The sequence below is a fragment of the Pelecanus crispus genome, chromosome 13, assembly GCF_030463565.1.
Source record: "Pelecanus crispus isolate bPelCri1 chromosome 13, bPelCri1.pri, whole genome shotgun sequence".
In the NCBI taxonomy this organism is placed as follows: Eukaryota; Metazoa; Chordata; class Aves; order Pelecaniformes; family Pelecanidae; genus Pelecanus; species Pelecanus crispus.
In genome coordinates this window covers 4,545,119-4,609,328 of record NC_134655.1, presented here as the reverse complement: position 1 = coordinate 4,609,328, position 64,210 = coordinate 4,545,119, and the positions used below count along the sequence as shown (strand labels likewise).

Here is a 64,210-nt window from a genome sequence, read left to right as displayed (position 1 = left end):
GATTTTAAAATTTCTTTAACTAGCAACTGTGGGGAGACTGAACTGACCTGTTCTGAAAATTTATCCCCACTTGGGAGTGCTTTGACATGGATTAAAATAGAACAGTTATTTGTACTTGATCTCACCGTATCCGGGTGGGTCAGCGGAACAGTTATCACGTCAATATATAGCAAGTCCTGTTTTTCTTTAAAAAACAAGAGGGGTATTTATCAGGATAAGAGTCATTACATTCCTCCAGTTCTGGTATGACAGGAATTTAAGGTGGAGTGGTGCACAGTCCAGAGTCCCTCTGGGACTGTAACAAACACAGGTTCTGCCTGGGTCTGGCCAGAGTAATATGCCTTTGTGTTGAGAATGAACTGCCCAAACCAGGCCTTCCTAAGTCCACTGTAGTTCAATAAATCCAAACTCCAGCTTTAGCAGTATTTTTGTATCCAGCATATAGGTCAAAGTGTGAATGCGCTGAGCACCTGAGACCTACTCCCAGTTCCCATTAAAATCAACAGATCAGATCTTTTGAGTTCTCATTCAGCCCTTGCTCAGGCAAAACCCCCAAACGCTGAGTCATGACCCAATGGCATAGGCTTCGCATTAATCAGAACCTGTCTGGATTTGGCTAGTGTCAGTTGCTTCCCTTGTTTCAGGAGACAGTCCTTTAAACTTCTATACATCTGGGTAACATTACTACACATTTTGGTAACCTTAACATAAGTTGAGAATACTGTGTTTCACACGAACCATTCACAAAAAAGATTCATGGTCTTAGAGAATAGTGTATATGACCTATATGACTGCATGAGAGCCTTTAAAGACACTGCTTTACCAGCTTGAAAGCTGAAGTGTTGTGTGAATCACTGATCTTGAGGGAATTCTTCCGGTAAACATCACTATACCTTTGAACTGTTAATTGGACATTGTTAACAAGGATGCTGTATGCGGCATGCAGTCAGGGAAGGCTGATAAACCTAATAATAAGAGAGTGGACCTACCAGTTTAATTTTAATCACTGACATAGGCCGTGGATCATTTCTTTGGTCTCTATTCAGTGGAATGGCTACTGAAACGTGCAAGAACCTTGCCTTCTGCTGCCTCCTGGACTTGCCCTTCAGTGTTGTGTGCAACACTGCAGTAAGATTTTGAACCTGCAGAGTTCAAGTGTGTTATGATTTCAGTGATTTCACATATATTCTGAATCAATAAATTAAAAAGCATAGTAGTTTGTTGGCTTCTTTTAATAGAGGATATGCTATTTGAAATCTGTCAGTGTTAGTTAGGTAACCTTAAAGGGGAATAAATCATAAACCCTTGAAAATTACAAACGCATTAATCTAAACCCAGCAAGATTATTTGCAAAACTAAGGACTATTCATTTTATCAAGGGTAATCAGGACCTATAGACCTCATTTTACTCTGTTACTGAAGTCATTACAGAAATACCAGAGTTTTCTGTGACGCAGTACAAGGTTACTTTGAAAAGTAGCCTAACAATATGCAGTCTGGCTTCATTTCTGCATTGATACTAATGCAAGTGTGCATAATTGTCACGCAAGGATTCTATGGGAAAAACGTGAACTCTTTTCATCTTGTTGGAGATTGAATTCTACTTTCATTCTGTGATCATTATTTGCCCAGGATCAAAATCATTCACAATAAAAATCTATGCACTTTGTCAGTGATTCTGAAATTATCCAGCGCTTTGCTATCAATTTTAATTGACTTTAATTGATCAGCTGATGAAAACTGAAGAAAATCTGGCCTAACCCAGATGGCTGAATGCATTTCTGAAAGCTTAATACATTTTTACTTATCATTAGTTATGATATTTTGAGTAGATTTGACTGAAGTTATAAAAGTCACTTCTAAGAATTACTTCCTAGCTCCATACAGATATGGAGATATGTCATCCCATTTGCCATTTAATTGTGATTACAATTTTAATTCATTGTTCTTAGTATTGGCTATTTGGGAAGATTTCCACCAACCAATAATTGTAAAGGTTAGCATAATTGATTATAGAATCAAAAATACCCCATACAGCTCAGTTCATCTCACAGGTGTAACAGCTGATCCCAGCTATTTCAACAAAACTACACTTTTTGCCCCTGATTTGTTCTGTAAGATCTAAACTAACTTGAAATTTCCCTTCCATATGGTAAGTGGGTGTAGTGGAGCTGCATATTCTAGGAACCATCTTCAGAAGTAAAGGTATTTTGGTGAGTCATCTTGATGTAAACGGCTTGAACTCTGCATGGGAGTTCAGTGTCACTGCTGCCGAGTCATTCTGGCATTTCTATCTTATATGTTCCTTCTGGAATATAAAGGGCTGGGGAGCATGGGTAGGTTGGCTTGAGGCATTGGAGATAAAGGCTGAGAAACTGTTAGGAATATCTTTTGAAGAGAAATTATGAGTTGCACTTGGTTGTTACTTGAACTAAATCCAAATGCATATTTAGGAAATATTTGGACAATATATGGTATGGCTACAATTTGTTCAATGCAAAGTGGAAATTCTGTCTGCTTGTACTACTCTTAAGACTTAAACACCCAAATTAAAGGCTTGCTCAAGGGAAGGCAACTGAAGGAGGAGTCTTGGAGAAAAGCTTTTATATGTTTCAGATGGACTCCTTTGTTTCCTCTGCAAATGATACTTTCGAAGTAAAGAAAATGTATTTTCAGGGAGTCAGATTTAGGTTAGTGTTCTGGAAGTCCAATTTTGCTCAATCAGCAAAAATGCCAGCAAAATGCTACAAAGATTCCTAACATAATTTGGAATGCTACTTGGAGTTGTACATTCAAATAAACTGTTTCATATAAAAACTACTTAACCGCTTCCAGGTATGATAATTCTAGAATCATGGATTAGCAAAATCTGAAATTTTAAGGAAATCACTTAGTGGAAGAAGAATTGTTCACTAGCAAGGCTCTTTACCTCCACGATTCTTGTCTCTTTTGAACAACTAATAAATTTGTGAAGAATAACTTCTCCTTAAAGAACTATGTTAAGTCTACCCTAATGTGTTGTGTTTATCCAAGAACCTACCAATTCTGTTCTTTAGTGTAATTTCTACCAATTTGCATAGGACAGACATCAGACTTACAGGTCCATCTTGGAGCTTTTTTAGAAAGTTGGCCTCAAATTTGCCACCTTCCATTCCTTGAGGACAAATCCTATTGTAAATTACAGATTACATACCATGGTTAGTATGTCCTTTAGGAGCACATAACCTGGCATATAACTTGTCACTATTTGTTTTATGGATTTGTTCTAATGCCTTTTGTACTGACATTCCACTTCATGACAGATCCTCCATTTCATTCCTTTTAAGAAAGGCTCTAATGTAAGATAGTTTATAAACTTCTTCATGGTGATCAAAGACACGAAGAGTTTGTTTAGCTTTCTACTACAGCCTTGTCTTCTTTTGGTGCACACTGATCACTTGTTGGCCTTACAGATTTTCTGGCAAGATTTCTTGCTTTTGATGTGTTTGAAAAAGGATTTCATTCATAGTGTTTCTGCCTTAGTGAAGTGTTTCTCAGAACTATTTTTGATTTGCCTTACTTCTTTTTTAAATCTTACTAGACAAACTTTATGGGTTTTTTTTTTTCTCCACTTGGAAACAACTTCATTTTTTGGAGGATGTCTCTACTTCTAGTTCTCTACTTTGGCCTGTTATTAAGCATTCTGGACTTTTTTGGTCTTTCATAAAGCATGTCTGCTAAGTGGTATGCATTTGTTCAGAGTATCCCATATTTCTAATGTCTTTAAGCAGTTTCCACACCACCTGCAAATATTTTACATTTCTTGCTGCTCTTATTTGTTTAATTAAATGCTGGGGTGGTGGTTTTCTTTTTTTTTAATGTCTGTTTTTCCAAGAAGTTTGGACCTGAATACATTTTGGCCACTGTTGTAAGCCACTGAGTGCCTCTTTGTCATTATTATTTTGAACTAGGTCTTGCATACTGCTTGGTGTTAAGGAAGAATTTTTCTTCTCGTTGCTTTCTCCCATTAGCTGATCCCAACAAGATGTTATTACTCTAAAATGATATACAAAATTTTGTGTCATCTTCAGAAGTAGCTGAGAATGAATTTCACGCCCATGTTTTAAATTCACCTTCCATTTATCATGTTACTTCACTGAATAATGACTGGTGGTAAGGCAGGCAGGCAATAGGCATAGAGAATCTTCAAATTATCTACCTTCCTAATTTCCAGTGCAGAGTCTGCACTGAATCCTGCTGGAGAAGCATTCTTCTGATTAACTGTTGCCAAAGAAACTATAATGATCCCACTGTGTCAAAAGAAAAAGCCTGACCTGACAGAAAGAAGGCTTGTGAACTAATTAGCTACCTCAGTTTCTATTATTTCTGAATTTATTCTCTGTACATTACTTCTTTTGTTGGAGCAGCCATTGATAAATGAGAGTTCAAAGAATTTTTTCCTCGGATCCCTATTTTAATGTGTTTGAAAGACGTAAAGAACTTTCACAATCTGCCAGCGACAAGGCATGTGCTAAGCCTGTTACCCTTCCAGGTTTCACAGATGCACATGAATAAATGAAGATGTAATGCTTCTACAGATACTCATTTCTATTGTTTTGTCCAGGTTGTTCACAGTCTCTGTGATAACACAAATATAATTCCATCGGTCCACCAGACTTTAGAGTGGTCATTTCCTACAAATCCAATTTACAGACAAGGAACATGACACTGCGTTTTTGGAAACATCATCATCAATATGATGAAAATAAACATGAAATAGATAATGGACATATCAGATGGGAGTGATTCTTTTTTAATTTTACACTGATGTATCTCAGAATGGAGATATTTCTGTGATGAAGGTGAAAGATTAGAATTGCAGTTTTCTGTTCTGCAATTGTCTCCCTTTGTGACCTTGAACAAATCGTTTGTAATTTCAGTGCCTTGCTTTTTTATCTGGAAATTGATGATCGCTCTTCTTTATATGAGAGGGGTTTTATGAAGTACTTTTATTAATTTGAGGCAAATAGATAATATAGTGATGTAGTGACATTTGAGATTTCAAAGGGGAGGATGTTTGAACTTTTGTATTAAGCAATCTCCATTGAGCAGCTGTTAATTCAGCGGGATATGCTGTTTCACAGTGACACAACTCCTACACAGCAATGACAAATCAGCATCCAGCTGACGCCGCCAGATACTAAAGGGCACAGCCTCGGATGCCCTGACCCAGACTCAATCCTACCCCAGCAGCCCCGTCACACACGCACATTTCCATCAGTGCCTTCAGCATATGATTTCTTCCCAGTCAGCTCCACATCATCTTTAGTAAAACTGCAGACCTCTTGAGTCTCGTCAGGTCTTTTCCTATTATTCACTGCATGATGAAGATTTAACTAGCCAGCCTTACGACTCTCCTCATTCCAGGAAAACAGCGCAAGTTTCCTTCCCGCACTCACCCGGCTCCCTGCCCGCGGTGGGAGCGCAGGCCTGGGTGCCTCCTGCCCTGCCAGCACGGCAGCCGGGGACCTCGCGAAGCCTCTGCCGTGAGCGACGGCAACCACGGCGAGAAAAGGTGCATGGAGGAAAAGCACAGAGAGATCTAAAATGTATGTGAAAGCAGGGGCGCGGTGCTCATGCACCGACCTATTTTTACATCCACAGTCTCCCAGACACAGCGTACGGCACCTGTGCCCACGTTTGCTGTGCTAGCAAGTTGCACTCGTGCTATCAAGTGAGTAACTTAACCTGTGCGATTTTCCACATACTGGCCAGGGTATGTACGGCATCTTTATCCTTGCTGGCATTCACAAATTAACATATAGATTGCTTAAATACCATTAACCGCTTGTAGTAAAGCACGTAAGACTTCTGGAACATTTTCACAACCCTGGAAGATGTTGAAGTACCCAAACTCACGGGGTTTTATTCATAAAAATATTAATTATTTCACACAGCTGGTAGGCACTGCAGAGGGGCCATCTGATGGCCTTGTACTTCTCCCCGGACAAGGTCAACGCTGCTTCACGCCACTAACATCAGCGTTACAAAAAGTCGGAAGACGATCGCCGCATGAATTACACTCGAGTGCCACATCAGAGCCATTGAAGCCCCGTGGTGCTCCAGGCTGTTCAGCGCTCCAGCCCTGCCCAAAGAGCTGTTTCGGGAGCAGGAGGAAGGCACCGCCGCTCCCCTCCCCTCCCCTCCCCTCCTCTGCGGGCCGCGGCCGGCCGGCGGGAGCGGCCGGGGCCGCCCCGTTGCGCTCTACAGACGGCACAAACCGGCAGCTTTGCTTCCGCTCCCCTCGCCCAAGCGCCGCTCGTTCGCAGACACCAAACTCCAGCAACGAAAACGCTTTTCCTTGCCACCGCGAACGGCTTTAAAACGCTTGCCGGGGCCCGCTTCCACCCGCAGCCGCACCCCGGCCCCCCCGCGGCGGGCGGCGCGGCGCGGCGGAAGGCTTTTCGCGGCGCGACGCGCGCGGCCGGAAGCGGCGGGCCCCAGCGCACGCACATCCGGTGCCTTCCCGCCGCCCGCCCCGCCGCACGCCTGGCCTCGGCCCCCATGGCCGCCTCCGTGGTGAGTCCGCGCCCCGCCACCGCGGCCCGGCGGGTCGGGGAGGGCTTCGCTTGCGGCCGCGGAGCCGCCCGCGGGGAAACGCCGCCTCGCCCCGACGCGGCGTGCAGGGGGGAGGCCGGGCTGCGGGCCGCGGGCGAGGGCTGCTGCGTCTCGGAGGACGGGCCTGGAACGGCGGGGAGGGCCGCCCGCGGGCCGCCCGGGAGGGAAGCGCCTCAGGGTGGGGGGGTGCGCGGTGCCTTCGGACCGGCCCCTTCGGGGGGTGGTGTAGCCCGGCGGGCAGCCGAGCACCGCACAGCCCGCCGCTCGCTGCCCTCCCCGCGGGCATGGGGGAGAGAGGCGGGGAACAGGAGAATGGCGTGGGTTGAGATAAAGACGGTTTAATAGGCCAGAAAAGGAAGGCAAAATAATAATAGTAATAATATACAAAGCAAGTGATGCATGTTGCAATTGCTCACCACCTGCTGACCGACACCCAGCCAGTCCCCGAGCAGCAATCGCTGCCCCCCGGCCAGCTCCCCCCAGTTTCTATACTGAGCATGACGCCGTATGGTATGGAATGGCCCTTGGGCCAGTTTGGGTCAGCTGGCCTGGCTGTGCCCCCTCCCAGCTTCTTGTGCACCCGGCAGAGCATGGGAAGCTGAAAAGCCCTTGACTGGTGTAAGCACTACTTAGCGACAACTAAACCATCAGTGTGTTATCAGCGTTATTCTCATCCTAAATCCAAACCACAGCACTATGCCAGCTACTAGGAAGAAAATTAACTCTGTCCCAGCTGAAACCAGGACACCTTGGCCCCTGGCTGCCCCCAGGGCAGAGCTGGTTTCCCTCTGTCTCCAGAAGGTTCCTCCCCACGGCCGTCCCGCCTTCATTCCAGCGCCCTTGTACAGAGGCCTCAGGCCAGCCAGTGTTTGTGTGATGAACCACCATGTTTTACAGAGACCATCTGCAGAGGCCATGTAGATTGGCTGACTTCTTGGAATTGTTGTCAGAGTCTTCGAGGGGATTTTGTTGTTGTTGTTGGCTTTTTTTTTTTTTTTAATTACGGCTTTCCTGTTAAATTCTGGGAAGAAGGATTCCCAAGTGAGGTGGTTAGACATTGGGACAGGAGGCCAAAGAAACTGAAATCTCCATCCTCAGAGATGTTCAAAACAATGACTGGAGATAGGACCCTGAGCAGGCAGATCTAACTTTGAAGTTAGATCGGGCTTTGAAGTTGGCTCTGCTTTGAGCGGGCATTTGGACTTCATGACCTGCAGAAGTTTCTTCCAACCTAAATTGTTCCCAGAATTTAAAAACGTATGGTGCACTATGGTTATAAAGAACTTCTCTGGAGTATCAAAAGTAGCAAAGCTTATTTTTTACTTAGATTGCAGGTACCCTAACAGCTCATTCCAGTCTCCTGGTGTTTCTCTAACGCTCTCCCTTGTGCCCGTTGTGTGTGTTTGGCAGTGTATGTGTGCAAGCGTGTGCTGACTGAGAGGTAACAGCCATCCACTTTAAATAACATAACAGGCTGAGTTATAATCACTGTTCCCTTAGTGGGAGGCCTAATACTCTTTGTCTCCTGGTGCCAAAGAGTTTGTCTTGGCACTGCTGGCGTACAGCGTCTTTAAGACTACTTTGTCATTTTTGTTTGGAATTGGCCTGTGGGTTCAGAAATTGCTGGAGAAGATAGGAAGATGAAGAGCAGGCTCGTGTCCTTACAGCGGGAGATCAAGAGAATAGTTTCCCGTCCACACATCTGTAAAACTGCATTTGGTTCTGTTACGATACTTTGTTTAAAATATTATGATTTATTATTATTTAATAATTTTTAGGACGAGAGGAAATGGGCTCAAGCTGTGCCAGGGGAGGTTTAGATTGGATATTAGGAAAAATTTCTTCATGGAAAGGGTAGTCAAGCATTGGAACAGGCTGCCCAGAGAGGTGGTGGAGTCACCATCCCTGGAAGCGTTCAAAAAACGGGCAGACGTGGCACTTTGGGACATGGTTTAGTCTAGTCTACCCTTAGTTGGTTTAGTGTGCACTTTAGTGTTAGGTTAATGGTTGGACTGGATGATCTTAAAGGTCTTTTCCAACCTAAACGATTCTATGATTCTATTCTAGTATGTAGTAACGTGAGAGTATTTGGTTTTGTGGAGTAAGCAGGGATTATTTGATAGGCTGGTAAGTATTTTGCAGTGCGGAGGTTGCTCTGAATAGAAGTGGGTTTTGTGGTTATACTGGAGTTGTTCATGGTCGTTCTGGTGTATATTCATTAAAGACTGCCAAGAAAATGTAAGTAGTTAAATTGTGAAGTACTGATTGAGTTGCAAATATTAATAACATAATGCGGAAATAGAATAATGATAAATGACAATGTTTTAAACAAAATATCGTAACAGAACCAAATGCAGTTTCATAGATGTATGGACGGGAAACTCAGAACAACTGCTTTCCAGGATGTCACAGTTTAGGGTCTGTAAGAGATCGAGAGCTGAACAGCTAAACAACCTGAGCAAATAACCGAATGAGCTCACAGTGCAGCGATGGGACAACAAAGGCTGTTACCTTTGGATGAATGGAAGTAGCGAGATGTGAAGAGAAGTGTTTGGTTTTTACCTGTGGATATAGCACTGGAGTTATTGATACCGGAATACATCCAGCATGTGTGCATGTTCTCTCTCTCTCTCATTTTTATATCTATATATCCAATTATATACATTGTTACATTTTATGTATGTATATATAAAGGTGTTTTAGAAAATGAGACTATGGTGGCAGCGTGATGGGGTTCTTGCTGATTTTCAGAAATACGCTGAATAAATCTTGTTCCTTAACTTTATTTCAGAACAGCCATCACAGCAGCAAATATTTTCGCTGAGTACTTGCATGTTCACACCACTTGCAGCCAGCTGTAGCCCATTTTTCAATGTAAATATTTACAATTTAAATACAATAAATATATTGGCATTCAAAATGAATCCTAGAACTGTCGCCTTGCTAAAAGCTGGTACCTCCTGCAAGTGGGAAATGAGATTGGAATCAATTTCAACATTATTTGACATCATCTTTCAGTGAGGATGGAAAGGACCAACCAAAGTGACTTGCTGGAGAAATTGCGTAGATGACAAGGTTGCATAAAATTGCCTAACTGAAGTAATTTGGTATGATTTCTTCTCTCCAGGATTTCAAAACCTACGTGGATCAAGCTTGTAGAGCTGCAGATGAATTTGTCAACATTTATTATGAGACAATGGATAAAAGAAGAAGAGTATGTAGAAATTTTGACAATAGTTAGAACTGTCTTGTGCATTTTTTGCTTGCTTTTCTAAGTAGCATTGCACTTGAAAGCACCTGAAAGTTGGTTCCCATGTATTGTACTGGCCAGGTTGAGACCTCTGTTCCGCTTAGACTGCCCTGTAGAGGACGATTCTTTATGTTACTGGGCAGCATTGTTGTAAAGGGGGCCGTTTTAGAAAGTGCCTTAGACTTCTTCGTGATAATAGTTGTTTGTGTCCAACTAGGTTTTACAGGTACAGGATTTGGTCAGTACAGGCAGATAAAACTTACTTTGTTTGTCTCTGAGGTCAGGGTTTAGCTTATTTTTTTCCAAACTTCTTTTATTAGCAGTTACCGCTTCTGTTTCTGGGGTCTTCAGGAGTGCCTGAGGATAAAGTGGAGACTGGCTCTGAAAGTCTTCATGGACCACATTGGTGTGGTATCATGTAACAGATATTTGCACCAAGAGAGAGCTGTGGAGACTGTTCTTTGTAATTTTAAATGTATTATAATTGCATTTTAGTAACTTTTAGATTATGTGAAAATATCAGCAGTTGCATGTAACTTCATAGTCACTTTGTGCATAAGGGGGTTAGACAGAGATGTATCAACAGCTTGAAGGAGACTTAGGCAGTTACTCAACTGTTACAGCTTATGAAACATTTGGGAGGTTCTGGTCTGCTGCTGCAGATAACTGTTCTTTTTAAGCTTCCACTGTTCCTGCTTTTTAAGCTTCCACTGTTCCTGGTCTTGTTCACTTTTTTAAATTTTTTTTTTTTTTACCTGAAATTGCAGTTTCCTGACATAATCTGTGTTGTGTGTACACACCACGCCCCCCCCCCAAAAAAAAAAAAAAAAAATCAGCAATAAACTTATTCTGGAAGGGTAGCACTATCCTTTTGTTAGCAACTAGTTCAGTTCTATCAATCGCTTTGTTAAAGGAATCTCATCAGTATATAAAGTTGGAGGCATATGAGTCACTCTGCAACAGCAGGATATGTTTCAGTTAGTTTTAATTCTTGGTCAGGAGCGCTAATTGTTAAAAGGAGCTAATATTTCAGCAGGGCATTTTATCTATCGAAGTAACAGAAGAAGTCAATAATTCACAACATAAGGATTCAAAGAATATTGTTTTGTATGTTGTCCATTGTACATGTTTACGCATTTTCCCTAAATATGTATTTTCATAATCACTCAGGCTTTAACAAGACTTTATTTGGACAAAGCGACATTAGTTTGGAATGGTAATGCAGTGTCCGGGCAAGAAGAACTGAATAAATTTTTTGAAATGTTGCCATCTACTGAATTCCAGGTTAATGTGTTGGACTGCCAGCCCGTTCACGGTAAGGCTGTATTACGATTTACTTATTTTTCAGTCTTTTTCTAACTGTTGAAAATGAACTGCAATTACAGTAGCACTTAGTATTTCTTTTTTGGAACAAGCTTAGAGAAAATACTGAGGGTTGAAGTGTCAAGTTGTGCATAAATGAAGCACAAATCAAGAGATGCGGCAACTCCACACTTTTTCTCATGTCTGGGAAAACGCTTTAAGGACTTTTTTGTTAAGATCGTATTCATATGTGATGTATTTTCATGTATTGAAAAAGTCTGGCTTATCAGGTTATGTTGTCCTTGACAGTGTCTAAGAGTCAAGAGACCTCTACCGTAGCCTCTGATACTGACCTGCAGTATAATGTGGAACAAATCATTACCCTGTATGTACTTCGATTTCTTTACATCTAGAATAGATGTTAAGCTCTTAAGATTTCTGGTTAACGACTACTGAAGAAAAGCTTATATAATTGAGATGTTAATAAACAACTTCTAAGGGATATTTTGGGGATATAAGTAAGGAAAAAGCCTGTGGTCAAGCACACTTGCTTTGCTGTGAAGAAGATACAATCTCTAATGTCGGGGGGGAAAAGTGTATGCAACTTGCTAAATATAAATATATATGTATATCTCAAATAAGGAAAGCTTATTCTAAGCAAAAACTGAGGTTTTTGTTACAGCGCTTTAAAATAAACAACATGAGATGAAAATAGAAAAGCCATGAAAAAGCAGTGTTGGTGAGCAAATACACCATTGTCTGTATAGAAATGATGCAACAAAACTGTACTTTTTGTGAATGTGGAACCAATTGTTAGCCTATAACTAGTATAACCAGAATTGAGTGAAACTTCTGTGTACATTTCCTACTTCTTTACCTGTTAGTCTTTGTATGAGTTGTTCTGTTTATACTTTTTCTCCTTGTGAAGAGCAAGCTACTCAAGGCCAGACGACGGTCCTCGTGGTGACAAGTGGGACGGTAAAATTTGATGGCGACAAGCAGCGCTACTTCAATCAGAACTTCTTGCTGACAGCACAGGCCACGCCTACCAACACAGTGTGGAAGATCGCCAGTGACTGTTTCCGCTTTCAGGACTGGGCCAGCTAGCGAGGCCTGGCTGCGGGCAGTGACCTCTCTCATTCGACGAGTTGAAGTTAGCTGTGCAGACAGCCCTTCTCCACGGGTGGGAAATGCTCGCTCTTCGTGTCGCATCTGTCGTAATGGAAGGTCTTACAGGTGTTTCAGGGTTGATCTCAGTGACCGTGGGTCTAGTAGTAAACAATCGTAAGATGTGAGAGGTTGTTCGTGTTAGTTGAACCTAATAAAATGCTGAAGGCAGTGAGCTGTGTTGGAATCATTCCTAAAATGCCTTACATGAAGCTATGCTGCCACATCCAGACTTCTTCTGTGTAATGCTGAAACTGTACTATTTCAACACAAAAACCTCTTAATGTACAATTCTGACCAAACGTGTGATTTTTTTTCAACTTGAAAAGATCTGTTTTTACAGTAGCATCTTCCCTCTTTTGAAGAAGATGCTTGTGGCATGTAGCTAGAATTCTCAAAGCTACCTATTCTTGGTTGTAAGAGGCTAGGAAGGATTGACAATGATTGCTACTGTTTGCGAAAGTAGCAAATACAGCTCCTGAGTGTGTAATCTCTCAAATAATCCATTGGAAAGCTAATATTATCTTCTCTGATATGAAAGGACTAAATAATCTCATCAGGTTTCCTTTTGGCTTAAGCTTCTCAGAATTTGGTTGTAGTTTATTTAAATTGATTCGTATGTAGGGCATGTTGAATGATTCAGAGCTCCCATGCCAACAGCTCTTGTCACATGCATGTGAAGGGCTTCAAATTGATTATTTTTCTTTTGAAGTCTTACAGTGTAAGAAATAGGTCAGTTATATCACTTCTCTTTGCTTTAACTGTTAATTCTGTCGCTATTAAGTTTGGACTATTTTTCCCATATTCAGTCTGCAAGTTTTGAATCTCTACTGTCTTTTCAGGAAACATTGTAGTAAAAAAAGTGGCACTGAAAGTGTGTATTACTGTGAAGCCTCTGATTTTTCTCTTCAGTACTGTTACTCAGAACAGGTGCTGTGATTATTTTCAGCTTAGAAGAACAGCTCTGAACGCAAACACCATCTTCCTCTCATGCAGATTTTTACTGTAGTTTTCATCATCTTTATAAACACTACCTTTAATTACTGATTCTGGGGTTTTTTTGTGTGTCTTGCTTTTCAACTGCTTTAAAATAGTTTTCAAGACTATAGGTTAAGACTGCCTGTCTTAACTGGGGAACTTAAGAGTAAATCTGAGTATCAGCAGATTTGTTTCAGACTGGTACATTTCTATTTTAAGCTGAGTAAAAAAAAAAAAAAAAAAAATCAAAATTTAGCTATGTACATGCGAGTACACTTGCTTGTAACTGAAAATACGAGGGGAACTTGTAACTCTGACCTTAATATATGTTGCAATGACAGCAGCAACCTGAATACAAAAGCGGTTACGACTGCAGCTCTCTTGTTTTTATGACTTAAATCGGGAAGACTGTGAAAATGAACAATATCTAACTTGTGTAAAACATCTTAAAACATCTGTACTTTGTGATATAATCCCAGAAATAATGGGATGTTTAGGTGAAATTGGTGGGTTTATTTCCTTTTAAGGCACTCTAGTCTTTACATGAGTAAGACAGAATTAGTAACCTGTCTCTATTCAGAAGCTGTTCATGTTCTGAACTATTGTGTAACTTTTTCACCCTGAAGAATATGAATTCCTGCAAAAAAATGCAAGAAGTCCAGAATCTTTGAAAACTGTAAATACATTGTTATTTCTGTATGTAGTGAAGAAAGGATCCCTCTATTTAATTACTGTTTGTTCTTAACAGAATATGTGAGGTGCATATATTTGTATGATCTCATTTGTACAAGTTTGAAAAGAAAACTTAACCCTAAGTTTGCCTGTTACTGATACAGCATTGTCGAACTGTGACACTGGTGTGGTGTGCTTTTGTTTTCAATTTGCTGTTGATGATATAAGTAGTGTTACAGATCTGCTTTGCATACGCAGAACGGGTTTTGACTTGTGAAATGTAGTGATGGGTGCAACTGCAGCATTTGCATGTTGAACTTCAAAGGCAGTCACCAGAACACACACTTGTATCTGTACCTGATAAGCTTGTCCTGGGAATAAATACTTAGTGCATATTTTTGTTCAAATTTTAATTTGTATAGTAGTTTTTAAGCTTTTTCTAGGCAGAGTGGCAGATTTATAATACATGAGGCAATCTTTCAGTCAAATGTTATTCTTCTCAATTATTTTCATGCTATTCAAATGCAGGCTGCTTTCAAACCTGACTTCTGCAATTAATATTTAAAAAAAAAAAAACCCAAACAAAAACAAACAAAAAAAGCCACCACTACCTGGAACATTGCTTAGGAAGCTGACTAACTGGCCTGGCTGGACAAACCCAGTTTAAGCTCTTACTAAGTAAGATGTGTAGTTGGAATTGGACTTGGTATGCATACAGGGGGGTTTGGAGAGAAATTTATTAGAACGTAATTGCTTCAGCCTAGGGAGAAGTGCCAGTTGTGCGCTGCCTATTTCCATCATCTTCAGTGAGGATCACTTAGGGCAATTCAGTACTACTATGATTAGCCATTGCTGTTTGTAACTGAAAATGCTGTTTCACAAAATATTTTTATGGAGCATTCTAAGTGATAATGTAGTTATTAGATTAAATCAATGATTTTACAATGGAATAATTAATGGCACAAACAAAAAAATCTCTTCCATACTAGCTGGAGAAGCTAGGGATGCTGCAGCTCTGTGCTGCTTGTTAAAAACTTCTGTGCCAAAATTAGCAGAAGAGAACATACAAATGCTTTTTATTCCGTTCAGTACAAAACCATCCAGCTGGTTTAGTGTTTCCCGTTGCTGACTCTGCTGTAATATCCGAAATTTACAATGAGCATCTATAAAGTGAACATGTTTATGTGCTAAACTGTAAGCAGGAGTTAATATTACCCTTTTTTTGCTGTTTGATACCAAGTTACTCATGTACAACTGGTCAGTGAAATGAAGCCAGCTGAAGAGCTGAGCGCTTCCACATACTAAATTGTGGCTACTGACAGATCTTCTCTTTTGTGTATATTCCCTGTATTGTCTTTACCAGTCATTGGTTTTATGTTGCTTTCTTCTTTTGGTATACTATGGTTAAATTGACTTAAAATATTTGTGCTGTTCCTTGGGATGGAGAAAAGTGATTTGTTCTGGTGGTATGAATGATTTGTTCTGACGGTTTTGATAGGCATACGCTTCCTTATCCTGATTGGAGAAAAGCACATTATAAAGAAATGCTGGTTTATCAGTAAAGTAACTTTCCACACTTGAATATATTTTGTAAGTTTTTGAAATTGTTTAAGACCTCTTGTAAGATTAATTTAAGAAAAAATGAAAACAAAAAACCTACCTGATGTTCTGCTTTTTTTTTATTGTAAGTTTTCATAGTTTGTTCTTATGATATTAGAAGCACAAGAAGTAATTTGTGGTTTCCTTATCTTTGCTACTTGTGTTCTAGGTATGAGTTATGTGTTCCAATTGTTGCAGCATGGTGCTGGGGCACTGCAGAACAGGCTGGCTGTGAGCTCTTTGTCAGTGCTGCGGTAAAAAAAAAGGTGTCTGGAATAATAACCCTATAGCAAATGCCTTACCAAGAGCACTGTCAAGCAGTAAACGGTGTTGAACTGGCTAGAGTAGCAATCTCAAATTGATGTTTCCCTTTAAAAGTTACTGAAGTTTAGACTGCTGTCCAACAAATACCTGGATGAAGTAAAACAGAACCTGTGCCAGATCCTTGGATTGTAAATATTTTCACCGAGAACATATTGTCGTGCCTCTGCTGTTTCTCTGCTAAGAAGAAATGAAACACTCAAATAAGGAGCGGTTCGTGTGGTAACTGCTGATTTGCTCACTTTATTTTGCTGTTTAAAACATGAAATTACTAATGAGCGCTTACACAGTGTAGATAGCAGCTTTTAGTTGCTGGCAATGAAAAGACGAGGATGCTGATGCAAGGTCAGCATTTGCGTGGAGACAGACATTGTTCTAGAAACGTGTTCCAGAAACAATTAATGCCGGGTATATTGCAAAGTTCTTGCTGTGTTTGAAGGTGTAGATTTCAGTAAGGCTTTGCAAGTTTTTTGCAATTATCCTGAGCAAGGCTCTGCCAGCTGATGCAGCGTAAAGAGTTAGGAGCGCTGGGACAAAGAAATCGCAGTTAGGGCCAAAGCAGAAGATATTTTTTGCATGTATGTTGAAAGTGAAGCCAGAAGTTGCTCTTTCAATATTCTCTGTGGGCTGAAGAAAATAATAGTTAAGTCTTTCTAAACAAGCTTTGCTTTTCTGATTCTAACTGAGAAGTAGGTCATTGATAGCTGAGCTTATTACTTCAGAAGGTTGGGTTTAGTAATATAAATAAATCTATCTTGTTACCTTCTGTGTCCAGTGATTGAATGGACTACGGAGACTAAATGGCGCTTTTACCCTGCATCAGTAATACAGGTGCCTTAGAATATATTATTGACGGAAGAAAGTGTGTTGAATTTCAGTGGCTAATTTTTGTCTTCTTACAATCTAATTCAGTTCAGTCCCAGTGGGTTTGCAGCTTCATGGTTTTTTAAGGTTTTTGACCAGTACGCAACATAGGACTTAGAAATGGTTGGCTTTCTGGGCTGCAAGCGCACATTGTTGGCTCATGTCCAGCTTTTCATCCACCAGTCCCCCCAAGTCCTTCTCCGCAGGGCTGCTCTCCATCCCTTCATCCCCCAGCCTGTATTGATACCGGGGGTTGCCCTGACCCAGGCGTAGGGACTCGCACTTGGCCTTGTTGAACCTCACGGCGTTCACACAGGCCCACTTCTCAAGCTCATCCAGGTCCCTCTGGGTGGCATCCCGTCCCTCAGGTGTCAACCGCACCACTCAGCTTGGTGTCATCTGCAAATTTGCTGAGGGTGCACTCAGTCCCACTGTCTGTGTCACTGATGAAGATATTAAACAGGACTGGTCCCAGTACGGACCCCTGAGGGACACCGATCTCCATCTGGACATGGAGACATTGACCGTTACTCTCTGGATGTGACCATCCAACCAGTTTTTCATCCACCAAACAGTCCGCCCATCAAATCCATATTGCTCCAGTTTCAAGAGAAGGATGTTGTGGGGGATGATGTCAAAGACCTTACAGAAGTCCAGACAGACGATGTCCATAGCTCATCCCTTGTCCACTGATGCAGTCACTCCATCATAGAAGGCCACTAGGTTGGTCAGGCAGGACTTGCCCTTGGTGAAGCCGTGCTGGCTGTCTCAAATCACCTCCCTGTCCTCCGTGTGCCTTAGCATAGCTTCTAGGAGGATCTGTTCCATGATCTTCCCAGGCACAGAGGTGAGGCTGACAGGTCGTTAGTTCCCAGGGTCCTCCTTTCTACCATTCTTAAAAATGGGTGCAATGTTTTCCTTCTTCCAGTCACCGGGGACTTCACCTGACTGCCGTGACTTTTCAAATATCACGGAGAGTGGCTTGGCAACTACATCAGCCAGTTCCCTCAGGACTCTGGGATGCATCTCGTCAGGTCCTGTAGACTTGTGTATGTTCAGGTTCCTCAGGTGGTCACAAACCAGATCTCTTACAGTGGGAGGGACTTTGCTCCCCCATCCCCGCTGTGCGGTCCATCCACTCGAGAGGTGTGGGAAGAGAGGCTGCCAGTGAAGACTGTGCCAAGAAGACTGAAGCAAAGAAGTTGTGGAGTACCTCAGCCTTCTCCTCGTCTGTTGTTAGCAGTTTGCCAGTCTTGCTCATCAGGGGGGTACGCTTTCTTTGACCTTCCTTTTCTGGCTGACGTACTTGTAGAAGCCCTTCTCATTATTCTTCGCATCCCGTGCCAAGTTCAGCTCCAGCCATGCCTTGGCCTTCCTGACCCCATCCCTACACAACAGGGCAGCGTCCCTCTACAGCATTCTGAAAAATTATCTACTAGAGACACCATGAATATTAGAAATGTGTGAAGAACCACAAGGATATAGCCAATTGCATTTGTATATTGAAGTATTTGTAGATGCATATTGTATTTAAGCATATCTGTATGCATGGTGTGTCTCTTGTTCCAGTGCAAGCTACAGTTAATGCACGGTGGTGTTATCTTATTTAAACATCGTTGAACCGTAACGGTAAGAACAGATGGGCTGATGTAAATCCCAGATTACTACAGTTCACCGAGACCTTGTGATTCTTTCAGGTATTGAAAGGTACAGATAGAACAGCAGATAATTAGAATTAGATGTTTTGTTAGTTACTTGGCAGGAGGTCTTGTGCTTTCCTTAGTTGTGAACTGTGTAATGAAGGGTGGACTTTTTCACAAGGGCAGCCCTTTTTTTTTTTTTTCTTTAGGTAGGCCCCACATACAGCATGTTGCACATATTTTGCATCTCGGGGGGGGGGATGAGAAACAGGTGGCTTACTAAGGTATGTAATTGGTGGTATTTGCTGGACGCTGACTCAGAGGGCCTGCCTCAACCATCTTTCAGATTTGCTGTAGGATGAAGCCGTAGAAAGCAGTTAGTAACCAGCTCCATTAAATAAAACGCATTAAGCACACATTTTAGTGTCCAGTGCATTGAAGCATTGGTAATGTTAGGTTAATGGTGCGACTGGATGATCTTAAAGGTCTTTTCCAACCTAAACAATTCTGTGATTCTATGAAGCTTTGATGTGTGCAAATCTCTCATACTCGGAACGCAGCCGTCCTTCCCCACCCTGCCTAAGCCAGCTGAGTGCAGTGGAGCAGTTAGCACTGCAGTTCCCAAATACTTTCTAAGCTATCGGTCTGTGATGCCTCTTGGCCAGAGTCCTGCTGATGGGCAGTGGTCAGGCAGAAAGAGGGAAGTGAGCCGCTGAGACAGGTTAAATAAAAGGGTTTGGATATGCATAACGATTCCCTCTTTCTTACAGGGGGAAACTTTGGTTGCGGTCAGCTTAATTCTGATTGTACTGAAGGAAATCCTCACGGATAGTGGGGCTGATATAACGTTTTAGTTATCCCAGTGCGCAAGTTCATTAGACAGTCAGCTTCTGCAGCTTAAAATATACATGTGTGCGTATATAGATGTATGTGTGTGTGTATATATATTGCTTATGGCTCTTCAAAAAGTCCAGGCTGAAGTTAGTGCTTGCGTTTTCCAGAGATATTGCCTGAACCCTTGCAGATGGAGGGAGCTGACTGGAACTTTCACTGTGGTCTAACAACTTGATAGGGGATTTTAAGAATATTGGCAGTTTGTTGGTTTCTCTGACATCCTTTTTTCCACACGATTGCCAACTCCTACATTTTCTTTGCTGAGCTAAAGATTTCACATATATCTACTGATACAATGCTGGCATATAGAACTATTGTGTAGACCCCCATTGAAATTCTTTCTGGAGCTTGAATTTTTTTCTCCACCCCATAGTTTTCAATTATTTAAATGTCTAAGGTATTCACTGTTTGATACTAATGATACTAAGATACTGTTTGATATCTAATGATACTTTGTAATTTGGGCTGCGGATATGGCAGTAGTTTTCTGCAGTGACAAAGCTGACTCGGAAACTGCCAGTCCTCACAAGGATTTGGGTTTGGTTTTTTTTTTTTAAACTCATCGCTTCAGGTATCCAGTTTACAATGATTCCCCACAAAGTCACAGCAGATAGCAAGATGCAGCGCTGGCCAAGTATAACAACTTCAGACCCTTTTGCTGTTGGAAGGAATATGCCTGAGCGTTATATAGGAAATACAAGTCTGTAACATAAAAATCTCTCCTCCTTCGAAGGTAATGTCAAAGCTGCTTTTTCCTGCAGCGTAGTTTGGGTAAAATGCAAACAGTGATTTGCATTATGTAGTGCAGCATTCGTAGTGAAGGTCCTTGTTCCTCGGAATTGTTCTTTATCTTTCTCTGAAAAAACCCACCCCAGACCCCAACCAAGAAATGCCAGACTTAACTTGGCTAGAACATCTGAGACATCTTGCCTGCCTAGGGTTTTTTTGTAGAAAGCATATGCTGTATGTCGTTTTAATCTTAAGGTTTAACTTGTACAGAGATACTCTTGGAATTACACGTCTCCGCGTGCGGAAGGATGTTACGGGCGGCTTTAAAACTTACTGCGTGCATCGGGAACGCCGCGGCACGGAGCTGGGGTACTGCTGCCTTCCTCACGGGAACAACCGGCGCTTCCGAGCTCTCCCGGTTCTGGGAAATGCCTCCCCGCCCGCCAAACCAGCCCTGCTTGAGCAGAATGGGAGCTGGCCCTGCGATCCCTGGCGCCCGGCGGACCTGCCGCTGCTCCGAAGCGACGGCAGAGCGCGCAGCGCAGCGGGAACGGCGCTGCTCTTGCTGGCGTGAAACGCTGCCCGCGGTGACGGCGCGGCGCTGGGGCGGCGGCGGTGGGATGGCGGCGGGGTGCCCGCCGACGGCGCTCGGAGGCGTCCAGCTGGGCTCGGCAGGGCGGGTGGGAGCGGCCTCCGCCCGCCCGTAGCGCGGGCGCTTGCGGAGGAGCCACGCGCGGCCGTCGGCGGCGTTAACGAGCGGCCCCGCCGCAGGACGGGCCCCGGGCGCGCAGGGCGGCTGCGGCGCGGCTGAGCCCAGCCCCCGCTCCCCGCTCCCTCCCGCGGCAGCGCTCGCTGCGCGGAGCCCTCCCGGCGCCCAGCTGCGGGCCACGGCGGGGCCGTCCTCCCTGCGGGCCCGCTGCCGCCCGCCGGGCCGGGCCGGGCCGCGCCGCCCTCACGCCAGCCGCTGCCCCTCGGCGGGGCCGCCCTCCTCGGCCGGCTGCCCCGCGCCGCCGCGGCCCCAGTCGCGCTCGATGTAGAGGTGGTAGGGGTCGTGCCTGGACTCCAGCTTCCGCGAGCGGGTGTAGGCCAGGATGAGCCCCCCGGCCAGGCAGCCGTAGAAGACCATGATGAGCAGGATGTACAGCGAGCCGTCGCCCCCCGCCCCGGCCCCGGCCCCGGCCCGGCTGGCGTTGCCGCCGCGGCGCAGCTCCCGCAGCAGGGCCCCGAGCAGCGCCGGCAGCCGCCGCGCCTCGCTGCAGTTCATGGCGCGGCCCGGCCCGGCCTCCGCTGCCCCTGCCCCGGGCCTGGGGGGCGGCGCCCGGGCCCCGGCGGGGCGAAGCTGCCGGAAAAGGAGCGGGGAGCTGTCCGGACAACGCGGCTGCCTCCCTGCCGACAGCGGGGAGCCGCCGGGCCCCGCCGGTGCCGTCACGCCCGGAGCCCAGCTAAAATGGCTGCCGCCCGAGGGGCGAGGGGCGAGCCGGCCCCCGGGGCCCGGCCACCCCCGAGCGGGGAGCACGGAGCCGGCTGGCTCAAGAGGCAAATCCCGCTTCCTCGCAGATGCCCAGTTCCATCCCAGTGCACGCTCCCACGCTGGGAGGGGTACAAGAAGCTCATTCTGTTCGACAGGCGCGGCTGGGCGGCCCGGTGCCGGTGCCCGGTCCTGCGCAGGGCAGGCTGCTGGGCCCGGCTCAGCACCGGCTGGGCCCCCGCCCCCTCCGGCAGGGAACGGGGCGAGCTGACAAAAACCTGCACCGCGCCCAGCCGACAGCGCACGCCGAGGTCCCTGAATTACAGAAGCAAGATCCTTCCGTGCAAGCAAATGCTTGGGAAAAATGCGGGTCCACCGCGCCGGGAAGGGGCCGGTTCTGCCCATCGGAGCTTTGGCAGCTTCCCAGCGCCGTCGCAGGGCTCTGCGTGCGAAGCCCGTGGGGGATCCGCGGCCCCGTGGGGGATCCGGGCCCCGTGGGGGATCCGCGGCCCCGCCGGCCCAGGCGACCCAGCACGGCGCTGCCGCAGCGCAGCCGGGCGGCAGCGAAGGCCCCGGGCAGGCCGGGCCCGCTGGGCCCAACAGCAGCGGCGCGTAGCAGGGAGAAGCAAAAAGCGCTGCAAGGAAAGGCGGCGGGCACGGGAGCTTGAGCAGCAGCAGCTGTGGTGGTCAGACGCCCACGGGCAGAATTAATTGGAGTAATTAAAGCAATTGGTGGTAGCTGAAGAGGAGCTGGTCCGTGAGCAGAAAGGCCTGGAGAGGGCTGAGTGTTAGCAGGCTGGGGGCTGGGCTGGTCCCAGTAAGTCTGGGCTGGTCCCAGTACGTCTGTGCTGGAGAGGGACTGAGGCTGCAGCAGACAGGCAAGTTATCTCCCACCCACCCCCCCAAGCTCTGTGCCCATAGTTACGGGTTTTTTTACATCCTATGAATGCTCCAAGGGCCTCAGACTTTCTCTGCTCCCAGGTTGTGTAGCTGGTAGCTTTTTAAATTTGGTTGTCGTCATGCTTATAGGTGAACGTGGCAGCTGCACATGTTACAGATTCACAATCTCTCCAGCATTTAGTCATTTTTACATCGTGCGGTTCCTTTGCCTGTTTCCAGGAGGCGCTGGGGCTGATCGTGGTGTTCTGTCCCATTTTCCTCTCATTGCTCTCGGGGAAAAGGATGCATTTTAGCAGCAGATGAGAACGAGTGCCTATCTGTAAGGGCAGCTGGGGAGGCGAGTTGGGGCGGCGGCGACTTGGGCTTTTCTGTGTAAACAGCATCAGGCAAGAGCGCGGTCCTGCTGGGTTAGGTTTTGAAGGAATAGCAGCTGGTTTTGCCATAACACTGCTTTTTTAGTCTTTAAGTTGCTCCAGAAGAAACACTGGTAAAACAGGATGTTTCTACAACAACATATTCTTCCTCCTCCCCTCCGCCCCCAAGAGTCACAATTCATTATTTCTTGTTTCTCCATCAGCAAAACAGAACTGAGAAACCCTCTGCTTCAAGGATAGTTACGATCTCCGCTCCTCCCCCAGCATCAGTGCAAGCCATAGGGTGCGAGTGCGAGATCGCTGCCGAGTCAGTAAGATGTGTTTCTGTTGTGCGTAGCGGTGGGGTTTTTTCTCTTACGAGTCCTTTTACAAAATCATGGCTCTTAAGCAAAGATTTTGGCTCAGATGTGTTGGAGGCATCTTGCTTTTTCGTTATCTAAGGGTGACCTACTGAAAGTGTATTGGTGGCTAGACAATGGAAATAGAATAGGAAATACAATAGGTCATAGCTTTTACTACAGTTAGAAGGGCTGAATATCCATTTAGAATCTCAAGAGAGCCAAAACCCAGGGTCTGATAGATTTTTCTTCACACAGTACCAGGTTTTAATTTGCTTTTCTACAGTATGTTTTTTGTTGGCATGAACAAATTTCCTGGCGTCTTTCCTCTGAAGGGATGGACTCTGCTTGCCAGTAAATGCTTCGAGTGGGCTGTACGTAGGTTAAAACTGAGTCAGACTTGTTAGAAATTCAGCTTGGGATGTGGTGTAGCAGTTGTTTGCAGAGCTCCTGACGAAGTCACTGTCCCCACCTGCGCATTTCCACCCCGCACGGCGATATCATTGTGCTGCTGCAAGTGTTCAGAGCAGAGACCCAGGGTTTAAAAATAACAAGGAAAAAAAGTCGCGAGGTGAGAGTTACAGTGTTCCATCAGAGGCAAATGTGCTCCGGAGCGCAGTGAAGTTCCGGGCTTTGGGAGGTGATCGCCCTAAGCTGTGTAGGGCCCGTGGGGCGGGTGTCGTGTTTTGAACATAGGGACAGAGCGGCCCTGGCTGAATGACCCTGATTAAATTTTAGAAAAACAGGCTGCTGGGGAGAGGTTGGGTTTGCTTAGACTTGAAAGACGGAAAGTAAAGTAGGGCAGGCAGCTGTAGAGTACAGCGAGCCATTCTTTGTGCTCACTCCCTGGGGGAGCACTGCAAGTAATAAGCTGATCTATATCCAACAGGAAAGGTTTAGGTTCGATGTTGTTTACAACAAATAAAAACCACAGCAACACCTCCCAGGGCTGGGACTTTTGTTAAGTGCTGGAATAATATGTGGACTCGCGACCTGAAGTCAGAGTTGGGCTGGTTTTAGTCCTAATTAGGTTCATCAGAAGCCGGTTAGAAGTAGTCCCACGCTGCTTCAAATCAAGAAGTGCTAAATTACTTCCCCCACCACTTCCTTACCTGTGTTTTTTAAAAAGTAAAGCTTGGATGACATCTTTTTGCTTTAGCATTTTAACGATGGGAGATCACGAGTGATAGGTGTTCATGCTCAGGGTCTGGATTTTCAGGGCTAATGGGGATAGCGTAGACGTGGTGGGCACACCGCTGCGATAGGAGACAGGTGAGGGGAAACGCAGAAATAAGCGTGTGGGACAAGCACACGGAGACTTCTGGCATCTCTGGTAATGTTCATCATTAACCAGGTTATTGGTGTTTCAAAATGGGAGAAAAATGCAACAGGGTTGTTTTTTTTTTTTGCTTTAAAAGCATAGGTGAGGATTCTGAGGATCAGATGCTGTGCCCAGAGCTCTGTCTAATTTAATTGGCATTGGTCTAACGTCAAGACTACTCATCGCCAACTAAAGAGAGTTTTGGACAGATTACCTATGATAATCGGCTTCGTTAAAACACTTTGTCAATATAGAATGGGTCTGATTTTCTTCAAAACATGTCTCTCCCCCATAAAGGTATAGCAAGGCTCTCAATATTACAGCTCCCAGTAGCAAAGCAATAGTGCAAGCAATACCCCATTTCTGTCGGAACTCATTCAAATTAAATTATGTGACAATGACAGGCCAGCAACGAGTGTGTATTGAGTACAGTCAGCCCTATTCCTCCATGGCTGATGTAATCCTATCATCTTAAAAAACAAAAAATACCCAACCAACCAACCAAAAAAAAAAACCCCCAAAAAAAGGCAATCAGTCTGCCTTGCAGCAGCACAGAGTTAACTGGAAATGTGTGTGGTGTTTTGGTTTTTTTTAAATTAATGCAGGTAAGTTCACGCTACTGTAGAATACCTGAATTTTACTCCCTGTACATCATTCAGAATTCCATGTAAGCAGTGACTGCAAGCTTTACTGATTGTATTTTGTAAATCACCTTTGGGGTGTCTTACACAAAAGCAGCACAAGATTTGTTATTTTTAAGCTTCTCATGTTTAAATTTTAGCCTCCAAAAGGGAAATTGATTTGCTCTCATCTAAATAGAGCTTAGCCATTAGGCAGGCTGAGTAGAAAAGAAAACAAACGAACCAACCCAAAAAACCCCACACCAAAACCAAATACACAATTAGAATTTATTTCCTGCGTTGCATGTAATTGCAGAGCATCGCTAATTTATCATTCTGGGATGTGGTAGATCTGGGTTTTGGTGGGTTTGGTTGTTTTTTTTTTTTTTTGACTGAAAATAAGTGACCCGCGTTCTCGTGTCCTGTTCCTTACACAGCCAGAAAGGGCTTGATGGGAACTGCAGCTCACCCGGCAGGCAGCTCTGTCATCTTACGCTCAAAGTTCTCTGATGTTTTCAGGGGCACTAAAATTGCATTGGGTTGGTTAAACACCACCTCGCCTACTCTTAGGGCCGTAACTCATTACTTTCTCTGTTTTATACTTCTTTCCCCCCTTTGCAAGCCATTTAATGACATCTTGCGTGCAGCGTTACGTACAGGACCCAGGTCTCCTCTTCCAGTCCCCACCCAAGTCCTGTGTCAAAGCTGTTCCCGAGAGGCGTTTGCTTAACCTTTGTTGACTCCAAGGCTCTAAAGAATTTCAGTGGCAGAGATCCTGAGCAACGAGTTCAGTATTCAGTAAGGAATTGTTTTAAAGTTCTGCGCTTCTTTTAAAATGTCAAACCCTGTCACTTAGCGCAAACTCGCTCTCTGCTCTCCCTTTCCGCTGGTGACTGCTCTTTTGTGCCTTCGTGAGGGTCGTGCTGGATGTCGTCGAAGGTTTATCAGCTCTTGCCATGCGCCACTCGCCGAGGCCAGCTAAGCTCAACTATAATCACCCGTCATAGATGAAGCTTGCTAGTCCCACTGTCGCTGTGGTTATACCCTGGCTTTCTCTAGATAGCCCGTGGTTTTTGACGTAGAGGGCCTAAATATCACCTTGTATCAGACGTGCCCAAACTGGATTTCTGTTTTTCTTTGAACTTCTCAGACTTAGGAGGATAACTTTAAATTCTGAATCTGCTTTCTGAAGAACTTGCAGCTACTCTGAGCTTTCTGGAACCTTCCTGCTCAGTAAATGAACTGCTCCCTCACACTTCAGTCCCATCTTGTCTGTCCTTTCAGCCAAGCCCAGGATATCATCTGTAACCATCCCATAATGGTTTTGCATTCCTTATTTTTAATGGTGAGAATGACATTCTGGCTCATCCTCCGTTTCTTACTTCTCCACAAGCTCTGTCATAAAAGGATTTAGAATTCATTAAAAATAAGGATAAAGTTCTTGCCAAACAGCAAGTTTTATATTTGCAAATAATCCCTGTATTTGAAGGCAGCCTGATGCAATCCTTCCCCTTCTCCAAAAATGCTTGAAAAGCTGATATGTAGCAAATGATCTTTTTTTTCCAAATCTAGTTCATTGCTTAAAAGAAAAACCAGGCCCACTCCAGGCTTTGTTTGCAACACCTGTAGCCTGTACCTGTCGCTGCTCCTTTTGAGTTCTTCAAAGGTATGCATGGGAGACCTTATCGCTCTCTGCAACTCCCTGACAGGAGGTTGTAGTGAGGGGGGTGTTGGTCTCTTCTCCCATGTAGTTAGCGATAGGATGAGAGGAAATGGGCTCAAGCTGCGTCAGGGGAGGTTTAGGTTGGATATTAGGAAAAATTTCTTCACGGAAAGGGTAGTCAAGCATTGGAACAGGCTGCCCAGAGAGGTGGTGGCGTCACCATCCCTGGAAGTGTTCAAAAAACAGGTAGATGTGGCACTTGGGGACATGGTTTAGTCTAGTCTACCCTTGATTGGCTTAGAGTAGACTTGGTAGTGTAGGTTAATGGTTGGACTGGATGATCTTAAAGGGCTTTTCCAGCCTAAACGATTCTATGATTCTATGCTCAGGTTCAGAGAGAATGTGAGGTGCTGAACAGTAACTAGAGACAACGTGTGCAATATATAAAGATCTTTCGGAACACAAACTTGTTGAACCATTTAAATTGTATTCCACTTTTGAAATGTTAACATTGTTTATGTGTATATACATATATATTGAAAATAGCAATCCTCAGTCAACCAAGACACAGAAGATACCTGCAGTCTAGATAAAATGTTTCATATAAATACATTCATGGTTTTAAAAAATAATAATAATAATAAAAAAAATCATAGAACCTGCTGACAGACTGAAGCGCAAGTAGCTTTCTTACATGTATGCAACTTTTGTGATGCTACCAGGCTGACTAAAGGTTATTTAACAATGACCAATTTTAAACACGGAAAAATTGGTAACGTGGCTCCAGGACAGTCATTTAAAAAGTTGCTACTGATATGGGAAGTATTTCCTGTTGTCCTAAACCAACTGTATGCGTCTTAAAAAGAAAAAAAATTCTTTTTTAGAAAAGCTATTTCCTCACTCCTTTTAGTGACTGGCGTAGTTCCATGCACAACTAGGTACGGTCAACTTCACATACCAGGTTTTCTTCTTCCCTTTCCCCTTGGGGTTCTTGAGCTGGCAATGGTCTGGCCTGGCCAGAGAAAGTTATGCATGGGGAAGGCTGAACTTGGTCCCAAGGAGAAGGGATGATTTAGTTAAAGGTTATATAGCCATGATTTATTTTTGCTAAAATCTGTTTGAACTGGAAAAAAGAAAAATACACATACATGCAATAAAGGAGAAACTTGCCCTGAAATTGCAAGCTAGTGTGTTCAAGAGAAGCATAGTACAAAATCTTTTACTTTCTGTACAGTGACAATATCAAAGAATTTTTCTTTTAACCATCATATACACAACACAAATAATATCAATAGAAATCTATAAATACTTTAAAATGAATCTGTAATATATAGCAGTTGAGGGCCACAGCTATACAAAAGGTAAGCAACATATATATATAAAACGATTGAGAAAGTGCAAAGTAGAACAGTATCAAGAGCCTCCACTTTTTACAGCATTTATGGTTCAAGTGTGAAGAGCTAGCAGGGATGCAGGAGCTCAGCTACAATTCAAAAGAAGACACAGTACAGCATTCTGCACACCAAATGATGAACTGTTATTAAATTAGATCTTCCTGCTTCTTCGTATCTATGGCTTCCAGTTAACAAGAGAAGATTTTTTTTAGAATGAATTTCTGTAAAGAGTGATTTGTCCCTTTTTACAAGTTCCATAAAGCAAAGATTCCCTGGCCACAGACTGCTTTTCTGCAAGTAAAACAAGACTACCTGGGGAAACAGCTGCTGGTTTCTGGTCGCCTTGTTATGCTTACCATATTTAAAAGGTGAACAGAAATACCTTTCCATAAGGTGAATACAGGCATTTAGACCCTGATCCTCTAAAGTACACACAGGCAGCCTGTACCATTACTCAGGTGCATGTGAAGGTCTAGAGGATCAATGCCTTCAAAACAAAACCACTAACTGACCCTCAAAAAAAAAAAACAAAACCAAAACCAAACCCCCAAACTCCTTTGCATTTCAAATCTGTTTGGAGACATCTGCCCATCAGTTTCACTGCTGTTTGCCAATCAAGATGCAGGTTTTGCGTTCTGCGTTCAGGTGATGCTTTCTCATCAGTACCTCCTGTCGCAGCGCAAGTCTTTGTTTTGTTTTATGCCGCGTATCCTAGTGGAAAGCTCTGCTTGAATTAAAATACAGTGGCAAGTAAAAACATATTTGGTGAGCTGGAAGTTGAAATAGTTAATTCAACGCTCTTGAATGAAATTTCAAATAACTTGTTTTAAGAAGGCTTTTCAGTTCACCTTTACTTCAGTAAGTGTACTTTATATTTTTTTTAGGCACTGTAAATATTCAAGATGCTAACTGATGTGCAGAAGAATCCCTCCATTCTCAAGCAGTGCATTATTAGTGATCTCTAGCAAGTTCTTGACTAACATTGTAGTCTTAGTTTTGTTTTTAAATGGAGAAGGGTAGAGTTTACTTTCTTTTCCTCCCTCACTAAGTATCTTACTATGACAGAAGAATCATCACAGTTATATTAATTTGTCTCTGAAATACAGGCCAGACTTCAGAATGAATTACAGAGAAGTTGCAAGCAGTCTGAATATGCTAGAGAACCAATAATAATAAAATGACCTGGTCATACTGCGTCACATGATGATGTCTGTCTCAAAACTGGAGATGCTCACATGAAACTCTCTGAAGACCATCAGCGTCTAATCTGCTAATAATTAAGAATTTGGAGTCTAAGACAGTCTCTGTTGTACTCGATAGAGATTATAGAAACATTCATCCATTTGGTATATTTTCTGAATGTGTGATAGCTACAGTATACACAGACATCCAAAACTGAGGCATCAGAAGGAACCACCTGCACAACTGTCTGGTCAACATAACTTGTTTATTTGCCTCCGTACATTCTTTCGATGTCGTTGAGGTAATGGTTTTTCAGTTCTTTCCTTTTCAGCTTGAAAGCATCTGTTACTAACCCAGTCTCTGGGGTCCATGGTTCAGGGCTTAACCGTACTTTGATGGGTATTTCAAACCGTTCTAATTTCACTGCAGGAACAAGAAGAAACAAAAGCATTACTATGATTATGTAGCCAAATGAGATACTAATTCATGCTACCTAAAAATCTAAGGTGAGCACCCTGTAGCTTGTATAATACGGTGTCCTACTTAATGAAGTAACCTTGCAGAAGGGCCGCAAGCACATTTAATCTTGTACCAATGCCGAGTGCTGGTTAGCGTGCAAATAGTCTAGTAATGCACTGTACTTACAGCTCGTATTGGATGTGACAGTGTAAAATCTAAAGCTCGCAACAAATGAGCGTGTAGCCTGAAGACCTGAGACTACTGTCACCAGAGGCTACACTGAAATCTGGAGTTGTATCTTTATTATAGGAGTGTAGTAATAACTAGATTAACTCGGAGTAGTTGGATGTGCTTCATATTTAAATTAGAATGAAGTACTCCTATACTTTCCATGGCTGAAAGATTCTTTCCCAATTTTTTCCTTCCTAAGAGTTTGTTTAGAGTTAAAAATAAAGGGACTTCTCAGTATTTTTTGTTACATGAGTCACTTATTTTCCCTTCAGCTGGAAGCGGTGGCTTGGCACATGCACAGCCCCTCTGCAACCAAAGCTGCTTCCCTCTCTTGCCCAGGCAACAGCCGAAGAGGGGGAAGCAGGGGAGGAGGTAGGAAACTGCTTTGGGGAGCAGGGCAGGGACATCGGGAACAGGGCAGGGAGCTGCTGCCTGTGCGCAATACTTGATGGGCTCTGCTGTCCGCTCCTGTACGTGGGCCAGGAAGGGGATCCCACATGCCTGCAGCCGAATTTCTGGGCCAGCCTGTGGCAGCCTTGCCTCCAGGTGGCAGCAAATGTCGGGCCGCTGGGATCCCTGGCTGTAAGTCTGTGCCTGGGAGCTCTTCTGTCTCTGTCTTCAAACTGGTATTGTAATGTACCGTTTCATCTTACTTAGATATATGCCCGCTCGTGATGAAGGTGTGTTACGTTCTGCTAAAAATGGGAACGAGCGCTTTAAAATAGTTTTGGAAGAGAAGTTGCAAATAAATTAGTTGTTTCTTAATGGTAGATTACTCTCTAGAAGGTAGAAAGAATGTATAAGCAAAGATTTTGAATAAACAAATCTATATGGATAGTAATTTGCCTAGTTCATGATAGAAAAACATGGATTAAAATGTTTACACCCAAGTCTGAGACCTATGGATTGATTTTTTTTGTTGTTGTTGTTGTTTTCAAGGCAAGACTTAACAGTGCCTTTCATTCTTGTTTTCTTGGTTTTAAAAGGCAGATTCTCCTCCCTAAAGTTTGAGAGGCATTGCTTAGCATGTGCTCAAGTCCAGTCTCACTGCGTCCTTGTATGAGGTGTCAAGTGCTTTAAAGAGTTTTTTTCCCAGTTAGTTTGTTAATTTTTTGGCCCCATAAAGGATTGAGGAAGTTTTTCATCATTCAGTACCACAGCAAGGAATAGCAGGCTTTTAAGCTGTTACAACCATGAGGATTGTGGTTGTTCAAAGCTGTAGGGGACAAAGTTGCATGGAAGAAAAAACAGCTTTGAAGCCTCTTGCTTAACTAGTTTTCTTATCAGCAAGTGTCTTATAACTTTCCTTCCAAATTGACAGCTCTTTTGGATCTTATTTTAACTGTATTAGACAAGCAACCCATCTCTAGAATTCAGCTGAAAAAAAAGCTCAGCTTTTTTTAGAAAATAAAAAAAGATCAAGTAGTTAACGTGACCAAAAAGTATGTCAGTTCCTGGGATAATAGGCAACAATCCGATGTTGTCTTTGTCTCTGATTAAACTATTAAGTTTGGCAGATAAAGAGGCAACAGGAAGAAGGAAGAGCAGTTAGTGAGGAAAACTGAAAGTTTTTGCTAGATAAGCACCGTGAGATTGGCTAGCACAATATGCCGCTTTACTTACTCTTGTTTGCCACTTCTTTAATCTCTTGCAGTATTTCAGCTTCCATTGTAGGATTGTTACAAATATCTACCCAGGTTCCACTGATGCCTTTCTGCTCAGCTAACGCTGTCAGCTTCTTCTGATTAGGAACCACAAAACTGATCACGTAAGACTGGTCGCTGCCACAGGATGGCAAGAGAAGGAAGGAAAAAAAAAGATCCAAACAGTTGAGGCTTCCGTTTTGGGCAGTAAAATGCTTACTTGCTGTTAGATACACAGATCCACAGTGTTTTTTGAACTGTAGTTAATCCCCCATACACAATCCTTGTGCATTAAGTCTTCACAACTGATGACTTATCAAAGGTATTCTACGTTGTTTTGCAACGTTAGGGTTGATCGCTATCATGTTTTGCTGTAATTTCACAAGTGCACATCTCAGTTTAGCTTCCCAGCTATACCCGGTGTTTAGCTAGTTCTCTTCTGTTTCCGTTCATGTAGCGTGTTTAAGTTGAGGGGAGGGCAAGGAGAGGCCGGGACTAATTCCGAAACTCAGTGGAGAGCTTCGGATCAGGTGCAAAGTGTCCAGATTAACTTTTCTCTGATTCTGCCAGAAAGCCAAAACACATGCTAAATATAATTATACGACTTTGGGGAAGGGATGGGATGGAACTGGTGTGTATTAGGATAGGGGAAATGCCACAAGAAAAACATAGATCGTTTCTTCAGCTTTTAGCAAATCTGGGCACCTGTGCTACTTCAGAGATGCTATTTATAACTTGCACTCTGGTAGGGGGGTTTGTTCAATGGAAATCATGGAAACCTATAGTGCATCATCAGCGAAGTGGGTCAGAGCCTATATTTCACATTTACCCTAAATGGAGTTTCTAAACTAATACCGCTCTTACCTTTTGGCATAAGCACAGATATTGTCAATCAATGGACAGTTCTTCAGTGCTGCCTCTACTTTGCCCAGAGATACATATTCTCCTGCTTGTAGTTTTACCAAGTCTTTCTTACGATCTAGGAGTTGACGGGGAAGGGAAAAAAAAAAATAAAGCTCATTCCATTTAAACTTTTGTGTTTACACAGACTCATCTGCAAAGCCACTCTGTGTATTCTGTGCAATGCTATGCAAGATTCTTCAGAAACATGAATTAAAGCATCTTACTAAAATTTTAAAGCAGCTGATAGCATGTACGTATTCTGCCAGCTTTACAAAGGCTTCTGTAAGAAATTTTATATAGCGCTACACTTCTTGTCACACAACTTGTATGAAAGTGATGGGGACTCTGATTTTTAAAGCTTTGTAATTAATACCAAGTGTTAATCTTACATTTATTCTTTAAAGTCCATGTGCTAAATTTAGGTAGTGATAATGTCACAGGAAACAGCATCACTTCCAAAATTTTCCTACAGCTGTGAGGACTTTTGGGAATGTGTTTTACACTGTGATTCTGCAAGCAGGTAATTTTAAGTAGCTTAGCCCTGGCAAAGCTAACGGGATTAATAGCATGCTTGTAATTATGTTTAGTCAAGATCTTGTAATATATTAAGATATCAAAAATTGAGGCCAACCTATGATCTGCAGACACCCATCTGGATGAAATTCCCCTATATCTCCTGTACAGAACCATCTCTGACCATTCTCATCAATGGAGAACTCTTCTGTTGTCTTCTCTTCGTTTTTAAAATATCCCATTGAGACATTAGGTCCACCAATTATAATTTCTCCTCTAGGATTAGGCTTGTCTTTATTAGTATAGCCCCCTGAAAACAAGAAAATTCCCCCACAGTTATTTTTAACTTGTATATTCTGCTGCCAAGAAAGTATTTTGAGACTTCAACTTGAAGTTAATGCACAGAAGTTGATGACTTATTTTTAATAGTAATCTTTAAGACTAAAAGATAAAGAATGATTACTTCATATGCTACACCTGGCTAAGCAGACAGGCAAAGAAACTACCTAAGCAGTGGTTAAATGAGTTACTCTGAAATCAAATTTAATGCTCTCACCTTCTTGCCAGTCTCTCAATTTTATTTCACAACAAATAAGAGGAGCTCCAACTCTGCCAGTGCTGTAATCAGCAACTTAGGGAGAGAACAAAGAAGAATACAAAGATTTTTGTCACTTGAAATATAAACTCAAACCATAAATAAGGCAGTAGCTTATCTCCAGTTACTTTACTGCAGTGAGGAACTACAGCTATCTTGACTTTATATGAGGGTTTGGTGGGGTTTTTTGTATAGCTGTGTCTTAAATTATGTATTTCCAGAAATATGTTAAGTACCTTCTGTAATTGTTCCAGCCCCACATGTTTCTGTTAGTCCATAGCCTTGACCAACAGGACAGCAAAAACAGATGTTCATGAATCTTTGTGTTTGAGGCGAGAGTGGCGCTCCTCCAGAAAGCATCATACGGACATTCCCTCCCAGTAGTGCCTTGACTTTTTTAAACAACAGTCTTGAAAGAAAGGAAAAAAAGTATTAAAAATCATTCACTCAGCTCACTTTTTATAAAAAGAAAGAGACACAAACCACCTTTTTCCTTCCTATCTGGAACACCTTAAAAATAACTTAATCATTCACAGATTTTAGTGGACAGCAGGGATAATAAAAAAAAATTATTTCTTGTGTAACACTTGAAGATGGCAGAATTCCTGTAACTTAACTAAAAAAACATTCCAATTTTATTACTAAAAAAAGTAACCCAATGAAAACTAACTAGTCATCTGTCCTGAAGATTAGTCATTCCTACCATTAAATATCTTATCCATTTCCAGTAAGAACTTGGATTATTTCAGTTAGTTGTTGGATGATATTTGCATGTTGGATGAGAACTGTCTGATGTCAGATAGCTTAGATGATTATTCTTTTAGACTGTTCACAAATCAAAAGGAAGAAGGTACACTTGGGCCGTGAATTATAAATTATACTTACACATTACACAGAGGTGCATCATATCCCCTCTTGATTTGTTCCAATTTGTAGTCATAGCCTATCTTGAACAGAGTTCTCTGAATATAGTTCATCTCTTGAACTTTACTCATGACATTTTTATAAATTCTGTCCATTATTTCCTACAAAGTGTTAAAAAGAGCAAGGAAAATTACCACATAGACTAGCATGTGTAAAGTAAATTCCATGTTAAAAATAAAGTAAAAAAACCCCTACTATTCTTCCTTTAAAATGGGTAACACAGTAAGAGTGAAAATGTCTGCATCATTGGTTAGGCAATGCTTAACTGTAATGTTTTTAATGTGTGATCAATTAGTCACTTTATAGACCATGACAGCTTGGAGCTATGTGAAATGAGTGGAATGAAGTATCGAAAATGCAGTAGAAAATGGGTGACCAGGCTTCTGCATTCCACAAAGTCTTAGCACTATCCAAAAAATAGTAAGGCTAAGTCACCCAAAGACCAGTATAAGCTACAGAAGCAATAGGACTTAGTCTCCTGATCGCTTTTTCCTATAAGGGGAGACTACGCATGGCCTGCTTACCCCAAGAACAGCAAGAGGGACTTAGGCTAAGTGTTACCTTGGAGACAAGCAGCTGAGATTGAGCACCCCAACAACTATGGCAGCGCAGCTTAACTTGCTAAATTCTGTAACTCAGCCGAACGCCCGTATCTTAAGGTTAAATCCATCTCGGCTAAAGCCACCCTGCTTTCGCCCTATGCAAAGTGGGGTTTCAGAGTGTGAACGTCAAAGACTTTCTGTAACCTATTGTTGTATCAGTAGCCCAGTAAAACATCACTTGCAGCTATTAAAACACATCTATGGTTTTCGATCAAAAAGGGGTTTGGCTTTAGCATACATATATTCTTGTGCTCATCTGCAGCATCAGTACTCAGTTCAAGCAATGACAACTGGAATTTCTATATTCTGCTTTTTTTTCCTATTAGTGACAGTTACTTACACGTGAAGAGAAACAAAAATGTTAGTAAATAGATTTTTCTAGCATGAACAAGATAGAAAGCATCATTTTTTTGCTAAACATATCTGCTTCTGCTTACTTACAGGCACAGCTGCCATCAGTGTAGGCTTAAGTACAGTACAGTCTCCTTTGCTTCCTTTCTTAATTTTACTTGACTGTAATAAGGAAAAAATGTCAATTTATGAAGCTGAACACCAAGCAGATCTTTAGAAAAGGACTAAAGAGGGAGATCTATTAGCATGTAATTTGTTTAAATCTCTTTCCCTGTCCCTCCAAAAACACATTTCCTGCGTAATTTTTTTTTTTCTCATTGTGATGGAAAAAGTAATGATAAACAACAATTTCAGCCAAAATGCTAGGTGTTTGACACGCCCAACCTGGTTAAGTCCACTTTGTATATCTTCCTCTTACTTCCTCCCTCTAGCACTTGCTTTCTCCTCCATCTTAGAATCATAGAATTGTTTAGGTTCTATGCCTCTACTTTCTAAATTGTTACTTTGTAATTAATCAATGTGAAAGTGTCTGTAATCAACCAGTGTGAAACAGGTCCTTCAGCAAAGGCAAGACCTTTTAAGATCATCCAGTCCAACCAGTAACCTAACACTGCCAAGTCCACCACTAAACCAGTTAAGGGGAGAGTAGCAATTTCATGTTTCCTGGCTTGGTGGCTGGATTATTTATAATGAAAGTGAAAACTCAGAATCATTAAGATTGGAAAGAACTCTTCCTCCAGGAGTTTTTGCCTGATGTAATCTCTATACCAGCAAAATGTACAGAAGCATTCTTTTCCAGCTTAATTTGCTCTTATTTATCTTAATTGTTAAATGGAAAAAGGCAAAAGGCTAAGTAGAAGATCTACAATAACTAGATAAAGAACTGATAAAGTGAGACCAAAAATTTAAAATCACTTTAAACAGTCTTATGTTGAGCTAATCTATTAATAGCTGTATTATATATCCCGATATCCAGTGGATAATGCTATATGCATTTATTAGGTTTTCTTTCAGATTTCCTAAGTATCATAAAAGTAAAGATTTTAATAAAATTTATATGGTATAACCTGCTGGTATAGTCCACCAGGAATGCCAATTTGCATCATTTTCTGAAAAAAATTACATTTCTGAAGTGTGCCATATACATCAGCATTTCTTTAATGAAAGAGGATAACTGGGCAAGAAGAATTCAGACTGCAAAAGCAAATTTAAGCTTCCCTGTCCCTCCTCACCTGATCCGATAGTGTGAGTGGAGAGGAATAGCCAATCCTGCAGCCATAAGTGATGCAAGAAATTTCTGCTGTCAATTCTAATACATGGGCCAGAGGCAAATAACCAATGTAAGTATCCTTGGGTCTAGGAAAGGAAAGGGAAGGATTATCCAATTAACAATGATGCGCAAGTGGACTGAAAATACTCTTTACCAGTTTAATTGTGTGCTTAGTTATTAGTTTTTTAAAGACTTGGATCACAAGTGAGGCTTACTCTTCTGCACACAAGAACGGTGCGATTTCAAACCCCAGTTTATACACAAAATGGGGAAAATCCTACCTTACTGAAATCAGTATGAATTACAGGATTTCCCTTTTTTTCTAGGAAACTCAAAGATCCCTTAGTGCTCCACTGCTGCTTCCTCCCCTTCCGGGAGATTTCATCCCAGGTACCAAATGAAGGATGAAATCACTGCATTTTAAAATAATCACCAATGATTTACAAATCCTTGACAGCCATCATAGCATCTCCTTCTAAAATAGTTTAGTAGAAAGAGAGCTGATCACTGAAGTACTGGGGCTTATTTCAGGAAATAATTTTTTAGACAGTTCTCAGCAAGAAACTCAGAGCCATCATTTAACAGAAGCTTTCAGCATCAAGTCAGAACTGGTTTTATATTCTATCACAGAAGGAGTTTAGCAACATAGCTTATTTCAGCTATTAAACCCTTCGTGAATGTAGTGACAAACGTACCCACATTCATGAAAAATTTCCTCGAAATATTAATGTGAGGGAATTTGCAGTTGGTTTTACTATCATCAGTGCACAATTTATTACTTTTCTGCTCATTTAGTGAATTAGACTTGAGCAGATTATGCAGCATGTGCATTATCCATCCAACAGTGCTGTCTCTAGATCAATGGAAGTGGTATGCTCTGACATACTTCCTAAAGTGATTCTAACTGCCCGAAAGCATCTAAAAAAATTCCCAAGTTTGACTAGATGAGGACTCTCCTTATCTGGTGGCATCTTCTGATGCACAGGAGTGCAAAAATGTATCACAGACTTAAAGCTAAGGATAGTAATTAAAAAAAAAAAAAAGTAGAAACAGCATGTGAGACGAGCTAGAAGGGCATCCTTTTCAAACAACAGGGTACGTTCACACACACAAGATATATTTCTTATAAATTAAAGATTAGTGGGCTCACAATAAAATGAAGAAATTTGATAACACCCAATGCCAGCAACAGACTTTCTATAAACTTAGGTACTTTTGGAGGTTTAGTTTTATCTCTCCGTACACACGACAACTAAGTGTTTCTTACCCCAGTCCAGGTATTCTCTCGCACTGTCCCGTCATTCCAGCTATTAAGTTTTTATGCTGCATCATCACTCCTTTAGGTCTCCCAGTAGACCCGCTGGTGTACATTACTAAAGCCAAGTCTGTAGGAACAGGTCTGCTTGGCAGAACGCTTGCTACAAAACGCAGGAGAAAAACTGTTATTAAGTGTTCTCTACTTTCTAAATTGTTACTTCTGTAATTAATCAACGTGAAAGTGTCTGTAATCAACCAGTGTGAAACAGGTCCTTCGGCAAAGGCAAGCACAAAGTGTGGTCAGTGCTGGATGCAGAAGTCAGTGATGAAGCGAGCAGTGGTCTGTTTTGAAGAGGAAGTGAGGGAAGGCAGGTTTTGAAAGGAAGGACAAGTATTTGGGCACCGACACAATCTGGGTGATACTTTTGCCATTACATCTTAAAGCTGACTGCAAGTTTCACAGAAAAAGGCTTCTGAAGACCAAGTAAACCTGTCAAGGGCAGTGAAGGGGAGGAATACAGTACCGGAGAGAAACAACAGGTTGAGGGGGAAAACCAAAACCAAAAAACACCCCAACACCCCAAAAAGCTGCAAGTCAGCTTTTCTGCCAATCGCTCTTCCAAAGCCAAGGTTGTAGAGCTAAGACTACTTTTTTTTCTTTTCTTTTTTTTTTTTTTTTTTTTTTTTGAATGAATGAACCTTCCTCAGGTAAGCTGCTACTTAGTGGAAAAGCAGTAAGCTTTACAACACTTTTGATTTTTCTTTTAGTCTGTTGGCATTTATTCTTAGGATGAAAATGATTAGCTTTCATGGCTTTCACAGCTAGGAAGGCAGCAGAAGTGTCTGCAAGGGAAGCAAGGTTTTTAGGGAAAAACAAAACAACACAACACCCCTCAAGGTAACTGCTGGTTTGTATCCCTACCTTAAGCTGATCAAAGATAAGCAGTTGTAATGAATGTGTGCTTCCCTGCAAAAAGCTCCTTTGCCAATTTATCTCCTCTTTTATTCAAGAGAGAGGAGATCTGACTAGGCACAGACTGCTGATTTACGGAAAAGAGATGATCAAGGTTGGTTTTTCCTTAAAGCAGATGTTTACAGTCACTCCTGGCTGCCCAGCGTAGCAAGGGATGTAATGGTTATTCCTCTAGCCCAAGGTGCTTTTTAGCTACAGATTGGTTAAGAAAAAAAGGTATTTCCAAACCACCAAGCAAAAAAAAAAAAAAAAAAAGCCTCAAGTGCTTTCTCCTCTTTTCTTAGAAAAAATAGTGAAGGTAAGATGAAGAAAAGGTAAGAGTAGCAGAAAATGGAACACTGCACCGGATTCTATTTTACTTCCTAAAATAAAGGTGGAATCTTAAATTATTCTGGTTATGGTTTAAAAGTTAAAAATAAAGTTCTACCCCAAAATACCTGACACTTGAACAAAGGTGCAGGACAATAAATAGAGATCAAACACATTTTCCATTTATTTAAAGGAAGCCAGAAGATGAACTGGCAATCTGCCACTGCCTTTGTGTTAGGGACCTGCACGGGTGGGTTTTTTCTGCTACACATCCCTCTTAACCTAGGTCTGATTTCACTGTTAACATTGCTTGACCGGTTCTCTGTGAAGTGATTCACTTACAGTTTTCTGGTTTGGCTCCCAGCTCTTCTACTGTCTGCATACTGTGAATCTCCACATTTTCAGGGTATTCCGATTTATTGATAGTCTTCTTGTCCACATAAATGATGTGTTTAAGACAGGAGACTTGTGGCAATGCAGTCTACAGAAGAGAAAGGAAATTTTTAGTACTGACTGCACTGTAAAATTATAGGGCTGCTTGTAGGCAGCTGAACGTGGTGCCAAATTACCTTAAGTTTGCTCTCAAGAAGTTCTACACTTGTGACCAGATATGATGCTCCACACTCATTGAGACCATAGATTACTGCCTCTTCACCCAGGGTGGCGTACAGCGTAACAACTGTTACAGTAACGAGAAAGAGAACATGAATGAAATGTTAAAGTAGTACTAAATGCAAAAGCTCTTGCTTTAGCTCACTAGAAAGCATTGCGGGAGGCATAAAATTAGCTCAGTGGGGAATTTACTAATTTGGAAACACAACCGCTTTTAATTTTTCCACATCAGAATTTTATGCCACAGGAGCTCTCTGAAATGAGGAGGACAGTCATATAGGAAGCATTTCTTTACTGAGAGGGTGGTCAAACACTGGAACAGGCTTCCTAGAGAGGTGGTCGATGCTGCAAGCCTGTCACTGTTTAAGAGGCATTTGGGCAATGCTTTATATGCATTTGGGCAATGCTTTTATAACATGCTTTAACTTCTGGTCTGGCAGTTGGACTAGATGGTCATTGTAGGTCCCTTCCAACTGAAATAGTCTAGTCTATAGAAGAAGAGAAATCATCAAAACAAAGAGATCCACCAAAGCCCGACAATAATGCGCTAAGCAACCACACAGTAAGCAACTGAGAACACGTGTTCTGCCCCGGGGCTCTCTGCAGCCCGAACTCAGGGGCAGAGGCGACGCTCCAAACACCACGGGCACCAGTCACGGCTGAAAGCTATGCACTTCCACAAGCAGCTCTTTCAGCAGCGTCAGCTACTTTGCTTGCTCCCGTGACGTTACTGATAGGGGCAAGGCAGAGAATCAGACTAAGGAATCAGACTGTTTTTCATGTTGTTAGATTATTTTTAACCCTGGCTGGCTACAGTGATGCCATTAAGTGCCTCACAGGCACCAAGGAGTTCACGTCTTCCCGTCACCTCTCTACTGAAAAAAATACCTTCCTATAGTATTGTCTGCTAGCTCAAACTCTAACCTCTAAAGGCCATTCAAGGAATTTAATAATCCTGTGCAATAGGGTTGATGTGGAAGGGCCAAAAAGAGAGTAATGTTATATGGCTGATTCTTCCTGCCTCTCAAAGTGTGAGGACCAAGACTAGCTTAAGCATCCTCTCCTACTTCAGTAGCAATGTCAGCTCTTCCATTATTGCCCTTTAACAGCCTCTCTGCGTACTCTACTGTATGACCTTCTTCTTGCACAGTCAGCTACTACTAGTACTGGAAGAAAAAGAGGCAGCCTAGTGCAAGCAAAACCAAAAGGTGGCAACAAAAATAAGCTATGGGTCAGCGTGTTGTATGCAGACTGGGCATGTGAGTGCATAGCAACCTTTGCTACTTCACCGAGAAGTTCGTATGCATTAAGTCAGGTTAGAGATTTTTGACAGCTTAAATAAAATTAAGAAAAAGTAAAAAACCCATATACATAACTGTAATGAACTTGAACAGCTTAATATCGCCAAAAAACCCTCAGACTAGCATATGATTTTGATTACCATTCTTCTCTCTTCTAATAACCATTTCATGTTTCGGCTGCATAAGTCAGGATACAGACAGAAAATACTATAAACACATTCCATGTTTTGGGGGGAGAAATGCAACTACTGACATCTTCAGAGTATTTTAAAAAAACCTGAAGAGTAACCATGCTGTTCTGTCATTCTAACATCTAGAACATTACTACACTAAAATCAGAAAAAACAGTCTCATAAGTATGAGCAAGTTAATTTTAGGGATCTCTGCAATGCATCGAATAGACTGGAAACTTCTAAGAATCAGACCATAGGCAGAGTAAGTTTATGAAATGCTTATACCATCAACAATAGGATTGGCAGATTCAAAATACTTAACAGTCAAACCACTGCTGAGGAATAGTTCTAAAATACATCAGAATTAAACAAGTTCAGCACTCACGAGGAAAGTTGTACTTGAAGCAGGTGAGAGCTGCAATCATCCATTCTGCTCGAGTCTCACAGAAGATGACAACAGTACTCTTTGGGGTTAGTCCCAGGGCAGTCAGTCCACTCCCCAAGCGATTCACTTTCTCATTTACTTCTTCATAGGATAACCATCTGTAAGTGCCTAAAATTAACTGGTGAGGGGGAAAAAAAAAAAAATTGTGATGACAAGAAGCTGCTGGTACAGCTCTACAAGCTTGTGTGAGTTGGTGCGTAACGCCATAAGCACACACACTGCCATTCATTAAAAGAAAAAGAAATTGCTTTAATTTTTCTTAAAGTAGAATAAATAGTGCATCCTGTATTGCGTTATTCTTTAACCACTATAAAATGGATGTTTTATATCATAAGATAATGATTAAGGAAGACCTCTAAGGAGACCTCCATTGTTGAGGCAAGATGCAAGGCAGCTCAAAACCAAATCAGAATTAAGTACAAAACTGTAAGTTTTACCTTTTTGAACACTTTTCCATTTGGTTGCATTTCATTTTCTTCACTCAATATTTCTCTGGTCCCAAGACAGTCCTTCTTCCCAAACTTTGCTAAAGCATGGTCAAACAGTTTGTCCAATGTGTCTGCTCCAGGAATGTTTATGGTTGCTAGTGAGTCAAGATGAGTGACAGAACGGTAGGGACTTCCAGGTTTGTCCGAGATGGGTTTAGCTTTTAAACGTTTTGCCATAGCCTTTTTCTTCTTAGCATTTGTAAGAAAATACCATGGAATAAATACAAGCATACTGTACACAGATATTAACAAGTACACAGGCAGCAAGAGAATGGCACGTACTTCTAGCCTAAGTTTCATTGCAGGTATTTAAAAAACAAAATCTCTTATTGTGTTCTGAAGCAGGCAAGAGCAAAGCAGCAGTGCAGTGTGGCGCAGGAAGAAGCAACAGTAAGTGAAACTTAGGTAATTCTGTTTCAGAGCAGCTGCTAAAATTTTAGTAACCTTTGAGAGCCAACAGTGGACACCTGCGGGTGAAGACCAGAGCCAAGCAGACAGCAGGAAAGAAAAAAAGAAAAAGAGAATTAAATTAGTAATATTACAGTCAGTCCAGTAGCTTTAGTCCTTTTAAGAGTTCACTTCAAATGCATCAAGACAAAGGAGACTGAAGTAACTGATTTAAGAGGCACGTACGCTGCATGAGCGTGTACTGCTCTGAAGACTAAAGAGGATGAATCTTTTCCATACTTGTTTGTTGCATCCACAAATATTTACTTTTCAAAGACTTTTCCCCACTATCTCTGTTTGAATAGTTCAGGGCTGTTGAGCCCAAGTCTGTCCTTCGCATTGTAATATTGCGTTTCAGCTACTTGAGTAATGCTACAATTGCGTAATTGTGAGAAAGGTCAACAGTTGTTTTCCCCCTAAATATTTGTACTACAGAGAAAAGATACAACAGGTTTCTTTACTGCTTTGCAGAATATTATATCAACTTTTATTCAGATTAAAATTTATCTTGATACAGAGTCCTCAAAAGTCTACACAGTGTACTCTAAAAACTAGATAATATTCCAAAACTGCTTTATTAACTTTGCCCGAGCAACTGAATTTTTAATCTATTACTTTTCAATTATCAATGTCAGACTCTTGGAAAGGGATTACACAGATTTGCTTTTCCCCCTCCAAAAACTACTTCAATATATGCATTTCAGAACTCCAGGTATGGAAAATGGAACCCAATTTGACCAATTTAATCCAATTTAAAATAAAGCACAGTTTGGCAAGATTTTATCTGCATGTCAGAAATCTTTCCTCAGTAAGGAAAACTGGGCCTGAATAAAGACCAAAGGTGTTTGGGAGAAAAACAAAAGCATCCTAGCAAACCACAGCTGGGGCTAGCCCACTGGTCGGCAACTAGTCCACGCTGCCACGTAAAAGATATAGGTTCTTATCTTCATCTGGATGGCATGCAAATACGGCATGCAAACACATCATGAATGACGCACACAGCAGGAAAAATAAAAGGCAAAGGTGCGCTAACAAAAGAGCGGTACCTGGGACACATAGGGGAGTGAGTAACGCTGAGAGCTTATGGCAAAGCCCAGTCTTTCATGGACAGAAGCTGACAAACAGATCAGAGCAGGGAAGTTTTCAGGGCTCCATCAAGAATTAAAAGAACGTGGGCACACCTCAAAAATGTACCCTTATTAACATATTTGCCACCCTCAGGCGATGAGGGAGGCTACAATTAACATTTCAGGTTAAACAAGACAACTGCTACTAACAGCATAACAGAAATCTATTAATAGGTTGTTGGGTTTTTTAATAAGAATTCCAACATCTGCAGTTGTGCTGTAGCCAATATCAACAGCATTTAATGTAATGCAAGATTGAGAGAGCTGCAGATACTTAAAATAACATGATCACCGCGTTAAATTTTTTAATTAAATCTATAGACTAAAATTGAATGATAGTATAATGTACTAAACTAAGCTCAGACTTGTTCAAAGAGTGTTCTGCATATTTCTTTTTATAAAAAGCGAATGCTATATTCTTTTCAAAACGTATATGCTTATTGTGCTCTAGTTAACCTCATCATCAACTGCTCAGCATACAGTCAAACCTCAGCAGAAGAGAGAACATTTTCCTTCCCTATAAGCTCCAGTTCTCTAAAATGAAGGTTTACTGCTTTATATTACAAATCTTGTATGATATTTTCATTCCAGTTAATTTGGTGCTCCCAAAGCAGCAGTGGAGCTTGTATTTAAAACAGAAGCCAGCCATAGTGCTAAGACTGCAGTAAGAAAACTTCAGTGCATGCCCATGATTAGACACAATGCTATACGTTAAAATAGACCTCACGGAGAACTCTCACTGCTCTTCACCTTCCAACAAAAAACATATGACCAGAAACGACGACTTGGATAAAAAGCAGGCTTGTTGGACTAACGCAAACAATTTACTATAATGAGACAGTACTATAGCTTTTATTCAGGCTGAGTAGTAGCTTTTTCAGAAGTAGTCCTACTGGTAAAAAAAAAACCTCACTACTAATCAAGAACTAATTTAGAAGGGGAGGAGAGGAATGGGCTCATATTTACTTAAATTCTTTAGCCAATGTTCTGGACTGACCAATAGTATGAAAGGAGTATTGTCTGTGTACATGTTATTACAACAGATACAAAGAACTGAAAATCATATTTTCACACATTGATGTGCTTACTACTTTCTAATTAAATCTATATTGACTGATGCAATTGACTATTAATATATACTTATTGCAATTATCTCGTCTTTCCACTGCTATTTTCCACTCTTTCTTACTGCATCTGGGCAATAGTGAATTGAACTGAAGTCGCTGGGGTAAGAGCTGTCCCTTTTTTTCACCATATCTAAAATTATGAGGACCTGCTCCTCTTGTCATCTAAGCACTGATGAGATGCAAATAACACAGTGAATTACAACAGTACTGTCATGATTTAAACAGGTATTTCACAAGATCCAATTCCCATTTTATTCCTGATTATCAATACTAAGTCTTTAAAACTGAACTAGGTTGCAGAATGGACTGTAAGACTACATGTGAAAAGAGGACTGTTTGAAAAATTACATCCTACTGATGTCATCTAATAATCCTTTCTACATGCATGAAATGTGTGGGTTTATATGTCAGATGATCTTCAAGTTGACTAAGCAACAAAACTCAATTCAGTATGGAACACTAACTTAAGAACTTTTACAGTTTACTGCAACAACTTTCCAACATGCTAAAAAACCTCATCAGAATGTTCAAAATACTGCCTGAAATAATATAAAAAGGTCTTAATGGGAAAGAATGTGTGGTTTGTGCTAAAAGTGGCACCCTGTTGAAATCACTTTTAGCACGTGAATTTTAAGTGCGTGTACAAACACCCTTTGTACGCTTGCAGCCAGTTATGCTAATGTTTGCATTAGTAAAAGTTAAAGGTTGCATTTCTTTCATTTTGAAATTTCAGATTATTTGAAATACTTTTAAAAGTGTGTATAAAAACAGATAACTTAGCTAATTTGTACACATTTATGGTAATTTAAAATGTTTCTATCCTGACAAAAATCAGTTGTAATTCTTAATAGACATCAGTTAGAAAAACTTAGTAAGTCCCAAAAAGACAAAGTTGGCTTTTTCCTTTGAATGTATTCATATAAAAACTCACAGATACACACACACACACACACACAGAGGTATACTTACAAGGTATCTGACAGCGATGACTGAGTTGTTTTAGTGTCGATTAGATCTATATTAAAACAGAAAAAAAAAAGGATTAGAGGTTGGGAATTTTTTTGCCTTGCAGAAAGGGGGAACCTTTAGAATTTCTACCCTACTACTCCTGAAGAACAACAGCCTATGAATTTAGACAAAGGTGGCACACGCAACCCATGCAAGAGGAAAGCAATGACATTATTGGAAAAGACTAAGCTTGCAAACTACAGCTCTTCTCCTGCAGCCAGGGCCACAGAACAAAGTCTGAAATCAGAGCACAGGTTCTGGAACAGAAGAGACACTCCTCTCTTTGTAATTTTTCATGAATTTAACTGAAAAATCTAGAGAATTTTTTTTTTTTTTAAATATAGAAAACATGCTTTTAAATAGTCACAAAAGCTTATGAGAGTAAGTAAGAGCGAAAGTGTGTGTGGGGAACACGGAGAGGGTTTATGCCTCTGGAAGTGACTATTCACGGAGGAGGAAATGCCCTTATCTTCTCTGTATTTAACTATTCACACAGAACAGAATCCACTTAGCCAGCATTTGCACACACAACTGGAATTTCTAAGTGTAACTCAAATAAGTACCTGTGGCTAGAAATTTTATCCTATGCAGTTGAATTTTAATAAGGCAGCAAATCATCATCTTTGCTTAGGAAAGGCTTTAATTAGGCCAAGACCAAAACACTGTAAAGGCTTAATACTGGGAGTATATGAATAACAGTGTTTATTGTCCTTCCTCTTGTGTTAAAAAAGCTTGCCAGGGATCCAATTTACTGTGTAATAGCATGATTAGAAGAAAACATACTTCTTTTTCAATCTACTCCAAACATTAATTGCAACTTAAAACATTTTCTCATTGTGTTACGAAAGTCTTCGGTATGAAAGATGACATTAGACAGGAAAAGGGCAGCATTCTAGTTCGTGAAGAAAACCTGGAATCTGCAAAGAAAGATGTTGTTTAGTTTAAAAACAACACCGGAGGAAGTCCTGGTTCCTCTGCGACCGAGCTCTTGCCAGCTTCAAATGCAGACGCAATTCTGGCTTTAGCAGTACTCAGGCTTGACTCCTTTCAGGAAGTTCCTACGTCTTCCAAAACAATCCAATATGAATAAGTAACAACTATTTCCAGAATTTCTCTAGCATTCAGGCAGATCTAAACATTTTGGAAACCGCAATAAACATTCATAATTTATAAGTGGAAAGGTGGTTCTACACAGTGAAAGAAACTTGAGTTGACCTGAATAAGTACATCGGTTATTAGGTAGAGTCAGTTTTTGGAAGGGAATTTAATAACTAGTAGTCCTGAAATTGTTCCAGTACTAGAACGGAAAGAGGCTAGGATTTCAAAAGGAAATTACAGAAAGGCTGAGAAATATCACATTGCCAGGAAGATGCAGCAAGCTTAAACACAATAAACAAATGAGTGCATACTACCGGGCTCTGTACAAATTTTGATTTTCCAGATTTATACCTATCACACACAAGAATGAGATAACATTTCTACAGATGAGAAGACTGTGACTAAATAGCATGAAGAGTTAGAAGAATCTTGTGGCTAATTACAACCTTTGGGGGGTTAGAAAGATTGAAAGAAGAAAAACCAAGGGAAATGATTCAGTTTTTACACCATGTCAGTGTTTTTATGAAAACAAACTCTGCTGATATTAATGCAAGTTACTCATGGTAGGGAAAAAAGTACACGAGGTCCGATTTTTGTTCCTTTCTCTCAGGCAGATTTCTACATATTTTCCTCTTACACAATTTTGTACGTCAAAGGGCAACGAAAACTCCAGGGGTAATCTAATCAAACGCCAGCAGGTTTCAGAAGTACTTCTGTGCGCCATCAAGGCAATAGAAGCTCGGAGCCCGAGAACTTTCAAGAGCTCTTACTATGTCTCTGCAGCATAAATACTGGTACCTATGTCCCAACAACCAGGGAGAGGGGAAGTCAGATATAGTGGATCCTGGTATAAGTTGAGGGTCCCTGTTTAAACATACACATTTTATCTGAAATAGCAAAAACACAAGTGGTGGTAGGAAATCTTGTTTCTCTTACTGCTGCTTAAAAAGAAAAAGTAGTTAATACAGTGTTTTACTTGGCTACTAAACAAAGATCAGATTTATTTTTGCTTTCAAGAAAAATATTATTGTTGTCCTTTATATTTACTAATTCTGTTTTGCTACTTCAGAACATATATGCACTTAATGTCAATCAGAAAAAAAAAGAAAATCAATTTGTAAGTGTCAAGTGTCATACATCTGTTGCTGCAACAACTGTTGTAATGGAAACCAGACCAGCCACGCTTACCCAGTATTTCTCAATTATCTAACAGACTGGTGTGAAACTCTCTCTCCTAATCTTGTAACATGAGGGCAAGCAAATATTTGGTGAAAGGGTAAGAGCAGTTTCTGTGCCCTGAAGGCAAAAAACATAAAAAGCCAAGGCAAGATTCCACAACTGAAAACTGCCCATTGAGAATACGCTGAATTGTGAAATTATCTCCTCTAGACCCACCTCTGTTACTTTTGCCTCATTAAATTCTCTCCAGAATCTGCACTGTAAATACCTGAGGCTCATTCACTCCAATGCTTCCTCTCTCCCGAGCCCGCAGGCAACCTGTACGGGGTATGCTCTGATCAAAAGCCTAGGGCACACACGCTTTCGAGTCAATCCAGTATTGAGAATGCTCGCAGTCACTGTAACTAATAGCAAACTCAGGTGTTTCAACACTTTTTTGTGGTAAAAGGAAGTAAGCGAGAGGCACCCTAAAAAGTTAATGAACATGGTAAGGACGGGTGGCTTGGACAGACGGTATTTCAGAAGAGGATGGAAAAGGAGAAAATCTGCAACTGAAAAATGCTGATATTACCTCAAAGCTCCTCCAGCATCTACAAAATATACTTGGACTAAAGGGCACAAAAATTGAAAAGGAAAACACATATTCTATACTAATGAAGACGTACTTCAGCCTGATCACCTCAGCACATACCCCAATCTCATCAGGCATTATGGCAAACGTTACTCTTACGCCCATGTTTCAACAGCAGAGAGAGGCGCCTGTACTGGTTCCACCCAACTTTTTAAACCAAGCACGTGAAAAGGCAAGCGGTGTGATCAAGGACAAATCGTAGACGATATGCGGCTGTGGAAGTTCCCCAGCAAAAGCTATGTAAACAGTCAAATAAGAATTCACAACCTCCTCCTTCCCTTATGTAATACAAAATGGACAGACTGCCTAGTTCCCCGTTAGCTACACAATCATTTTGCAACGGAAAGGTTGTGACTTACATGGCTCTGATGATCCAACTTGTGAGATTTAGGTTATCATAATCTTTTAATTTTCTGCTTCTTTCTCAGTAGTGAACTGCTTTGCAAAACACAAAAGTAGTGGCCTCTCCTAAGACTGTTGAATTATACAGTCTAGAAGATCCAATCAGTTTAAGACCTACGAAGACAAAGCCCTTTTTGCCCCATCTTCCGTAACGTTTTTATTGCCTGCAAGCACTGCCCTTGGGAAATTTGATGCCCCAAGTCAAATAATCCCCTAATACATACAAATGATACTAAAACCAGTTTCATACATGACAAAAAAAGGTTTGTTGCTTGCTTCCCCACATGAAAATCATGCCTCTTTTGAGTACAGACTTGATAAGTTCAAGCTTTTTGAAAACATTCTCTTATTTTAGGCAACTTCAGATAAATTCCAAAGCCTGTTACTGCACCTATGGTTTTGGAGCGTATTACAACAGAAGATCTTTGCATTCACCTGTACTGTACCAGTTTGAAACTACAGACTGGAGATCAATTCCCCTCTTTGTTTTATTTTTAAACATTACAAATTAAGCAGGATAAAATAATTAAATAAGATTACTGAACACCCAGACTATTCTGCATAGGTCCATATCATGGACTGTTGTGCATTCTCTAGCATAATACGTAACTACAAAGAAGCATTTAAACCTGATTTTTATAACCAGATTATGTTTAAAATTTTCATTTTTAAGGGTGATTCTAACTTGAAAATGTGATTGAAGATACTGATTACAGGCCAAAAAAAGATGGTTCAGCTAGAAAAGGGAGAAGTAAAACAATGTAAAAGCACAAGTGAGACTTCTCACTCCGTGTTTTTCCATGTGGAATACAAGCATCTGAAAACTGGCTTACTGTTCTGTGGTGTTCTAAGGTGAGCAGTTTTACTTTGCATTGAAAGGCACTAGTAACACTCACACGATTTACTTCTTCTGGGTAACTTCTTAAACTATGCCACCATTTCATCTCACTCAGCAGTGAATGGATAGTCTAGATTTTGCTTCTGCCCCCTAACTGGCACACAGCTGACATAAAGCAGGAATTTACTCAAAGCTGGGTTTCTTAACTGATGCATTTTTCATAAGAGACACAGTTTTCATAACAGAAAAGTTAAGAACTCAGTTTTCCCCGCATTTTCAGGGCACAATAAAAGTAAATAACTAATGTACAGTCTTTTACAGCCTCCAAAGTCAGAGGTAGTATTGCTGCTTCTGTAAGACTAACGAATGTGTGATGGGTGCACTGCAGATAGAAAGTACGAATGTAACTTGCGTAACTAATATTTTGCTTCTAATTGCTAGGTGCTTCCCTGGGTCTATTGAACATTCATTTTTATCTATTTTCGACTTGTTGTCAGTATTAGGAACACATGCACGGACAACAGGTTGTTTAAGAATTAGGGTGTTTATCTCCCCTCTTCTGTTATTATCTGATGCTTCTGATAATCATTTCAACAACATCCGTTCACAATGTAAGGAAATTAGGACATCAGGTGTGATTTATTTTGCAAGTAAAGATGAAGGAGTACAGGAAATAATCTCCCTGGGTAAAAGTTTTTTAAAATTTACCCAGAGACAATGTATTTGTGCTTACGCCTGTTGGATACAATTGCTTCACCGATTCCTGGAGTACACGCATTCAAGTTCAGACTCTGATCAAGTCATGGTATTAGGGTTGGACAAATGTTAATGACCTTTTACTCAACGAGGCAAAAAATTCATTAACGACATTACCCTAGCTGCATAGATTAAATATTAACACATTTCCTGGCCAAACATCTGTACAGCATGACCTAGGAGGAATTGTACGTACGCTTGTGATGACGCATTAGACATACCTCAAAGTAAAATGGCATTTCCCAATATAAAATAAAATAAATAGTACTACATAAGAACAAAAGTTAGGAGAAAGTATTGACCGAATCATTCTTTTTGAAGTAGGATTCAGCTAATAGATTCGTCTGACCGAAGCTTAGTAACTTGAGCACAGGAGAGCCAGTCATTAAAAGCTACTTCCTTTATTTATAAATTTCCTGAAATCTAACAGCATTGCTCTGTAATAACCTTTCTGTGAAAGGAGCAAGTCAAACAGTAAAATGTTAAAGTGCACAGACACAAGTCCAGCCTGGCAGGCAAACACGCAACGTAACGACAGAGATCATCATAATCCCTCTTAATGCTCTATTGAGAAAGTCCAGCAATATTAACCTCCTGCATTCTATTGAAATCCAGACACAATAACAGACTACAACAGCTTCTCCCTTTTACCGTAGTTACCCTGACAGATTATATACTTCTTTTTAAATGTCTTGCCAGCAGCGACTGTTGTGTAATTTAACAGACTAAAGTTCTAAATATAATTCTGTATTCCTTCAGAAAACCTGTCTCTTCAGCTTTCATTTTGACAAGCAATTCTGCCACCAATTTTATATTTACCTTTACTGCTTTTCAAAAAACTCCATCGTCTCTCATCAGTGGCATTAGGTTGCTTGCTTCCCAGACATTGGTCGTAATTTAGGTAGTGAAATTAATTACATACTTAAACAAAAAAAGGGAGGGGAAGAGAAGTAAATGTTCTTCCTCATGTACTGCATTAGCAGTCTTTTGCCTACCAAAAAGTGTACTGGGGGCTGGGGAGGGATTTTTCTAAAGTTCTTACAGGTTTTCCAAAATTCTGTGGGGACAGTCAACAAGAGGAGCACAAGGGCTGGGAAATACACTTTCCCTTTTCTCTTAGGAGCTCACATCCAAATGCAAATTCCTCCCTTTTTGTGACTAAGCAAAAAGAATTAGGCTTTCTTATTTGCAATGTGAAGAAATTCCCTCCTTGCAGATGTTCTGATATACAGATGTCCAAGTGTGCACTTAAAAAATAAGAGTTTAAGAAAACCGTTCCCACCCATGGTCATTTGAGATGGTAACCCCTGAGATTTCAAGCATGAGTCATCTCTATTTTTCATTTTCATTGTGCAACTAGTTAAGCTGCAGAGGAAAATGGTTTGAGAGTCAACAAAAATTAGGAGCATTGAGAGCAAACATATTCTAATCTTTTGCACAATCACAGTGTTTTCCAGTGAAAAAGTGATGATGTGTTTTGTATGTTGAAGGAATTGAGGTTTTTTGTGGTCTTAATGCAAAATTTTAGCACAGTCTATTGCTTGGTTCATGGTGAACCTATCCTATCGCTTTTCTAGCCAAACACACCTAGATGCATTTCTAGGCATCTGTCATCTCTAGATCCATACCTGGAATTCCCAGATAAAGCATTACCTAAAACAGGACTTCATACTGCAACTTTTTGCTCACTTTAAACTTTCTGTGAGCGAACTTGCTTTCTGCTACTTCCATGTGCGTTATGATAGACTGGGATATGCTTAGGGTACGTTTCTTTTACTAATGTTATTTGGCAACTCAGGTATTAATTTTTATAAGGAAGATCTGGAGGTATAGACTGGGGATGAGTTGTTCATGGATAATAAAACAACGCAGCGTATACCAATTTAGTCAGAGAAGCTGGGTATTTTACCCATCAGCAAGGGTGGTAATACTGGTGATGGCATTTTCTACCAAGGAAGGCAATCTTACTGACTTACTATATCATAACAGTTCTTTGATTTTTATCTGCATTTCAAAGAGGAAGCGAGATGACCAAGCAAATTTCAGTACATTTTCTCCTACAAAGCAAAGTGCACATTCAAGTTTTCAGATTTAACAGATCTAAACACTTTTTTTTAGAGCAGTGTAACACCACCAAAACAGGAAAACAATGCAAAAGTAATCCGAACATAAATATTCATACTAAGGCAGGAGAACAAGGTAGAAACTAGCACAATTCTTAGAGAAAAGAAGTTTAAAAGAATGGAGGGGGGAAAAAAAAAAGACCTCCGAGACAGTTTTAAACAGCGAGGGTTTGAACTTTACCACCCTCCAATACACGTGCACGCACATTTATCACACTTCTTATTTACAGACACCAACACGCTTGTTTAAGGTGTACAGTTTCAGAGGCAAGCAGCTTTTGATGTTCTTAGTCCAAAATATCCATGTAGCTTTTGCAAAAGAGCAGAGGACATACAAGATCGGGTCACAATATCACATGCTCAAAACCTGAGCTGGAAGGAGAGACAGCACAGAGCAAGGATGTGTGTAACCATATCATCACATGATTGTGCCTGTGCTACTATGTTCTAGCCCTCAGCAAAATGTACTAGCACAGCCACAGAGCTTCCTGAAAGGAATTTGTTCAAGCCCTGCCAGCCCAGAAGACATAAAAAAAGCGTGCATGACTATTTGCAGCAAACCACGCAGCTAGAACTCAAGTGGCTTGATGGCACGACTTGGTCTTTGGGTAACTAGATCACCCTTAATATGAATAAAGCAACTGCAGAAGTAACAAACTGTTTGTACAGTACTAGACTAAACAGAGAGTAAAGTGGTCTCAGACTTAACAAAATTTGAAGGAAGCATGAAGAGGAAACTGATGCTGTTGACTATTCTTTCAACTTATTTTTAGGAACTTTTTTGCTCTGAAAGAGGGACGGAAAAATCCTTGGTATGACAGCAATTTATGGTTAGTAATGAAAAAAGATACAATTTAATTTGTTAACAAATGCAGTGATACTCAAAAAGCTAACACTGTCAGAAAATGTTTCCATTTTCAACTTAAAAACACACAGTCCCCACTCCAAGTCTATCAGTATTTGGACTGATCATTATAAAAATGGTAGGACAAAGGTCGCTGTTGGAAGGTTTTAGCAAGGGTTATTTAAGTGCTCACTCCCTAGTTATTGTCAATCTTATTGCTCACTAGCACACAAAAAGCCAAGTCACTCTCTTTACCTTTAATGCAACTAGGTAAGTAGGTTGATCAATTCACGAAAAATCTAAAAAAGAAGAAAATTAAATAGTGAAAATTCTAGGCATCTCTTAGGTTATAAACATATCTAAACAGACCACTCAATCCAACATTTTCCTGGATCGGTAATATGAGCTTTGTCAGCTGTTTGTTGTCAATACCATTTGTACAATTGCAAAATACTACCTGCTACTTGAAAACATGCAACAGGCTGATCATGCACTTTACTTTAGGTCAGGGGATACCACTAGAAACTCATTACATTGTCATTCTCAAGTGCTATATTTTCACCCAAATTCTATGTTCTGAGTGCCTTCAGATGTTTGAATGATGTAACATGCTGCCAAACACTGCGCCTGACAAAGTTTTAAAATTTACTCTTGGTTAAAACCAGCATTATGACATTAGACTGCTTTTAATAGCCTCAACTCTAAAGCTGCAGCCACCCAGTATTCAAAGCGTACCTTTCTTAAAGATAAATCTACTTAATGCTATCCAAGTTACGGAAATATTTTTCATTTGCAGCTTTTTAAGGAAAGGTAAACTTATAAACTAAGAGGTAATATGTGACATTTATTAAACTGTTTTGTCTGAGCAAGACCGATGAATTACCTTAGAGAAACAGCCAACAGAAACCTTATCCGCTATGGCCTTTCGGAGACTAAGATAGCACACCCCCCCTTTGCCTTCGCATCCAACGTCTGGGCACAGACCACGACTCCGAAAGGTAGGAAAACAAGCATTAAAACAGTTGGTGTCATCCTAAAATCTCATACTCTAGGTATAAAGTAATATTAACATACACACAAGCTATGTTTGTATTTTCTTTTCATGCACATATTCCAGACATTCTGATCCAAGCGCAGCAGAAGTGACCTGACGTGCATATTCGGGTAACAGAGAGGTTTCCCCAAAGCCCCGCTCCCCCTTCCATCAACCCTTCCGCCTCTGCTGCCTGCCCCTGCCTGCTCAGCTCTTTCTCCACGCTGCAGTTCAGACTGATTTGGTCCAGGTTAAACAAGGATTAGTTTCCAAACAACAGCAACTTTTTAAGTGAGTGTTGGTTGTGCCTGAATAACAGCAGTATTTTTACATTGGGGAATGGGGGGAGAAAGACTACAAGGCTGGTCACCATCTGATCTTTCTCATTAGGTAATGTGATGTGGAAAGAGTCTTACACTTATTTCTGGCCATTCTGTATCCGTGATTATCATTCGTCAAACCATCTTTGAGCACTCAAATAACCCAAACTCAGCTTAAGGCTGGAACAAATTTTTGCCTTTAGTTATAGAATCATAGAATCATAGAATCATCTAGGTTGGAAAAGACCTTTAAGATCATCCAGTCCAACCATTAACCTACACTACCAAGCCCACTCTAGACTAATCAAGGGTAGACCAGACTAAACCATATCCCGAAGTGCCACATCTACCCGTTTTTTAAACGCCTCCAGGGATGGTGACTCCACCACCTCTCTGGGCAGCCTGTTCCAATGCCTGACCACCCTTTCCGTAAAGAAATTTTTCCTAATTTCCAGTCTAAACCTCCCCTGGCGCAGCTTAAGCCCATTTCCTCTTGTCCTATCGCTAGCTACTTGGGAGAAGAGACCAACACCCACCTCACCACAACCTCCTTTCAGGTAGTTGTAGAGAGCGATAAGGTCTCCCCTCAGCCTCCTCTTTTCCAGGCTAAACAACCCCAGTTCCCTCAGCCGCTCCTCATAAGACTTGTTCTCCAGACCCTTCACCAGCTTCGTTGCCCGCCTCTGAACACGCTCCAGCACCAAATGTTAGACTAAAACTGACAGACGGTTTAGCATGCTCTCTTTTTCAGTCAAATCTTCTGGAACCGTAACATATACTGCATAGGTATTGTTATTTAAAGGCATGCAAAAAACCCATGCCTGAAGAACCAAGCTTCAGTGAAATACTGCAATACCTGTAACAGCTTCTCTTGTATGAGCTTGAACAGCAAGGATTATATAGAATCCATGAACAAGCCAGCCTGAGTACTGACAATCCCAGAGCGGCAAGAAGTAGCATACTCATACAAGTATGGTTTTCGCCGGGTTTTATAAGGCATCACCTTGCTCCACTCCCTGTTCCAACTCGCACTTTCTCACCCTGCTTTTTATTGAAGAACAGCAAACTTAGTTTTTCCCTTCCAGTTGTTGCTCTTCCCTGTGGTGATACGTTTCATAACGAAAACACTTTTGACCAAGTTGTTTGAACAGAGGAGCTCATAAAAATGCAAACCTATTTGCATGCTTATGAAACAAACAGAAACTCCATTTTCATAATGAAAATTAAACACATCTACCTAACAAAGGCACAAAACCAAGGCTATCTTAAGTTCGGTATTAAATTATACTGTGTAAATACACAGTACGAATCAGCCGTACATACAGCTGTCTTTATGGAAAGTAATGTGCAAAATGACAAACTAATGGACTACTATGGACAGACAGAAACTACTCCATCCTCACGTCCTACTTCTGCATCTGGTGCAAAAAGACCACTGGCACCACAAACCAGGATCTCTTACTTCTTTTGCATTTTTCCTTTCTATTGATGTATCACTTTGCTGTTATTTGACATTACCACTAGCTGCAGATTTATTGTCTCAACTCTTCTACGTAACACTCAAAGCTATGGAAGATATTGTTGTAAAACTACACCTTACCTATGTAGTATTTTGATTCTTTTAGTATGTATGTTTTCATTGTGCAAAAAAAAAAAAAAAAAAACCAAAGCAAAAAGTGTCATGCTAATAACAGAGAAGAGGTTAGAGAGGTCAGTATTTTAAAGCAAATTTTAAGATATAACACAACTTGAGCAAATGACTTGATTGAATTGACGTAACATGACCTCAGTGTAATGGAGGCTCCAACAGAGAACCAAAAACAGCGCAACAAGCCTGCTGGTTCTCTGTCAGAGTCCTCGAGTTTGGGTTCATGGCAGCCAACTCAATCCAAATCCGGACTGCGGTGATCCCACGTTGACTGTTCCCTTGGGCTGCAAGTTTTGCAGGCAGCCAATTATACCCAACTTTCAAGTGAAGCCAGTTGTCTGATGCAGCTCCATGTTCAGCCACACCGTGCCCGTGTAAGGGAGGAAGTGGTAACCTCGGTGTAGTCCAGCTCACACGGAATTACTTGCACCTCTACAATGTAGCTGCCTAAGCACTTTAAACAAGCATAAACCAGAGCCAGGAGCATAAACCAGTAGCTACAGCTACTTTGCTGTCCTGGCCTGTCCCCTCCCTTGTCCCAGAAGCCAGAGTGAGTGAGTGCTGGCTGCAGCTTTTGCAAGGTTAGTGTGTTCTGGGAAGTGCAGCGTTAGGAAAAAAGCAACCAGAAGCTATAGAATGATAACTAACCTATTTTTATCTTTATTGAAAGCAAAAAAAAAAAAAACCCAAACCCCAAACAACCCACACTCAAATGCCAAAGCCCATTCCCAAACACTGAAATGTCTTATTAAAACTTTATTACAGATTAATTTTATATATTCCAAAACACTTTAATATGCATAATTATTTATTTATTGAAGGTCAGGAGTTGGTAATCTTCCTAATCCAAAGTGGCTGTATGATACAGGAAACAGCAGCTGACTACCAAGTTGACAGTTTAAGCTATGAAACGAATGCCCTCATTCATAAATTCTGGGGTTTTTGCTCTGAGCCAACATTCAGTGTGCAGCAATAGGCAGTTTCCAGCCCCTCAAACTTAACGAGCCTATTTGAGGTAGTGACATTTCATAAGCTGCTCGACTCCTCTAGCTTCCAAGACAAAACATTTGTTGAGAATGACTCGCTGTGTATTCTACTTGTGTACTTTAGGTAAACTGAACGTAATAAGATCTTTTCAAAAATTATTGCAAGTATAACTACAGAGAGGAAACAACAAAGCACCTGACAGATTGCTTAGGCAATGTGAAGTGTTTCAGTAAATCTGACCGGTTACATCAATTTGCCATTTTTTTTCCAGCAAGATACTTGCATCCTCATATCAGCAAGTATCACAATACAGGCTCCTTGTAATCTTATCATTAGCTTCACTCAACCCTACGAACTCAACAGGACACTGCTGGCAGAACTCATTGAAATATGGAGATTTAAATACGTAGCTGTATTTGCCACCTGCCATAAATATGTGCAGAATTGTGAACTGCAACATTGTGTGAAGTTAGATCAAACGTTTTGTAGTACCTGCTCACCTGTAGCCTAACTTGACAGACAGTGAGTGCTCTTCGTATTTCACCGAGTGAGAAACCAACAGTGCACAGCATTAGGTGAATACTCATTATTTGCAGCCTAATGTTTCTCTAAACACAACTTTCTTAGTAGACTTTGTGGTTCAAGTTGTATGGGTGGCTTCCAGCGTACAGAAACTCACATAATGGAATGTACAAAGCAGTAACTTTTTTAAAATATCAGACTTGTGGCCAGATGAGCAATCGTTACAGGAACACAAAAATAAGTGATCTTTTATTTTGGGAAAGTTGTTCTTTTAGCACATACTGTTGTATATGAAGCTTGCTATTGACCCTGGATGTAGAACAAGCAACTCAGTTTCCAGAAGCACCGCAGACCTTTAGCTTTCTCTTTAAAAGACCAGCGAGAGGGTGACTTTAGCTTGAGACTGCTTTAGTTGCAGGCTCATCACTACATGATACCCTGAACCAAGGAGCAGAGTTCATATGTTAGAGCAGAGTGGGTAATATGACAAAATTCAAGGACAGTAGTCAACATGGTGTCCACGCGATGCTGTGGAGGGTGGAGATCCGCTCGCATGAGGAACGGCGGGCTCTCTCCGGTGCCTATGGCAGGCTCTTGTCAGGAGCTGCCTGCACCAGGCATAGTCAGCCCCTCCGGCCCCACGGCTGTCTACAGCCGGGGGCCTTTGGGTTCCACAGCAAGAAACGGGCGTGTTGGAAAATAATGGCAGAAAAAGTTACCAGGTATGGCAGCATTTCTGTCTGTAAAAGCATTTGTGCAACTGAGGGACAGTAAGAAAAATTCGCATGCACTACCAGACTGTTAAAGAAAACCAAACACAAGCATTAAGTCTGTTCTTACTTGAGATACGTAACAAATATTTTCTGGCAGCCATGAAAGAAGAGCCTCAGGGCACACGTGTGCTCTGCAGAAACCATTTATTTGCTTTCTATTTCTTTTCCAAGAAACTGAATTGGGAAATACAAAACAAACACACTTATAACAACTGCTGACACTGAACAGAATTTCTCTTTGTGGTATCACATACTTAATATTATAATTTTTTCAGTTCCTCTCTATGCTAATATTTTTCTACTCCTATGAACAGGATTTGTGCAAACAAGGCCCTTAAAAAGGCTTAAGGGTCACTTGCCAATAAAAAGGCTTAAGGGTCACTTGCCAAGGAGGACAGTTATTCAATTATTTTATTCAGTTATTCAATTAAATTCACTCTCCATTTCTGACAACGGAGCTGAGCAGAAGGTGTATAAGGGATGTAACAGTTACAGAAGCATGACAGGTCCAACGGGCAGAGGCATTGCTAAAAATACAACTATTTGGGAATGGGAGGAAATACATGAAGAAATAAGCAGCGGCTCTCGCATGCTTGACATTTGTTTTGAGTTGCGTTGTTTAAAGGTCAAAAATTTCATCATGGAAATGAAGGTGGTTTGGAGGGCTCAGTCCCTGATGACCCCAAGCACAGCGGCCCGGAGATGCCAAACGACGCACCGGGTGTGCAAATGGGCGTTCCTACTCAAAGAGCCCAGCCTCGCACACATGCTGTGCTGGTGGACTGCCACAGAAGAACAACATTCAGGAAGAATCTTAGCTAAAGGGACTATCGCTACTCAAGTTACTTTTGTAAAGCTGCACAGCAAACACACAAACAAGCAGTTTTACAAACCGGACATCTAACTGCAGCAACTGTAGTTGAAACTGAGTAACCGCACATACAGAGGAAAACCTCGTTAAGATGCAGTCCAGAATGCACGTCTTTTATCTTACAATGGGTAGAACAGTGGTTTAGAAAAAACACAATAACCACCCTTTCATGTCACCTGAATGTAGTGTTGTGTCTCCTAGAACGCAAGTCACATTTATTAAGTGTTATTTAAATTTAAAATGCTACACAGTGCGCTGTACTAATACTATTTGCACTTTAAAATGGGCTGCACAGTATCATAATATAGCTAAAAACACCCCCAACAACCAAGCCAGGTCTGCTGTACAGGTCCAGCAAGTAATTTTGCAAAACATAACCATTAGCTAGGTGTTAAGAAAAATTTTTTACATGTTGGCTATGCTAGAACAAAAGCACAATGAGGTAGGCTAATCATCATTAACAGATATTTTAAAAATAAATCATACGTTTATTACAGATTTAAACAATTTTTTTTAAAGAAATCCTCTGAACACAAGCGTTTCTGTAACTGTCTTGGTATTACTTACTTACAAACTTACTTTCTATAGTAAGCAGAGCTAAACCAGAATACCACTTCAGTGTTATTAAAATAATAATTTAAAAGCCTGTTTAATTAGTACAAATTTTAAGAGTACAAGTACTGGAATATAATGTGCTATTTTAAGTCTCTCCTTGTTATTTCAGCTTGCTTCTAATTTTACAGGCTTTCAAGCATATCTAGATTTTTTTTTTTAATTCATAGATACATTAATATTCTAACTGCCATTATACACCTATGCTATCAAACATTCCCAGTTATCAGTGTCTGGAAATACAGGCATTTTCCCTGCTCACTAATAAAAAGTGATGAGCAAAAAGTCATGAGATGAGCTACAGCATCATCACACAGTTTAAAGTAAAACGGATGTGCATGCCAGAATTCTGCTCTGGTTTTTGATACCAGCTGCTATCAACAGACCAATGAATTTATAAGAAGAATTAAAAAAGAAATATAAATCTATTGCCCAATAGGCAAGCTACAAGTATGCTTTTAGAAAAAGATGCTCAACTGATGAAGCAGTAACATACTCTAGGGAATCAATAGTCACATCAATATATGTTGAAGGAAATCCTAATTCAGTAGTTTTGTCCTCACTGAGCAACAGTGGTATTCAAGAATAACAGATTTACAAGTCTCGGATTTAAAGTAATAACCAAGGATCCACCCTGGATCACTTTAAATCCGAGACTCTTAAATCTGTGATAATTGGTGGATCACTTTATCTCTACCTTGGAGATAAAGATACCTCACCTTAAAGCCCTGTGAACTCCCAGCTGCACAATATCGGTCGATTTGGCATTAACTGTACTACAAAAAACATGCAAAATTTAAATACAGAAAAAAAAAAAGAGATATTTTTCTCAATATCTAGCATTCCTTACAAAGCACTTTACTGAGGTGAAAAGTACTCTTTGATTTCAGTGGAAAGACCAAGTGCTTAGCCCTATCTGAAGCAGAGAGAGAGGGAAACAATTCCTCATGTCCTTCACATTACACAGCTATTCATAGAATCGTTTAGGTTGGAAAAGCCCTTTAAGATCATCCAGTCCAACCGTTAACCTACACTACCAAGTCCACACTAAACCAATCAAGGGTAGACTAGACTAAATCATGTCCCAAAGTGCCACCTCTGCCCATTTTTTGAACACTTCCAGGGATGGTGACTCCACCACCTCTCTGGGCAGCCTGTTCCAATTCTTGACCACCCTTTCCGTAAAGAAATTTTTCCTAATTTCCAACCTAAACCTCCCCTGGCGCAGCTCGTCCTATCACTAACTACTTGGGAGAAGTAAGTACTTGGGAGAAGTAAGCAAAGCATATAAAATGCATGCTGACTTTTTGATGCGGTAGCATTAGTTCCAACCTCACTTCCATCATAAGCAACTCACATACACAAACTTTAAAAATCATCCATTATACAAATTGACATTCTGCCAACATGTTGGCTAAAGGAAAACATATCCCACCCCTCCCAGCCCATGCCCACAATCACCTTTCCTTACTTGTTCTGCTCCTCCATTTCCCAAGGCTGCCTGTGCTATTTATTTCCATACTGAAAAATGGTTCAATGTGCCTTCTGAGTTTTCTACTATATTTGGGATCATCTTAAAATATAAAATAACTCTCCAGCCAATTGGACCAACACGCCTTGCTCGCACACACCCCTCCTATCTAACCTCTGCAGACGATCAAGTCCAAGCCAGCACCAAGTTTAGTCCTGACTCAAAAGCTACTATGAGCTACGGGCAGCACAGGTCAAAAGCAGCACGGGAGCCTGAATAGCAGAAAGGCTTCCGATCTAGGACAACAGCAGCAGCAGAAGGAATTTCCACCCCCACCACTCATTCCTAACCTCTGTATCATGCACTCGGTCAGATAAATAATGTTATGCACATCTGGCACATGATTAAAGCCGTATCTTGATTACAAGTGCGCTTTATATGAAGTATTAGGTAGGAACTGATAGCCCTAAGAAGTGGGGCAGGGAAAGCAGATCTGCCGTAGTTTATTCAAGTTCTGTCCAGTTAGTTTTGTTGATCTCGGCCAAGCAGCACGATGTGGATCACCCTAGGTACCTGCTGAAAAGAAAACTGAAACCACAACTCCCAAGCAACTCTGGCAACTGGCCAGAAGTCTTCCTCTTTGCAAGCGCAAGCCTAATTCCGTACAGAGTCTTTTAGTTCACATTCCTATAAAACAACGAAGACTTCTTGCAGTTCCAGTGTATCCGGGATTGAGGCAAGGCTCTGCCCGCCCACCGCTCAGACCACAAAGCGATCTGTGAGAAGGGGCCTTGGCGCTGGCAGGCCTCATGTCCACCATAGATCATTACACAAGCCCGTCACACCGCTTCCAATGTGTGTTTTACTTTCAGCGCGATACAACTTACTCTGTGAGTGAGTGGCCACAGAAGTAGTAACTAGTGCTGCGTTCAGCTTTCATTTTCACGTGCCTATCTACCAACTTCAAGGTTTTGGGAAAACAAGCAGTTACTAAGAGTGTCAGCAGATTATGGACAATCCTAATTTCCCTCCCCCATCTCCAACCAAAAAAAACCCAAGGAAACAAAAGAAAAGCAATAGCAAAGTGTTAATAATTCCTGTCTGCTGTAAAGCATAGCTCTACTAGCAGAAGAGAAATATTCTCTTAAGCTTTCCCTTGGGCCCTGCCATACAGCTAGCCTAATTCACTAAGCACCTTCAAAATGGAAATGTGACAAAGAGCTATCCCAGTTATGGGGAGAAGAGGAGGTAACTTTGAAACAATGAGGGACACCAAAGGAGTCACTGTCTAGCCGCTGTAGAATGCGGGAAAAAAACCAACATGGCCAACTTTTGAGATGTGCCCTCCACAAAAAGGGTGGAAGACATTGCACCACCAAAATAACGATCCAATATATGAACAAATGGAACAAGACCATAAATTTTGTTTCTCAGGGAATTGCTTCCCTCCTTCCATGGCACTTCCTTCTCTCCTGAGAAAATAAGCATCCCGAAGGACAGCGACCACATGCTTAGTTGCGCACACAATGAAGATTTCCCATAATAATAAACTCCAACTCTGTTTTTAGCTTAAGTAATTCCTTATTAAGAACAGTTTTCTTATAAACAAGCACTCATTCATTTGTCACGTTAACTATCTAGCTCTATTTATTACTCATTAACTTCAATAGATTTTGCATGTAGCTCAGGCTACTGTTTAATAATTCATTTGGGTATTAACTTCATTTAAAACAGTGTAATAGGCTGCATCTATTTTACTTGATTCCTATCTATAACATGACTTGGAATATATTTGTATCTAATGCCTTGCCTCAGTGATTTGTTCAAGAGTGGTTCCTCTAGTTTTATAGAAGTGCTGAAGCATAATCCTCATTTTAGATGGAGGTGTCATCCACTGAACACCGGTAATTTATTATGCTGAAAATGTATAGCTGCTGATAAACATTAGATTATTCAATCAGCAGACAATGGGCAACACTGTCACTTGCTTGCACAGTGTATGTTACAGATAGCGTTAAAGGTAATAGCCGAGTAAGGTTTGCATGAGATGCAAATGCCCAAATAATTAACA

The 64,210-nt window shown here is 41.3% G+C and overlaps 3 protein-coding genes across 12 annotated transcripts; 1 reads left to right on the top strand and 2 right to left on the bottom strand.

Moving 5' to 3' along the window:
• The first annotated feature begins 6,522 nt into the window (after nucleotides 1–6,522).
• Nucleotides 6,523–12,563, top strand: NXT2 (nuclear transport factor 2 like export factor 2). 3 transcript variants are annotated; one of them, XM_075720669.1, is made up of 4 exons: nucleotides 6,523–6,558; nucleotides 9,725–9,811; nucleotides 11,018–11,162; nucleotides 12,078–12,563. In XM_075720669.1, exons 1-4 carry the CDS (start codon nucleotides 6,544–6,546, stop codon nucleotides 12,254–12,256), a joined length of 426 nt encoding a protein of 141 aa, XP_075576784.1. In that variant the 5' UTR covers nucleotides 6,523–6,543; the 3' UTR covers nucleotides 12,257–12,563. The 3 variants fall into 3 exon arrangements, with proteins under 3 accessions (XP_075576784.1, XP_075576785.1, XP_009480348.1); XM_075720670.1 differs by having other exon boundaries at nucleotides 11,459–12,120; XM_009482073.2 differs by lacking the exon at nucleotides 6,523–6,558 and having other exon boundaries at nucleotides 9,707–9,811.
• An 8,402-nt stretch (nucleotides 12,564–20,965) lies between these two features.
• On the bottom strand, nucleotides 20,966–21,277 carry KCNE5 (potassium voltage-gated channel subfamily E regulatory subunit 5). Its single transcript, XM_075720775.1, has one exon. The coding sequence runs from the start codon at nucleotides 21,275–21,277 to the stop codon at nucleotides 20,966–20,968; it is 312 nt and encodes a 103-aa protein (XP_075576890.1).
• A 5,949-nt stretch (nucleotides 21,278–27,226) lies between these two features.
• Nucleotides 27,227–62,203, bottom strand: ACSL4 (acyl-CoA synthetase long chain family member 4). 8 transcript variants are annotated; one of them, XM_075720358.1, is made up of 18 exons: nucleotides 62,130–62,203; nucleotides 54,158–54,201; nucleotides 45,993–46,038; nucleotides 43,816–43,883; nucleotides 42,272–42,511; nucleotides 41,775–41,952; nucleotides 39,873–39,982; nucleotides 39,646–39,784; nucleotides 38,032–38,182; nucleotides 36,727–36,850; nucleotides 35,585–35,656; nucleotides 34,503–34,642; nucleotides 33,854–34,026; nucleotides 33,579–33,653; nucleotides 33,141–33,332; nucleotides 32,471–32,585; nucleotides 31,587–31,744; nucleotides 27,227–29,696 (listed from the first exon to the last, which is right to left on the bottom strand). In XM_075720358.1, exons 5-18 carry the CDS (start codon nucleotides 42,497–42,499, stop codon nucleotides 29,539–29,541), a joined length of 2,013 nt encoding a protein of 670 aa, XP_075576473.1. In that variant the 5' UTR covers nucleotides 42,500–42,511; nucleotides 43,816–43,883; nucleotides 45,993–46,038; nucleotides 54,158–54,201; nucleotides 62,130–62,203; the 3' UTR covers nucleotides 27,227–29,538. The 8 variants fall into 8 exon arrangements, with proteins under 8 accessions (XP_075576473.1, XP_075576467.1, XP_009485862.1 ...); XM_075720352.1 differs by lacking the exon at nucleotides 43,816–43,883 and having other exon boundaries at nucleotides 42,272–42,789; XM_009487587.2 differs by lacking the exon at nucleotides 43,816–43,883.
• Nucleotides 62,204–64,210: the final 2,007 nt, after the last annotated feature.

Bases quoted from the DNA above. Each gene is read 5' to 3' on its own strand.
- NXT2 (XM_009482073.2), top strand. From the start codon at position 9,707: ATGATTTCTTCTCTCCAGGATTTCAAAACCTACGTGGATCAAGCTTGT. The intron at 9,812-11,017 runs GTATGTAGAAAT...ATAATCACTCAG, and splicing joins CAATGGATAAAAGAAGAAGA to GCTTTAACAAGACTTTATTT. The intron at 11,163-12,077 runs GTAAGGCTGTAT...CTCCTTGTGAAG, and splicing joins GGACTGCCAGCCCGTTCACG to AGCAAGCTACTCAAGGCCAG.
- ACSL4 (XM_075720352.1), bottom strand. From the start codon at position 42,622: ATGAAACTTAGGCTAGAAGTACGTGCCATTCTCTTGCTGCCTGTGTAC. The intron at 34,643-35,584 runs GTAAGTAAGCAG...AACACTTTGTAG, and splicing joins CACTGATGGCAGCTGTGCCT to GAAATAATGGACAGAATTTA. The intron at 33,333-33,578 runs GTGAGAGCATTA...TCTTGTTTTCAG, and splicing joins ATTGAGAGACTGGCAAGAAG to GGGGCTATACTAATAAAGAC.
- KCNE5 (XM_075720775.1), bottom strand. From the start codon at position 21,277: ATGAACTGCAGCGAGGCGCGGCGGCTGCCGGCGCTGCTCGGGGCCCTG.